Source organism: Rhyacophila brunnea, unplaced genomic scaffold (genome assembly GCF_057557595.1).
Source record: "Rhyacophila brunnea isolate RB1 unplaced genomic scaffold, BYU_Rbru_1.0 scaffold_1, whole genome shotgun sequence".
Lineage (NCBI taxonomy): Eukaryota > Metazoa > Arthropoda > Insecta > Trichoptera > Rhyacophilidae > Rhyacophila > Rhyacophila brunnea.
In genome coordinates, this window is record NW_028232751.1 from 52019396 (window position 1) to 52091484 (window position 72089).

A 72089-nucleotide genomic window follows, 5' to 3' on the forward strand; every position below is an offset into this window, starting at 1 on the left:
AAAATAATGTCTCAAATTGCAAGCTTCGTATTTTTCCGTGGCGACCGACTTTATTTTTGTACATTGAATAGGTACAAAATTGACTTCCATCAACCAAATATTAATAACTCAAAAAGTACGTGTTTTGAATCATTTGATTTTTTTGAACATAAATAAAAAAGTGGTGAGAAAATAAAAATAATATCTAATGCTGCCGCTAGATGTGCTAATTTCATTAGTATGCTTTTTGCTGCATTTGCAACGCCATTCTCTGTAGACGTGAATTTATTAGTGAGAAATTTACAAATGGAGGTTAAAGGAGAAATTCCATTAGGTTGGTTTGGAAGAGTTTTACAAAACATATTTGGACAAGGAGAAATATCCTGCATTTTACAAGCATGCTCTAATGATGACTTCGTTATTTGAGAACCCCTGGAAAACTATTTGCGTGTAGGAACAAGCTCACTCGATATCGATATTGATGCACTTAGTTCTGCCACACAAAATCAAACTTCTCTATTTTTTTTTTTTTAAAGTCTAATCTAAAAAATATGTTTGATTTTTGTTTTATTTTATTAATATATATACTTAATATATATTTCTTTTTTGTTTTGTATAATAAAAAAAATCGGTTGTGTGGCCCGGTAGGAAATCTCATTTTTAGAATCTGTCCCGCCTGCCGAAAAGGTTGGCCACCCATGCTCTAATATGATTCAAAAGAACGAGGTAGGGATAGGTATATTATCTATGATAGGGAGGTTCAAAGTTCAATAAATAAAAACGTTCATTTATTTTTCATCAGAATTTTAAGTTTAGTGCTAAATAAAAAACCAATCACGTCCTAAAGGACCTAAAGATTTTTTAAAAACTGCTTGTATTATATAGGGTAATCTATTTTCATATGATAACCCAACTATCTGAAAATTATTGACAAATGCCGTATTTTTCGTATTTCTAGCAATAAGTGAAATTTCGCGAATTTATTCCGAAATTTCTAAATTTACGATTTTTTGATCCGATACGTCAAAATACAAATAATGATAATTTATAATAAAACTGTTCCCTGTATTATCCTATATCTAAAATCACTTCCAAGGTTTGAAAATATTAAAAAAAGGTCAATAACTTTGATGTTATAAGTTTTGAAGTTTATTCTAGCACAGACACATGAATACTTAATTTTATTCTATACAGGGAACTGTTTTACGAAATATTGAACTAAAGGTTCAATCAACAGATGTCACAAACAGAAATAATAATATCGCTGTCTACTGATTGGTAAGAATCCCTGCTATCTAATATATTCACCCTGTAGCTAACGTTGTTCTAAACACATTTAATACCGGAAATTATCAATAGATGCCCTAATTCAGTAAAAAAATCTATCTTTTAGAATTTAGAAGCTCCTTTAGCCCAGTGGCGCACCCAGGATTTAATATTGGGGGAGGGGGGGGGGGGGGCAAGGAGGACACGCCGGGCCCCCCACAGCCCCACAGGCTAGAGCCCTGTCAGCCCTCCCCAGCCATGACCTACACCACTCCGGAATTCGGGTGGACAGCGAGATTTTTTTGACAGTTTTGACAGTGCGCCACTGCTTTAGCCCATAGCATATTCAGCTATGCAAAATGCAAAATGACGTGTTTCCAGCTCTACATTCTCTCTCCGAATGGGAGCGAGTGCAAAATTTCGTCGCGCCTATGGTTGAAAATTATTTGCCGTTTCACTGATGAATCACCTTTAGTATTAATATGTAGAAAAAAATTCAAAATTGGATGGAACAAACAAACAGCAAACTTTGTATTTTGTATAATACTGATTTAGAAACCTTGGCAGGTGACAACAACTGACAAAAGTTTCATCGCGATCGGATGAATGGTATAGGAACAGTGGCGTACCCAGGGGGGGGGGGGGGGGCAAAGGGCCCGGGCACCCCCCAAACATAAAAATTATCAGAATGATTTTAAACATTGAAATTGAAAGCCAATAAACTACTTATACCTTGGGCTTAGACAAATAAAAACACGGCAAAAAATGATTGCTAATTCCCAGCACCCTTTTTAGAAAGAAATCTTAGATTTTAATTTCTAACACAAAAATTTCGGAACACTAATGTCGGGTTTTTTTAGAAACCCAATCGCTAGTGGAACTGTCAAAAAATTCTCGGTGTCCACCCGAATTCCGGAGTGGTGTGGGTCATGGCTGGGGAAAGCTGATAGGGCTCTAGCCTGGGGGCCCGGGCTGTGAGGGGCCCGGCGTGTCGGGTTGACCAGATAAGTGAGATAAACTCACATCATAAATTAGCTTTAAGAGTAAAAAAATGTCAGTAAAATGAGTAAAATGCAATTATATTTCATGCTCATTAAATTTTTTTATTATATAATTGTGCAATATATTTTCTGATTCGACAGCTCCATTATTAAAGGAGATGAATTAAAAATAATTAATAATTCACTGTATAAGTAGGTACCCTTAATTTGAACTAAAACACAATTTGAAAACATTAATGTAGTGTTTTACACTGCCTTTAATCTTAGTGGTAGGTAGGGGGGGCCCAAATATCCTAGCCTGAGGGCCCGTTTCAGGATGTGGGGACCATGGTGTAGGTACACCGAGTGCAATAGACAAAAGACCGATAAACGTAAATTAGGCTGTGAAGAAGAAAAAGAGCCTATGGGACTAATTTACATTCTCCTCCTTTCCCCCCCCCCCCAATATTAAATCCTGGGTGCGCCACTGTATAGGAACGCATACGAATAGAAGAAGAAGAAGATGGTTGTACTAATTCAGAGACCTTCACGGGCGTGCGCACAATTGGTCAAAATTTCATCGCAATCGGATGAATGGTATAAGAACGCATACGAATAGAAGAAGATAGATTAGAAGAAAAGGAAGAAGGAAATGGTTGTATCAATTCAGAAACCTTGCGGGCGTGAGCACAACACTTGATCAAAATTTCATTGCAATCGGATGAATGGTATAGGAACGCATACGAATAGAAGAAGAAGATGGTTGTACTAATTCAGAAACCTTTGCGGTTGTTACCACAACAACTGACGAAGGTTTCATCGCAATCGGACGAATGGTATAGGAACCATACAAATAAAAGAAGATATAATGAAGAAGAGGAAGAAGAAGAAGAAGAAGATGGTTTTTCTAATTTAAAAACCTTTGCGGGGGTGCGCACAATAACTGACGAAAGTTTCATCGCAATCGGATGAATAGTATAGGAACCATACGAATAAAAGAAAATAGAATGAAGAAGCAGAAGATGATGATGATTTTTCTAATTCAGAAACCTTCGCGGGTGTGCATACAACCACTCAACCACTTACCAAAATTTCATCGCAATCGGATGAATGGTATAGGAACGCATACGGGACAGACAGACAGACAAACAGACATTCATTTTTATATATAAGATGATATAGTCTATACTCTTGCGCAAGTGCAAGCAATAAGTTGACAAAGTTTTATCGCAATCGGATGAACGGTATGGCAGCGCATAAAACACGAACAAACAAACAAACAAATATTGTTTTTTATACTATAGACTAGCTGAAGTACCCGGCTTCGCACAGGATCGCTTCGTGGTTATATTTATATTTAATATTTAAAAAATATTAAAATATCTGTGTAATACAATATGGCAATATGAAAATAATTCTAATAGGAGTAAAGGTCAAACAAAAGAACACTAAATTAAAATCGAATCCAAAATATGCAAACGTTATTAATGTTATTAATATGCAGTAAAACACCAAAATTGGATGGAACAAACAAACAACAAACTTTGTATTTTATATAATACTAATTTAGAAACCTTTGCAGGTGTGCGCACAACTTCTGACAAAAGTAACTTCGCAATCGGATGAATGGTATAGGAACTCATACGAATAGAAGAAGATGATGATTTTCTAATTCAGAAATCTTCGTGGGCATGCGCACGACAACTCACCAAAGTTTTATTGTAAACGGATGAACGGTATAGGAACGCATACGAATAGAAGAAGAAGAAGATGGTTGTATATACCATAAACCTTTGCGGGCGTGCGCACAACAACTGGTCAAAATGTCATCGCAATCGGATGAATAGTATAAGAACGTATAAAAATAGAAGAAGATAGAATAGAAGAAAAAGAAGAAGAAAATAGTTGTATCAATTCATAAACCTTTGCGGACGTGAGCACAACACTTGATCAAAATTTCATTGCAATCAGATGAATGGTATAGGAACGCATACGAATAGAAGAAGATGGAATAGAAAAAGAATATGGCTGTACTAATTCAGAAATCTTCGGCACAATTACTGACGAAAGTTTTATTGCAATCGGATGAATGGAATAGGAACGCATACAAATAGAAGAATATAGAATAGAAGAAGAAGATGGTTGTACTAATTCAGAAACCTTCGCGGGTGTTGGCACAATTACTGACGAAAGTTTTATTGCAATCGGATGAATGGAATAGGAACGCATACGAATAGAAGAATATAGATTAGAAGAAGAAGATAGTTGTACTAATTCAGAAACCTTTGCGGGTGTTACCACAACAACTGACGAAGGTTTCATCGCGATCGGATGAATGGCATAGGAACCATACGAATAAAAGAAGATATAATTAAGAAGAAGAAGAAAATGGTTGTACAAATTTAGAAACCTTCGCGGTTGTTGGCACAAACACTGACGAAAGTTTCATCGCAATCGGATGAATGATATAAGGACCATACGAATAAAAGAAGATAGAATGAAGAAGAAGAAGAAGATGGTTGTACTAATTCAGAAACTTTTACGGGTGTTACCACAACAACTGATGAAAGTTTCATTGCAATCGGATGAATGGTATAGGAACCAAACGAATAAAAGAAAATAGAATGAAGAAGAAGAAGAAGATGATGATTTTTCTAATTCAGAAACCTTCATGGGTGTGCATACAACCACTTACCAAAATTTCATCGCAATCGGATGAATGGTATAGGAATGCATACGGGACAGACAGACAGACATACAGACAGACAGACATTCATTTTTATATATTAGTATAGCCTATACTCTTCGCGCAAGTGCAAGCAATAAGTTGACAAAGTTTTATCGCAATCGGATGAACGGTATGGCTGCGCATTAAATACGAACAGACAAACAAACACACAAACAAACAAACAAATATTAATTTTTATATATTAGATATAATAAATTTACTTTATGACTCGTTATCAGCATGTCTCGCGCGATATCGTAGATATTCCAGGTATTCCATCAGGAAACTTAGGTACATATAAGCTATCTAGCTACATCGGATTAAATACGTATTATTATCGGCGTGTTAAAAATGTTAAAAGCTGATGATTTCTTTTAACAGCTGCAACGGATTAAATCTCAAATTACACTGATTTTCGTAAATATGTAAATTTATATCGATACGCAATTCGAAAAACCAAAAATGCACTTGTTTTATAATATATTTTTTTAATTTTTTGCGGGCGGTTTTATCTTGGCGGATTTGTCCGGGCGGTATTGACGAGCACTGGTACGGACGCATTTGGATTGACAGCAATGTCCGGGCGGTTTTGTCGGGGTGCCATAATTACGTATAACTAGGGATTGCAATACTGGTATTTCAAAACCGGTATTCAATTATTTATCGATACTGAAATACCGGTTTCAAAAATCTGAAATACCGGTATTTTCCGTATTAAAAAAGCATACACGTTTATGTTTAAAAAAATATTTAATGTTATTTTTTCATTATTTACTAGATACTTACTATATTGTATAAATATAGTGTATAAATTTTATGCTGCCAAAACGCAAATATGACTGAAACCAACAAAAGTTACACAATTTTAAAACAAAGTCCCTATGGAATTATCGCGATGAATTAACATATTTTGAAAAAGAAGACATTCGTGGCAAATGTCTCCAATTAATCTATAACTATTGATCCAACGTTGATAGTACATCCAACAAACATTGTATTTCAGAGAGATTTTCCTGTAACTGGACTAGTATTTTGTAAAAATTAACAGTTCTAAAATATTGTCATCTATACATATTTATAAATGTCAACATAATAAATGTAGGTAGATTGTAAAAAAATAGTATTCCAAATAGATTTTAATAGTTATATTTATTGATAGGTACTTATTTATTTCTATAATAAATTTGGAAGGATTCCGGTATTAATACTGGTATTCAATAAGAAATACCGAAACACCGGTATTGATATATTATATTCATTCGGTATTGCAATCCCTACGTATGACCGTTCGGGTGGATACTTATTTTTCCGATAACCTATTGCTTTCCTCCCTCCAAAAGCTAATCTTCACGATTGGTGGTGGTCCATATGCTACGTCTTAGAATAGAAAGTGTAATCTACCTTACATATTGTGAAGTGATTTCATCAATCCTGATAATTCATCGATAACAGTACCTATTGGTATGGGTACCTGCCAATACTATAGTCTCTGTATTATATATAATTATAATATGTATACACAGTATTTTATTTCATATACGTACACATCATTATTTTATAAGTATGTACACATTATTAATATCCTCATATAGACACAGTATATATTTCTGTGAAAGTGTAATAGGTATAGTTAATACAAATATTATGTACCTAATAGATACGATATGTATTTGTACACACAATTTTATGTGTATATGTAGATTTCTTAATAGATCATTAAAGTCGGTATGTCTTTCCCATATCAATAAAGTATACATATTAAGCACTAATACTTGTATGTACAATTTATTGTACATAATGTGGTTTGATAGCGAAGATTAATATCATAATTGTTCATCCATGCCATAGAATTTAGCGTAGGTAGTTTTATTTTTCTAAATTGCTTTTCCAGAGTGCCGTCCGTAATTGGCACCTTATCACACGTCGAAAAACAAACCGATTGTTAAAAATTGCTAATCAGTTCGAAGTAAATTATACCCCAATAGACACGTATTTTAACCGGTACTTGATATTACAATAGTAAATAATTTACTTTGGATAATCTTTTCAAGTTTAGTTAAATTAATGAAAATTAAGTTTAGTAATAAGTATGAAATAATATGGTGAAGAGTGCTGCATATAAGAATTTAAATCTTATGACAGACCCTGTTTATACAAAAAGTTACAAGTGAGTTAGAAAATAAAAAAAAACTTTTTTTTTTATTAAAAATATGATTGATAAAAAATGTGCCATTTTCGTAGTTTTACTGTGTGTATTTTCGTGGAGTTATAACGTTCATGGATTTTCAATATATCCAGGTAAATTTATATATTTTTAATGAACCTATCTATTTTTATTTTACAAAGTATACTATTTTCTTATACGTTTGATTATTGGAAGAAAATAAGAACAATCCCCGCTTTAAAATCTCGATGGTGTGGAGATATTAACTATTCGCTCGATCCCTAAATTCCTTGCGCTTAATCCAAACGCATGCATACCCATAAAGCATCAGTTGTTTGTTGTTATAAGATACAAAGCCAACTTGCACTTAATTGGTAGTGCCAATTGGGTGGGCAATTGATGTATTTAAACAAACAAGTTGCTATATGAAGGGTGAATATAGTTGTTTTATACTCGGTGTACTTCCTTAATGTCTACATTTAGATTTTTCTTATATGGTGATTTTTGATATTGTTAATAATATCACTAATTGTATGTATTTTACCACGTTTTTATTAGCTCGTATTCTTGCTAGTCCGGTACAGATTTTTCTTGTGCAGTACAATTTTTTTCTTGTTTGTCCAAGATTTTTAACTAATTTCCCGACTAGCTAGACATTTGAAACTTTTAGAATTTTGATATTATCAGAACACGACGACAATGCATTCTTTTAATACTTTTCGCCATCTTTAACCAGAATTGAATTCATTTTCAGTTAATTCTGTTTTGTTTGTTTCGGACAAAATCTTAAAAAGAAAAACACTATTATTGGTTGCTAAGGGGGTCCTAGCAACTAAATTATTAATATATACGTGCGTTACTATGGAAATCAATATGAAATGTCAAAATGACATTTCAGTATTCTATAATATTTATTCAGTATTTCTATCAAGTACAATACAAAGTTTTTATTAATGCATAGAATTGCCAAGTTTATATGATACAACAGAAAATTTAAAAACGTGGTATATGAAAAGTTCTTTTTATCTTGTAATTGGAATGTGTAGATAAATTGTCATGTTATAAAATGTAATGTGTAGACAAATAAATCAAATTATTTTTTGAATTCATGGATATTATTATGAATTCATATGATAGGAGTGATAGGACCTATCTAACTTACTGTTCCTCATATTTTCTCATCAGCGAAGTCTCGGTCATTGGGAATACATCGGAAATCGTTCCTCCCTTGCCGGCCTATATCCACCTAAATCAGAGCATTTTCTATATCGTACTTAGGTGTATTACATATGTATGTATTTTTCATTTTGTCATCAGTCAGACTATGGACCTAATAGGTTGAGCAAGTGGCTGACATCCATTTCTCGTAAAAACAAAATCTTTTAGTCCACACCTTCACTCTGTGGAGGCCCATATGATACAATAAGGATCGGACATGGTCGGGATATGGCGTAGAATCGCGAATACTAAGTACCCATAGGCATGTCCAACCCGCCAATCGTGGGACAGATAATGAATTTATGATCCGTTTGAGATTTTGAAGGGGAAGCATTAACTATTCCTGTTTTTATTTACTTAACCAGAAACGCATGTGAGTCATATTCAAATTAACTACGAAAAAGTCAATTTCAATTTAATTTCAATTTCAGTGTATTTTTTAACATATTGTCTACATTACAAATTATAAGTTTAAGACGTTCACAACATGACATGGAACATTATTATAAGGAAAAAAATGTAATAAAAACGATAAAAATGAAAATATAAAAAGAGAACATAATATAAACATACAAGAGCAGTGAAAATATATACATCTATAGAAGTTCAAAGAAGTACCTAGGTACACCGAGTTTGCGAAGGTGACCCTATTTTAAAAATTCATAGAATTGCGTCTACCTAAACTCTACCCTAAGAACTAAACTAAACCCGAAGAAATTTGGTTGAACATAGTTATCGCCCTCCCAATTGGCATTCAGTCCTTTAATGGCAGTAAATCCATTTATCTCCTATCATTTCATTCGTATTCGTTTACTCAATACCTACCCCAGTAGTGAGAGAAAGATATAATGTGTATATCCGCGCTTTAAACAGAGGCGTAGTTTATTTTACCGTCACGCAGTAATCTCGTTACACAGTAGGACAATAGTTTAACAATGAGTGTAATGAGTGTAGAAAAAATATAATTTTAACGACGAATGGGAAATTCAATTATTATTTGTGATTGTGAAAACTAAAACGTACTTACTTTAATTTGTAACATTTCAGTGTCTTCAGTCAAATATAATAAGTTAATGGGAGACTGTAGTAGATCACAGCTTGGTTTGAATATGCCTGATATAAGTAGTGCTCGTTATTGTACAGACATTTCCATACATCTTAGTTATTGGCATGACTTTGATTAAATTTTATGCTCGAATGTTTGGCTGGGAGCCTAAGATATAATGCACTTTTAGTAAACTATTCAGTTGCTATGGCAATCAATTTTTTCTCTATATATATATGTCTAGTCGAGATCAAGATATTATATCCATTCGTAAATATATTATAAACATCGTATAAAAACTGTTGTTTCCACTGTGGATGGAAAATATTGTTCTTGTATCTACTAATATTCTTGGTCTACATTAAATTAATATTTAAATTTAAATTACAATTTTCGGTATTTTATATGAAGCTACTAACATTACAAATTTAAAATTAAAAACATTCTTAATAAGACGTTTAAAAAAAGCAAAATAATCAAAAGTACCTCTTAGAGCGGAATGCACATTCTAAGATTTCGATCCTAAGGATAAGTCGCCGAAAAGCATGACTTAACTATAGACAATCCTGAGTAGGTATAGAGATAATGAATCCTTAACCATACACTATTTTTGTTATGAACACGCCCCCTTCTGTATTATCATTTACCACTGACAGCTGCTGTCAAAATAAATTCGCATGTCTATAAAACAGTCCATACATTCAAATTCATTTAACAATGTATCTCAATATGGATATTGATAGTGTTAATTCGTTTGGCATGTACTCGGAGAATATTATTTTACTTTTATACGCCAGCCCGCAGAAATACAAAATGCCAGGTGAAGAATGACACTTGACGCTAGTGTTACCATGTTAAAAAAATATCTTGCGGTGCCTGTGGAATCACGTATAATGACTTATAACGGAAACATAAGAGTATTATAATTAAATATTAATATGTATTTATAGTTATTGCATTTATAAAATGCAGTTGTCATATTTTTGTCATCGTTTAACAATTATAAAATAATTTACCTAAACTATAGGAAAGAGAATTTTTAAATATGGTATTATTTTCAATAGAAATAATCTTAACTAAGGACAATGTTTCTGCATAGTGTTTTCTGCCAAGAAAATTTTAGTTATGGCAAATGTTTCTGCATTCCGCTCTTAGGCATTAGCAATTTTTACAGCTTAATAAGAAAACTACGTAAAAGTGCACTACCTATTTTCCGAGTAAAATGGAAATTCTATCATCAATGAAATGGCACCTACTGAAAAAAGCTTTTTTTATAATTAATCTAACTTCATGCAATATTTTCATGCAATGCTTTTTATTACGAATCAAACTCATGTAAAAACAAACATAAAAAACATTTAAGTGTTGCGGGAAAGTATTTATATTGTGTCGAATGGGTACATAATCACTAATCTTTCCCACAAGATTAAAAAAACTGTTCCTGGCAAGAACACCTAAGGCCAAATGCAAATATGTTGCCGTTAAATCATCTCAATTAAAATAAGCGGCTGACTTAAAAGTCAAGTACCTATTTATGTGTATTTATAGTGAAAATAGTATTGAATACCATTCCTACGTGAGATAAAATGAGCCCGAATTCAATTAAAATTTTAACGAAATATAGGTAGGTCCACTGCTGGATGAATTTTTCTTCCAGCTCCCTCCACTCTTCTCGGTCCCTAGTTCTTTGCTGCCACGTACATCCACCGCACTTTATGAGTTCGAACTCATATCCATTATTAACTACAAATTATCACCACTGCTGAAGTTTGTGAGTCTTATTTGTTAAATAAAACTATATTCAGCTATTTCTCATAAAATTTGGGAGATAGAAAATCAAAATGAATGTACCTACGTCATAAAAAATTATGTAAGTACCTACTTCTGCATAGAATGCCGAAAAATGTAGTAAAGTAAAATATTATAACAAACAATTGCACTGTATAAATACAAAATTATTGCATACTATGTTCATGTATAGGCAGCATCTAGGACCGCACACCACTGGTAGGGACATAACTAGGGAATCCAATCCCGAGCCAAATTTTTGATCCCGGGATTTCGGGATTACAATTTGACGAACCCGGGATTGGCATTTTTTCGATAGTTTATATTAAATATTTATATATACAAAAAACATTGATAAAATCGGTCAAAAATAAATAAATAAATAATTTATACTATTTAAGATATGTATTGTTAATATTTTGCATGGTCAATCTTGGATTTATACATAGATGTAAATAATATTGTAATATAAATAATAATGTGAGGTTAAAACAGTTCTATTTATTTATGAAAACAAGTTCAATTAAAATAAAAAATAACATATTGTGTTGACAATAAAAATACAAGCTAATATGAAGTGTTAGTTTTTTCAGTTTTTTCTGATGTTGTTACGATTGCGTAAGGCAGCAAAAAATGGTTGTTTATTATCCGGTGATTCCCCGTGATCAGTGGGTCTCCAGAATAGCATTTTCTGGTAGAAACGTCTAACTAAATGTTTCTTGATTTATTTATTCTATTTCTCAAATTCATATCACGGAAGTGCAAAGCATTGTTTTTTCCCAATCTATCTCATTTTTATTAATTTATGTGAAACAATACAATGAATTGGTAACACATGGGTAATAAAAACTTCATTCAAACTCAGTTTATTTCTAACGATGTTATAATATGTTATTTAAAGTATTTTTTCTAAATATTTTCGTTTTTATTTTATTTTCCATAAAAATTGATAAATAAAATCAATCCCAAAAGTTTCGGGACTATGTTTACCAATCCCGGGATTCATAAGTATCGAAAATAGTTCGGGATCCCGGGATTGGAATCCCTAGACATAACTGCAACTTTATTTTCTTGAATTCTTTTTCGATGTATTTATTTTTTTGGCAGTGGTCAAGTTTATCAATTCTGCCACTATTTAGTTAATTAGTACAGACAAAACGCAAATTCAGTAACTGACTAATAATAATTACTACGTTCTTCTTCTTCTTCTTTCTCGGCACTACATCCCGGGGCGGGATTTGGCCTCCTCTACAATTGTCCTCCACACACTCTTATAGGGGTACTGTTTTCCGAGGCGCTTTTGTTGGTGTTCGTAATCTGGTGTTTTTACCATGTAGGGTGATTAGCCCTACGATGAACCCTCCTCCTTCATCCGGGCTTGGGACCGGCAGCAACCTAGGTGAATCCTATGGCTACAGGCGGAGTTAATTACTACGTATGAATCATAAAGAGTCATTTTCCCCACCTTAAATGCTAAGAAAGACATTAATATTACAGCTGATTAAAGATACTACTTTTTAATTAAAAGTAAAACCATGCCGATTACCTTCATATAGGTAACTAGTAAAGATTTTTTTTATATTAAATTTCCCTTTGAAAATATAAGTGGGTTTTTACTATCTAATCAGGAATGTTTTATCTGTTGTGATCACGATAAGTATTTTATTGAAGATATCTCAATGTTATCAATAAAATTATCGCGTGTGGACTTCCTCGTTTACTTATATCTACTTATTAATATTATTCGTATTTAAAAATAGTACAAAAAACCAACATAATGGACTACTTACCAACTACAAAAGAGGAATTGGTAGATACCAGTGGCGAAGACTCCATACTAGGCGATTATTTGAAGCCTACCTTTATTGACTTATTTATATAATCACTTAATTATATATATTCAATAAAATAATTTATTTTTGCAACGAGAGAATAATGCCGTATGTGTAGGAATGTATTACACAGATATTAACAAAACAATCTACAAAGGTTTTAAAATATATACCACAGCGCGCCATCTGCCTTTCCGTAAATAAAGGTCGGATTATGTTTTAAACCGTCTGATCGAACATAATATTATAACAAAATATCTAACACACTTGTTTTTATAAAATACACATAAAATTTGATACCTATTGTCAAACAAGAACTTCTTGTCTATGTGTTATAACTGTGAACTAACAAGCCCCTTTCAAATGAGGAACGTCCCTAAATTAATCATTTCATTTTACGCTTTCGTGGTGTACGGATCTATCAATTAACGTAATTTGATGCTTTTTATAATAAAAATATAACAACGATAGGGGTAGGGGGTGCTTTACGATAGCCATACGATACGTATTGTTGACGATTCCTAAAATAGCTCCGAATAACTTCAGAAGACGGTCGGACAATCCAATTAATTAGTTGGAGTTTTTCCAACAGGAAATCGTGATCGACTCTGTCAAACGCTTTAAGCATTGCGAGAAGTCATTGTAGGAACAGTCAACCTGATGGCCTCTATCTAGTGCTGACGACACATAATCTACAAATACCATCAGGTTAGTTTCCTTTGATCGGCCAATTCTAAATCCATGCTGCTCATTCATTATAAATGACTCAATTTTTGGATAAATCATGTTATGCATGATCATCTCAAGAACTTTTGCGAGTGCCGAGAGAACAGCTACCGGCCTGTAGTTCTCCACTGATAACTCGGTACCACTCTTATGGATCGGAGTAACCTTCGACATCTTCCACAATTCGGGAAAGTAAGATGTCAGAGCTCTAGTATGAATACAATCTGTATACGAAATTTATAGCTGATTTAATCATTAGCTTTATTCTTTCAGATTCACTTTCAAGTAGCTATTATAAGATATTATTTATAAAATAAGGTGGATTTCGACAGCTTTGCAATAAACTAAATCTTAACTTATACCCTTTGACCCGTTTCACACGGGACACCTGTGGCGTAGTTCTGCATTTACATATTATTATTATAAATGAACGCGACACTAGTGTATCCCCGTTTGAACGCGCCCATTGAGTTATTTTGTAAATTTGGAATCTCTCCACGCCGGTGTCCCGTGTGAAACAGGTCTTAATTACATGCTTAAATCGTGCTATTCTAATAAGAGTAATAAGACATAGTTTTTATAATAATTGTCTTATAAATTTGTTACATGTAGGTATATACAGTAAATAAGTCGCATACGACACAGGCTTGTTTGGAAACTTGGTAAATACCCACATTTAAGAATTGTTGTTCAGCAATACTTAATATTTTTAAGTTTTTAAACTTTTAATCGATCAAGAAATATATCCGTACCGATTTGAACATTTTAAATTGGCCACGGCGAAAAGGTTGACTACTACTAGACTCTAGACAGGTTTAGTGCACAATGTTGTACCTACAGGTTTATGAATTATTTCAACACGTCGCCAAAAAATAAAAAAAATACGTAAATCTACCAATATCTAAATTCTGTAAGATATACCTACGTACGTAAAATTTAATGCAGGTATATGTCATTAATGTAATTAATTAATAATTAATGACATTAATATGGACGAAGCATCTAGAAAAAAAATGTCACTCACTTTTTTGTCGGGTCTGCCGAATGGCATAATCTGTTCTAACGCCATTACAATAAAGGTGATATTGCTATAAATTCCCGATGCGTGATATCGCATAACGGAAATTGCGAAATTTTGTCACGTGACGTCTGCCTATACATGTGCGAATGTCGCTATGCGCGAATTTACTTGCTAGCTACTGTACTGAGTACCTACGTTGTCCATTAATAATGTTATTGAGGTACCCACATAACAGAGTAATAAGACAGAAATATGATAGCTTAGTTGCCATGGACCGAGGGTTTAAAGTCAAATTTGATAAATTACTCGTTGAGGGTCAGGCCATAAAACGCAAGAAACACAAAGCGCACACAGTATCTTCAAATATTCTCTATCGATATTATTTTTTCCGTATTTCGTTTCCGTGATAGATTTTAATTTACATTAATTACATGCGTAACTATTGAAAGTAACAGATTATTAACACGTATTTAAGTGTATCCCATATTTCTACACACTCGAGATTTAAGCCTTGTTACATCCTCTCCCAGAAGGTAACCCTCTTCATAATACGTTTGTCTTCCCTGTAAGTAGGTTCCAATTAATGTTTTAAACATTTGGGGAGAATTTTTTCTCAGCGTACTTATTAATTACTACAGTATACTTTTTTGTTTACACGCACCTGTTTGATTGATTATGTTATAGGCCTATTTGATGTCAGTTACATAGATTTTGTATATTATGTACCTATTCTGTAATATGCAATGTATATTTTGATGGATTGTATTTTTGAACTGTTTCGCACTCCAAAACTTCCTTTCAAAACTTATGGCGAATCGATTGTGCTATCATCGACCAACTGCATCAAAGAAAATCACAAGAACTATATCAGGGACACCTTTCCAATACCTTTGCGTGGAGGTACCTACACTATACACTAGACTCTAGTGACTAGAGTGTATGATTTATATTCTGATGTAACCTATAATTCATGAGCAGAGAGCACAAAAATATATTCTGTGTGGAAAAGTCTTCCAAAAAACCACGTATACCGCATCCCAGTGGCGAAGGGTGGAGGTAGGCTGTGGAGATCTGACATAAATAGTGCACACAAAACTTTGTGAGTGATACTTTTATATGTTTTCATCACAGAACAGATAATAAATAGAATACCAATAGGCTAAATTCAATACGCCGCATGGTGAAGCAGGCTTTTGAATGTGTGAGTGTCCTACGAAAATGAAGCACGCATTATGCACGTGCAATAGTGTGTGTAATACACCAACATTAAAGGAGCGTAAATGCATAAACCGAGAGCAGTTTTTAGTATTCGACGTTAAACGTATTCTAGACACATGTGTAAGTTTAATCCGGATTCATCCTTACTCGAGTCGGTTACCTGCTATCGCCTTACCCGTTGTGTATTTCAGTTCCCATTATTTCTGAGTTCCCTGGTTTTCATTGAACTAAGAATACAAATTGCAGATGATGTTGGTAAGATTTTTTTAAATTTAATTAAACCCTGCCTTATCCAAGCCATAATAGATGATCGATAAACAATATTTGTCTATCTATAAAATATCTAAAATTATGCCATTCAACGTAAATTTTAGATATTTTGTGGATAGAATAATTTTTTTTTATTACTGTTTGGTTTAGGCAAAGGGAATTTGAATTAAAAAAACTGACCAACACCATCTGCTATCTGTACTTTTAATGTAATAAAAACAATTAAGTATGACTCACAACGTTAATTGTGAACTATTTATGTCAGATCTCCACAGCCTATTACCATCTTTTTAACATTACCATGCACTTGTTTTTCATACAAGGTGAGTATCTACACCCTTCCATTAAAAGTAATAACTTAGATATGTCGTATTCAGATAGTTAATTGTGGGATAGTCACGACTCTTCTGTAGACTCATCCATTTCAATTCGTGACACTCAGTATGCGGGTACACAAAGCGCTTAACGTCAGCGGACAGCAGAGCCAGTCCAAAAAACAAAAAAATCTCTCTTAACTTTCTTCTTTAAGCACTACGGTGCATGGTTGCAGCATCAGTCCCGTGCGGCTCCGTCTCGGGATGGAATGAGCACTTAAGATCACTTCTTTCAGACACGTTTAAAGCGTCATAGAAAGCGGTCGTGCATATCCACGGCTGTGCATATATGACGGGTGGTGGTGGGAACTTATTCAGTTAATTGTCCCGGGAAATTAACTGTCAGGCGTGATATTTTTTTAACACGGCCGGTCATGACGTTGAGCGTTAACAGCGAGCTGTCAAATGTCGTTGAATACCACAGTTAACATGTCTTACTAAATTCCAAATGCATCCGATTAGAATCTTAAATTGGATGAAAAAGGTCCAGTTGGAGATTCTTTTTGGATACATTTAATGGGATGAAGCAGATGTCGATGACTTTTAACTTCAAAAACTGTTCATGAAGACGCGGCCAATATGTACATACTGTGGATGTGGCGTCGACCTGGCAGAGGAAGTGGGATGTATCCACCAAGGACAGGCACACATGATTGGTGTTCCCGAATGTACAATGGCGATTGGAGATAACCGCACTGTCTTCGGACCACTACATCAATCAATTTTGGACTGCATATGGTGGTTTCGCTGGTAAGCTTTAGAGCTTGGACTTATTTCCCGACTAACATGTCCATGTGGCGGAGAAGTACAGGGTGCAAACCATATTTGCTGGAAATGCCCTGAAATGTATTCCGAAAGGGATGAGCTGATCAAGTCAGTTTAACCAGCTGTTGGGCTTATTGGGCCGTCCGATCCAGTCGCTACAAAATCCTATTTTATTGGTTTTAATCGGTGTCTACTGCGAACTCTACACTTACCTATATAGTTTGACAGTTTTATATTATTGGCGTATTTACGAGTATTATTCATTTACTTATATCTATTCTCCGTGCTCCTCTCTTCCATAACTACCCTTAACATAAAGTCAGTGAAACCACACGCGAGTGCGGGGTGACCTCATTTTTGGGTAATTGCTTGTGAGATAGTTACCGGTATAAATAACTGATGATACTTCACATTCAAATGTGTTTCGTAATACGATTGATTAAGACCGGATGTAGTGCAGGGCGATTTGGTTTGGAGGGGCATAAGTGTTGTTGTCTTACCCAATTTTCCTATTTTTATAGGTACGCGTTATGCATAGTATGCATGTCTCCATATCACGCTATGTTACTCTGCACGCTTCTGGACCTCTCTGTAGAGATTTTTTATTTAGCTACGTTTTTTTCGAATTATACGAGAGGTATCCATGAGAAGTCTGCCATTCTGGGCAGTGTTGACTTGTATGTCTATGATAACTATCTTAGAAATAGGGACCATCAGTTGTTTATTCTCCCAAGGTGCAGAACCAACCTTCCTCTGGTAATGCCAATTGGGAGGGCGATAAAAATGTTCAACCGAATTGCTTCGGATGTTTATATATTCCACTTGCGTGAGGTGAGTTTAGCTGGACGCTATTTTATAATTTCTTAAAATAGGGTCTCCTTAGCACACTCGGTGTTGGTACTTTTTTGAACTTATAATTTCTGATGTCCACAATATGTAAAAAAAAAATTGAATTATTTGAAATTGAAAATTGAAATTAATTAATAGTTGAACTATTTAAGCTTCGACCAGCGCAGATGCTATTTGTTCTAAATTTATGCCGGGAATTCAAAAATTTTAGGAAGAGGAGATCGAAGCTGTTACCGTGAGCGCATGTGACAGGATATGCAGTGACGGTAATGTGTTCGGGTCATTAGAGTCTACCTTTAGCAAATTTCATCGCTTTCTATCACTGGCAAAACTATCGAACTTTATTGTAATGATTAATTAGGGCCTTTGTCCAACGGTGAATTGTTTCCTGTTGATAATTATGAATAATCATCATCTTTCATCGAGGTATCCACTTAATAAGATTATTTATTAATATTTATCAAGAGTTAATATTTGTAAGATATTGATTAGGTGTTTAGACATATTATTATGTATTTATGAACCAAAAAAAAAATCACAAACGATGTAGGATAACCCAACTATGTTATCTTAGGTACCTATTTACATATAATGTAAAGAGATTATATGGAATGAAGAGAATAAATCTTATTTGAGTGATTATGGTTTACCACTCTTATCAGTCCGAGCAAATAAACAAAATATATTCAAATATCTTTCGTGGATTTAATTAGGTGGGTACATAGCGATATGGTATAGGTACTTAATCATATCGCCGATAAATATTGGCGTAAATTAAAACATAATCCGTTACTATACGATAAAATAAAATGTGATAAATCAATGAAACATATTATTTATTATCTAATCAATTATTAACAATGAATATATAATTATAATTATTATCTACTTACCTGCATCTCATTTACAAAATCTATATCAAGTGTCAAACTTATTGTATGTTCCATCTAGGGCCCAGAATCTATATTAGACTGAAATTACGTTATGTTGTAACCACAGAACAGATTAATAAATATAATTCATATACACTGAGTGTGTGAGTGTCCTACGAAAATGAAGCACGCATTGTAGACGTGCAATAGCGTGTGTTGCAATCTTCAAATACATCAACATTGAATGAGCGTCAGTGCATAAACCGAGAGCAGTTGTCAGCACGGAGTACAAGCTTAAAATGACGTATTATTGACATGTGTTTAAGTTTATCCCATATTCTTCCACACTCGAGACCGGTTGCCTGTTACTCCGCACCCGTTGGTTATTTCAGTTCTTAATAATTCTGTGTTCCCTGGTTATACCATTCCGTGATATTATGTCATACTACATAGAATTTTCCATAATGATATTTCGATATTTGATATTGTTGCCGTATCAATGTTTGATTCGTATATTTTCAGATTTTTCTAATGTATATTGCATTCGGGTTGCATAATACTTTGAAATATTTATCATTGTGTTAGGAGGATTCAAATTTGTTTCTGTTAACCTTCCTAACGTTATTCATAAAACTTTATTTATATTTGAGTGTATATTTCAATTTATATTATAAGCGGTCCTTATTCTGCGGTGTAATTTAACAAGATATTTAAAATAGTAATAGTAAATAATATTAATAAATACGAAATGAAGCAACAAGATAATTTTAAACCAGCGGCACTCCATTTCAACTTCCTACCAATAAGAAAAACAAATAATTTGGATAGTTCGATGAACCAAAGAAACACTTTTATTTATTTTATGAACCTGATTTTAAATCACCACACCAGAGCTAGTCGAAGAATTTAGGTTATCACAAGTTTTCTTTTTGTTTTAATTTTAAATAAAGATCGATACGTTTTTTAATTAAAAAAGAATACGCCAGGATTATTAATTTTTCAATAATCATTATGTCATTTTTCAAAGAATTTATCAAACTACGTTTAAATGATAAAATCAAAAGACAAAAGCGCCAATTTTCGTCCCCCGTTTTTTTGTTTTGCGCACCTTACAGGCTTATTTGCGTATATTGATTTTATGTAATATAGTCTTTAGGTACGATATTGGTTATAAAATGTTATAATAGGTACCTACACAAGACAAAATAGTATAGAAAATAAAACAAAAATAAATTAAAGGATTGAATATACATAAGTCGTATTTGAATAACATTTATTTAACAAAACATGGAATGCTATATAATATGAAAGTCGAATAATAATTGCTGACCTGTTAATTAATATTTAATTACCGCATTTACCATGTTAATTATATCTAATGGCCAGTCGCGGTGTCAGCACTAAATGAGTTAAGGGGGATCCTATATATATATAGTATATGGCAACAGAGAACCTAGCGGAAAATGCGAAGCTAGCAATTTGAATTTTTTTTGATAATTTACAATTTCAACTGTATTAATTAATAAATATGTATCTGAAAACATTAAAAAGATTTTTTTTTAAATTCAAAGATAAACTTACGATTGTAAAAAATGTAATGAAATGTGAATTCGTTGCAGGGTCACATCTTATTATTACATTATATTGTATGGTCATATTTATATTTATTATTAAAATTTAGTTTATTAAGTTTTCAATTCTTTGACGTTTAGATTGTTTTAATATTTTTTATATTTATTTTAAAAAACATCGATTTTTATAAAAAATATAAATGTGTATAACTTGAAATCCTTTTTATTTATATCAAATCAAGCTTCTATATTGGGACCATACCTAAAATAAAATTTGGTATAAATAAAAAGGATTTCAAGTTATACAATTATTTTCTCAAGTTTTTTCAATTAGAATTTAAATTATAACTAAATCAAGTACCCTCGGTTGATAGTATTAATTTTCATAATATTATGTATAATAATTAAGCTTTCACTTAATCTTTGTAAGTAATATGTAGCTAATTTACAATCCAATTGAATACTCACTGGTATTTTTAACTATGACTCGTTTACTTTCCTCCAACAGGCAATCTTCGTCACTGTTTAACAGTCACTATTAAAACTTCTAAGCACTTTCCCAATTTGATGATTATATCGCATTATGAGTACAACCATGAAATTATAAATATAAGTATTAAATCAATTTAATGATATTAATGTGTGATTGTTTTTCTTTGCAGTAAACGATCGAAATATAGATGCTAGGGCTAGCGAAGACAATGTATCAAATCACAGTTTGAAGTCTGAAGATGTGATAAAGACTGAAACGTCTCCAACGTGGAATTGGCTGAGCTGGGCAGAGGTGTACTTGCCAGGAAAGAGGTCCACGGGCGACGAGGAATGTGTAAATAAAACTGACGACGATGATGACTTCCCAGAAGACTTGTTTACAGGTATTTATCAAAATAATTTTAATCTTTATCAAACAATCTGAAACCACAGTATTATGGACTCCACAATGTGGAGGTATTCCGTCTGATTAAAATACTTAGCATCACTACCATGGCTGTAGACTGCTAAACTGATACAACCTCATCATCACAATTAGAAAGTACTGTATAATAATATATTATATAAACCATATTCAAAATGCTTTTTTCAGGATAGTCTTTGAGACGTGTATTATTATTTAGTTTTATTTTTTTTTAATTACAATGTGTACCCAACAGGCGCTGGCCAGATCTTAGGGCAGTTTGACCGATTGTCCCTAATCGGGCCGAAAACCCTACCTTCGAGCGTTGCAATAAAATGAGACATAATTGATTATTGTTGGTTTTTAAATGTTTTCAAATATTTGAATAAATTAGAATCATATAGGTACTTCTCGGGAAAAATTTAGAATGATATAATATTTCTAATAAAGCTATCCAGTAACCAAACTGACATTGATTGAAAAAAAGTTTCTGAAAACATTTTAACTTAACAATGATCTTATTGGCATCATGGGTGATATGATATAATACGAAATGATAATATTAAATTAGACAAATAGAAGCGGTCAGTGTTTTGCTGTTTTATCATTTTTCTGTTACTGAATAATAACTGCAAGAAAAATATCAATTTAATTATGCGAGTTTTGTTATATTATATTAAAATCAGTGACGTCCCGTGGGGGTAGGCAGGTTATGCGTTGCATAATATTGAGAGCAGAAGCGGTTTTCTATGAAGCAGACGATGCAGTCGCTCTGTTACAAAGAAACCACATCTTTGTCTAAAAAATCCTGACAATAATATAACTATTATTGTATTGTAATATCCATCGCAACACATATTTTAATGGCGGTTTAATGAACAGGCAACATTTTCAAAAGCGTGCTTCCAAACCTGTACCGCAGACCTCTACATGTCTAAAACTATAACTGTTCGAAAAATGGTTTCGAGGTACTGCTCTAATTGCCAGTAGATGATGCTGTACGTCAATTTAAAGATTTTTGTATGATGTATGTATAGTAAATAGTAAATAAATAATAAAATAGGTAAGTAACTAACGAATTGGCAGACAATTGGTAACTAAAAATAATAAGGGACAGCATTCTAAGTCTGCTTGGGCGGGTGGTAATTTGTAATCAAAATTTTACAGTTAAATTTAAAATTCACACTGACCGTTCTGTCAATCGTTTTTGGATGGGAAATTAATAATCGTGCCCTATAGGTACAAAGACCCACCCTCAACCTAGGTCTCCATATACGCACAGCCAAGTCTCACGTGCTGAAGGACCGTGGAAACTGCGACAACCTTGCACCTGCCCTATGATACGATGGTGGAGGGTAACAGGATACTTTATAAGTAGACACTGTAGACCAGGGGTAGTCAATCTTTTTATACCTACCGCCCGCTTTTGTATCTCTGTTAGTAGTGAAATTTTGTAACCGCCCACCGGTTCCACAGTCATGGTGATTTATAAAGTAGGAAAGTAACTTTACAAAGCAGAGTTACAGTAAATTAAAGTATATGCTTAATAATAATTACTTCCCAAATACTTTATGTCAGACTTTCGCTAAGTTTGGCAGAATAAACCTTTATAAAACAACTAACTGTAGTTAAATCTATATTTTTATTTATACTTTGCATAAATAGAAGCATGACGTCTGATGAAATTACATTTAATTAATTAAATTCCTAATGAGATCCCTGAGGCTGATATCTGACTGAATATCTGGCTCAATTTTTGTGAGGAACAAACGAAGGTCTCCTCTTTCGGAAATATTCAGGCGGTTTCTTTCTTTGGTCATATTATGATTAACAGCACTTTTTATTTTCCCATTGGTTTTCGTACCCACCACTATCGAATTTATGTTTACTTTCTTTATCATATCTAATTACTGTTTTTGTTTTTAAAACCCCTACCGCCCACCATGAAAGTTGGAACGCCCACTAGTAGGCGGTAGGGATCAGGTTGACTACCCCTGCTATAGAGTGTAGGTAGACAGTAAACCCATGGGCATTGATGCCCATGGAGCTCGAGAACATGTTTCAATCCTGCCTCGCACTTGCAAGAACCGACCCTGAGCAAGTCTTTTATTATTTCAAGAAAAATCTACAGAATGGAGACTGTAATGATTCCGAGACAGAAAAATATATGATGCTAACACATTTATATTGAAAACTTCTTTATTTATTTTATGACTGCTGCATTATTATTGATTTGATAAAAGAATATTTGAGTCAAATGATTCAATCACGTGTAAACTCGAATCATTCTAAAATATTAGGATAACATTTTAATACATTTATAATTTGCGATTAAACATACACATGTTATTGTTTTATAGTGTCGTGAATATTAATTTGCTTCAATATTGCAGTGGCCAGTGAATATGTTTTAACAGTTTTTTGAAAACCTGTGAATCTGTCAATCGTCCAGGTTCATTTTGTTAAATACTAGCGAGTACCCGGCATGCGTTGCAATGCCACTCAAACAAATAAAGTGTTTTGTTTGTAAAATTTCATTACAATCGGATGAATGGTATATTTAGTAACTTACGTATATGAATAGAAGAAGAAGAAGATGGTTGTACTAATTCAGAAACTTTCGCGGGCGTGCGCACAACAACTCACCAAAGTTTCATCGCAATCGGATGAATGGTATAGGAACGCATACGAATAGAAGAAGATATAGTAAAAGAAGAAGGAATGCCATAATAAATCAAATTATATACCTAATATCTGAATTCTTAATCGCTAGAAAGCCTCAAATAAACGGGACTTAACTCGGTGTTGTCGGCAAGCTTAGGATATCTCATCTTAATCAATATAATATGTTCAAAATGATTGGGTAACTAAGTACAACGAAATAATACCTAAATAGATTCCACAAAAATTAATGTTTCATTTTTCCCCTGGCTGTTCTGTTTTGTCCGGTTACCATGCTTACCATAGCCCAGACTGGGCCAAAATATGTCATAATGGATGGGTAATCGCAGTATAGAGAACAGGTACGAACACCATTACCAGACAACCAGGTTATCGAATTGGTTGTAATTTTTAATTTATTGATTTCAGATGAACAGCTGCGTCACGGTGCGTTAGTTTTACATTTCATCGGAGGAATTTACAGCTTCACATTACTGGCGTTTGTCTGTAATGATTTCTTTATTCCGTCAGTGGAATGCATCTGCGAGGACTTAAATCTTTCGAAGGTAAAAAAAGATCAAATTAATCCATGCAATACAATTACCACAATTTACATAACCATCATATACTTACGTATTGATATCTTTTCCCTGAAGAGAAAGATTAAATTCATTTACTAATCCGCCAAATATGAAGCAAAACACATCCATTTTCATCACTAAAGGGGTTATTTTTGTCACGAAGAAAGAGGTGAAGTTCATTACTAAGTTCTACAATTTTATTCTTACCCATATCGGATAAAGTATTGTGATCGTGTGAAAATTCGACCTCGAGATTTTGGCTGATTTGTATCAGGTATCGTCCAGAGATCATGTTATGATTTTTGTTTTTTCAACTACTGAAATATTTCGCGGTTCCCTTACAGGAGCTCCACGTCCGCGCCCCAGTTTGAGAAGTACTGAACTAAAAGACAAATTTTATTTTTCGTGGAGTTCATTCGTACTATTTACCGGACACGCAATCTGGTTATCTCCATGCACCACTTAATCGTAGACAAAAATCAAATATGTTTGTCTACACTTGGTGGATGCGGTCAGTGATGTCCCTAGGCAAATTGCCGCACTTGGTAAACTTAGAATACCGCTCCCTTTCATTTTTAGTCTCAAATTATATGCAAAATGGTTATAATTTTTTTTATTTTTCAGGATAATAAATTTTATTTATTTATTTTTACATATAGTGAACATTATGAATTATTAATTTAAGACGTTCACAACATGACATTTAGAAACATTATTAAAACAGAATTACATAAAAAAAGAGATAGATCAGTGTTAAGTTATTAAACAATATAAAAGTGTAAGTAAATACAAAAAATCCGTGTCTGTACTTATGTAGGCGCGTTAGAAGTTATACTTCTTTGGCGTAACAAAACAAAATAAGCCGTTACCTGAGTCTATTAATATTACAGTGGATTAGGTTGATGAAAACGTACCCGATTCATTTGTGTCTCATATAGCACATGATAATTGTAATTTAATTATTGTATTAGACCGCGGTTGCCGCGCGGCTTAAGCGTTGGACTATCACGCAGGTTCGAATCCTGGGATTCTGGCAAGAACAAATATTGTTTTTCAATTTGTGTATGAGTCAGAGTATGGACTTAATAGGTTGAGCAAGTGGCTGATATCCATTTCTCATAAAAACAAAAAAATCTGTTAATACAAACCTTCACTATGTAGAGATGATGATCTTATCAGGATTGGGCATGGTCGAAAAAAAATATAATTCGTCTTTTTACGCTCCAGGGAGGGGTCCGAACTGGAATATTATTAATGTGTATGGTAGAATATATTAAAATTTAATGAGGGTTTATTCTGCATGTCCTTGAAAAGGTTGGCTTTCTTCTACGGTTGCGGTATATTATAAATACAAGTAATTGTTCACTAATACAATCTTCTTTTCCAGGATGTAGCGGCGGCGACGTTCATGGCTGTCGCAACGTCATGTCCAGAACTTTTTGTCAACATTGTGAGCACATTTATCACAGAGTCAGATCTAGGACTTGGCACGATCGTCGGGTCATCATTATTTAATACTCTTGGGGTTGGTGCAGTCGGGGGAATAGCAGCTAAACGCGTAAGTAATTAATGTACTCTTTCAATAAACGATTTAGGGGTTTCTTGTCTCTTTATTAAGTTCACATAATATATATCAGTGAATATGAAGTCCACTTCCAGAACAAAATATAGTTATTTATTTTTAATCAGGGCTCGAAATGGATTGGAGCATACCAGAACGCAGCTCGGGTTCATGAAATCCTCTGGACTATTGCTGCGTCCCATTAACAATTAATAACTTTGTTCCGGTTTTGCATTATTAAAAAAATAAATAATTACATATAAAATGTCTTATATATTAAAAGAAAATTTATCTATAAATATAATATTTATAACATGTTACGACATTATTTCTACGAGCTTTTGTGTTACTTTGCTAGTACATACTTTGTTTGCTTTAAAGATTGCGATATCCTCTGCGATTTCAGTATCTACTAAATTTCGGCCGTCAACGAATAACAATATTGGTGTGTCCCCTAAACAAACACTTTTTTTGTCATGACTTGGGAATTAAAATACCTATAATATTAACAATGAGGTCTTCGATTGCTAATTTCTTATAAAATGGAATCCCCTCTAAACCAGTGGCTCTCACGTGAAATTGAACTGTGGCCGCACAATTGACATTGACAGTTCTATGGAAACGTCTGATGGCCGCACCAAATTTCACTTTTGTCGTGATTGAAAAAATTAAAGCTAAACTTTATTTACTAAAAAAATGGATCAATTTATTTATAGACAAGTCCATTTAATAAAATACATTTGAACATTTCAGCACATATCTATTTATTTAAAAATAATGCAAATAGAAATTCCTCAATACTACCTTTTTCCAATGCGAGCCGCATGGCTGCTTTACAGTTGTCAACTTTACTGGCTTCGATATTTGTTTTTTTATGAAGTACATTACACTGAATGATCTTTCACGGTATACATTAGCAGGAAAAATCCACAAATTAATAAAGTAATAAAGAATTGACTTGATTTTTGGTCAACGTATAACTTCGACCAAAACTTTTCAACCGTGCTATTATTAAAATGGTTTTTAAGTACTTGGTCAGGACTCATTTCCAATTACGTATATTTAACGTTAGCCCAGTTAATTAAAATAAATACTGAAAATAATGTTGGTGGCCACAGCAAAATCCTCTGGTGGCCGCAAATGAGAACCACTGCTCTAAACAGATTGTCATTACTGTTATATGTTCTACTATGGTAATTACGAAACCAGGGAAGGACACAAGTACCTATATGGACATAAAATTGATACATTCACGATAAAATTTCAAATATGTGTTCATTTTTGACAGTATGTGTGTCTATCCTGAAGAAATGTGATTGTTTTGCCTGCGGCGCTAATGCACTTTGCCTGACCCAATATATGCGGCGGTTATTGCATTTCTATTAATTATATATAAATGACGTAGTAAAGATGTGTGTTTGATAATTTTACTGTAGGTACCTATGTAAGTATAATAAAAATATCGAACTAACATTAATATTTGGAAAAAATTATCGAACGTTCCTGTTCGTAAAATCATCAATTTCGAGCGCTTCCTTTAATTTATTTTAATTTACTTTGAATTATTGTCATTGAAAATTACGAGTTGTTCTAAAGATTTAACAATAAAATGAAGCATACGACCAAAAGCTACATTCACACTGTAAAGTGTAAGCCTTATTAAAGATGTAATGACGGTACTTTCGGCAAGATCCAATATCCGATTTGATATCTCTGGACGTCACAACTGGCATAGTCTTAGTACACTATCACCCCTTTTTACTCTGAGAAACCTTTGCTCTCAGCAAAACAGATCCATTTTCGACACACTAAGAGTGGCGTTTGCATTCATACACCTCTAGCCGAACGCCAGGAAGGAAAACATCCCAGAAATTTATTACATTTAAAATGTTTCTATGCCATGTTAATGTATTTACGGGAAGATGGGGCGCCGAATTTACACTTGAAGGGGTCCCAAGTTATTTCTTATTAAAACGTAATTAAAAAAAAATGTTTGTTTGTTTATTTTATATTATATTATTAATATTTAATTGTATGTTGACGCATGGTCAAGTTTTAAAAACTTTTGAAAAAGTTTTGTATATTATTTGATACACCCACAAATTATATTTCCTTGGCAGTGTTATTTTGGTATATAATAACATCAGTAATTAAATTCATTTTTCTAGTTTTCGAGAACCCTAAGGTATAGCCCGTTTAGGTCTTTGGTAAATCTGGCCCCGGAAGATGTAACAAGCCGCCTCTCACATCCAAACTTGTCTCGTGTGCCGAACAAATCTTCCGAGAACTGAGATCCAGTGTTGCTTGAGAAGACCGCGCACATCTATCTACCTAGCGACAGTCGCGCGTAGCCTTCAAAACTTATAGATTTTTGAATACGGTGATCGGCGAGCCTGTATAGGAATGACCAATTCGTAGGTGTTTGTATGTGACCGAGAAGGATATAACTTGTCAATTGATGAATGAGGAAATCGATGTATTTTACACGTTTTAGGCAAGACGAGTTTTGATGTGAGAGCCGGCTAATATGTCGACATGGGCTCGGTTTAAGAAAATGTTATGTTGTCAAAATTGCTGCGTCAATCTCTGAGCAATTGATCTGTCTCTAATAAAACACTTCTTCTTCCAGGCTATAAAGATATTAAGGTGGCCAGTGACGAGGGATTGTATTATATATAGCGTCAACGTGGCAGTTCTCGTGTCCATGACTTGGGACAACCGAATCGAGTGGTACGAAGCGACCATCCTGCTTTGTCTCTACATCAGTTACTTCTTTTTCATGTTCAACAACAAGAAAATCTTCGACCTCGCCAAGAGGCTCCTGAAACTTGGCGGAGGTTTCAAAGTCGACAATAGTAAATATGTTCACTATAATATTATTTAATTTGTTAGTACACATACTGTTTGGGTATTAAGGTCATGGCACCCACAAAGGGGGTAACTGTACCTTAGTACATTGCTGTAACTCGGGACATTGAAGGCACTTGCAAAATGATGGCATTGTGACGTATGCGCAATATACGTATCGAAGCAAGGCACCCAATGCGCATGCCCACCACATATATTACTATGCCCACACACTTATTTGTGTATGGGGACATTTTTTGTTAATGATACTATTAGTAAATTTCTGGAAGAATTTATGACTCAGTCAGGTAGGGTAGACATATGCGTCACAATAATGTCATAATATGACGTAATTTTCAAGTGACTTCAATGTCCCGAGTTACAGCATAGCGGCAAGGCGAGTCGACCAGATAAGTGAGATAAACACACATCACAAATTTGCATCACTAGTAAAAAATAGTCGCTATTTTCCTTCATTAATTTTATTATTTAATTATTTGGTTGTACGATACAATTTTTAATTGTGTTTCAATACTCGACAACTCCATAATTCAAACGGATGTATTAAAATATACAAAAAAATACAAAATATACACATTAATTTTACGCGTACACCATTTGTAATTTGATTTTGCTGTTGTAGAGCGTCACATTGCCTTTATTCTTAGCTATAGGTAGGGGGGCCCGCCAAAAATCCTAACCTGGGGGCCCGCTTCAGGATGTGGGGGCCATGCTTACATAGGTGCCTTAAAAACATTCAGAATTTATTCTTCCGGTAATTGCGGGTGGTTTTTGTTGTTTTTTTAGAATTGTAATCAATCCATATTGATTATAAATGATAAATTTAAAGGGTCTACGATAATATCTACTATTAACGGCCCACGATGGATGCGCGGCTTAAGCGTCGGTCTATAACGTCGTGGGTATCAGGCTCGAATCCTGGATCTGGGTAGTACACATATTGTTTACGAGTCAGAGTATAAACAAAATCTGTTAATACAAACCAAAAATACTATTATATTAATACGATCTTATTAGTATCGGACATGGTAAAAAAATTCTACGAGAATTTAAATTCTAATGGATTTAAGTTTTGTACTATTCCATTTGAGTTAGATATAGGATATAGCAACGGGCTACTAGGAAAGCTAAGTTGATCATTCTATCTTGAATGATTTTACACCTCTTGATTGTAGTATTTTTATTGTTTACAAGTAATAATGATCTATTATTAGATTTTGACGATTTATTATAATATGATTATCGAGTGTATTATTGTTAATAAGATAGGGGGTTTTTACTAACACTCCAACTAGTCTTAATTTGTTTGTTATATTTTTATTGTAACCCTTGACTTGATAGGTAGGTAATAGAGTTTTTACCTACTTTATTGTATTGATTTATTATATAAGTTAGAGTTAAGAGTGTTCGTTGTCAGTGTGTGTTTGCATTTGGTGAGTATACACAGCGCCTGAAGATGCCGAAAGGCAAAATCCGGGTCGCAAAAAACGACTCAAATGGAATAGTTCAAAACCTAAATCCATTAGAATTTAAATTCAAATTCCATCAAGTACCTTCGGTCGATAGTATTAATACTATGAGAATTGATTAGATATGTGGGGTTCGATGTGGGATACCAATGTGGTAGCCATGGTGTGGTGGATGATGATGGAGAAGTCGAAGATGGATGCAGGAGCGAGTTTTATTTGCGGCCTAAACAGTCGGTACAATGGTATGTTATAGTACCTAGTCATGTTACAATACTTATGATACGGGTCCGAAGTCTGCATCTCGGTACAATGAGATGTGCGGGACTATACGGAGAATGAGATTCAAACAGCCCGGGAACTTATATTCGAGTTACCTCTAGATGAAATATTATTCGCTTATTTATACGGTCAAAACGTAATATTCTTTTCATTATAACTTAGTAAATAATTATATTGATCGAGTCAGCGACTAAAATGGCATTTGCGTCAGTGGATATCCGAGTAGCTGGGAATTTATTATTGCAGTCGTATAAATTGATACTATGGAAAAATAGATATTTTAATTTCGCCGATTAATAAAAATGCTGACAGTTACAGGTATATTTGTTAAAAATCAGTAAACACAAATTTTAAGTAGATAGGTAATGGAAGAATTCTGAAATATTTAATTAAGGGCGGACGTGCTCAGCGTGGGTCAAAATGGAGCTTTTATTCTATTTTCAAAGCATGATCCTGGACATTCCTTAAACGTTATAGATAATCTATTTATATAATTTTGAAGCCTTATTATCATTTATATTTATTTTAAACATTTGATGACTGCATAAAGTATTTTTATTACATAAAATAGTATTCTTTTAAACCTCTCGCTCTAATGTTTTAGAATATAGTCATATTTCAGTAAGTACATAAATGTGCAGTGGTGTTAAGATTTTTTACATTTATTAATTTTTAAACGCATTTATAAAACCATCAGTATAATTTATGTCGACATTATTATAGTGAAATATGTACGATAAAAAATTATATTGATAATCTCTGTGATCCCAAATTTGACAAGAATTAGGCATTTTATTATTCAAAAAATGGGCAAGATTAAAACATTTGAAGATAATTCTAAAGATAATGATTATAAGCTATGTCTTTGACCATTTAAATGTGATAAACATCCTACGAATAATGATTGCGTTATAATAATTATTGACCTAAGAATAAAGTAGTGTTTTTTTTTGTCATTTCTTTTGGCATTCCCCAGTGGTTAAGCTACAACATACGGCCGTAGCCATAAATTGACAAAATAAAACTGAAGTAGGGAGTCAGATCATGATAACGCGCGTGTTTGAACATGTACCGTTTGAAAAAAAAGATATTTTTTCGGTTAGGTTAGGTTAGCTCCATTTTGACCTACGCTGAGCATATCCCCCCTTGCAAATAATTTTCAACAGTATGTGGAACGAAATTTCGCAGTCGTCGCCAGTCGGAGAACGATAGTCGACCTGTTTGCACGTCAATTTGTTTTGTGATGGCGGAGGAGGAATATATTCTTAAATCGTGTAAAGATGACTAAAAAACGTTCCGCATGTACTTAGAAAAGAAAACATGTCAATGAACATACTATTATTATTACGAATATAATAATAAACATAACATTAAAAGGACGCATGTTGAATTTGTATGACAAATTATATTTCGTTCGGCTCGCGTCATTTGCACAATCCGCGCATCACCTAGTCACGATCTTTTTAGACCATGCCTCAGCTGAAGTATAGCCTTAATGGGAGGTACTAATTTATTTATTGATTTTCCATTAGGTAATTTGTTCACAATTCTCTTCAGCGGTCTGTGATGAAATAAATATGTGCTCATACACGTGTATTGATACAATTTATATTTAACGCTGTGACATTAATCATGTGACGCCTTTGTTAAGAGATTAATCAAAATTTGCATAAAGTCATTTCATGGAAATTATGAAGAACGTTAATCGCGATCATAAATTCTTTAAAATAGTGACGCTAACATCATAAAGTTTACTTTATTATATCTACATCTACAAGATGAAAGACTTTTCCCCGTATTATATTTAAACAAATTTATCTTGGCATTTCAGTCAGACCATAAATTTAATATTGCAATGCACTAGTAACACAGATTGATAATGAAAAGAGGACAGATTATCACATTTTTTTATACTTGAGATATAAAAGTAATATATTTGTGACGGAATATTAGCGATAATATGTGAATGATAAAAGCATTTTTCTCCGTTGCCATAAATGTATAATACTATAATACAACAATAAATTGTAATACAATACAATTATCACTAAGTACCTAGCCGGCTGTGATTTATTAGTGGAGGTAAGTAAACATTATAAAAGTAAATGTTTTGATTACATTTATGTATGATTTGATCATCTACCATAAAAAAAATCTTAACAATAGATACATTTTTCAAAATTATGTATGTTCAATAATTAGAATGGTGCATTCTTACATCTCGTGAATTATTCGTTGAATAAAAGAAATAGTTATTGGAGAAATTCGCGACGTCAGTTAGTTTTGATTTAATAAACAAAAACCGATTGCCAAAGTAGCTTGATTTAGAAGAGCGCTGATGAGTATGTATTAAAAAGGCCAATAGTTAAATTTTGTCGCAATTAGTATGTCACCTTGTAGCATAGAGGATAATGCACGGACGGGGCGGGGCGTAAACCCAGGAGATGCAGGGTTCGATTCCCTATCGGGGTGGGGTCTTACTTTTTTCAAAAAGATTTTTTCTATTGGTTATAATATATTTTCTCAGAGGTATTAAAAAGGCCAATAGTTAAAATTTGTCGCAATAAGTATGTCACACTGTAGCATAGAGGATAATGCACGGACGGGGAAAAACCCAGGAGATGAAAGGTTCGATTCCCTGCCGGGGTTGTCTTACTTTTTTCAAAAAGATTTTTTCTATTGGTTATAATATATTTTCTCAGGATTGTTTTTCAAAATGATGTATGTTCAATAATTAGAATGGTACATTCTTAAATCTTGTGAATTATTCGTTGAATAAAAGAAATAGTTAATTATAAACTTACATACGAAAAATGTAATATGATACTTAATTTATATAATAATAAATTATTATAATAATATTAAAAAAATAATGATAACATAGCCATGGGTATTATCTTTGTTTTTTAATAATATTTATACCAATAATATATACCTACCAATCGATGCGCAAACGGAAACCACGAAATTAATGCATAAATGACAGACAGATCAGATAGTCTTCAAGCAATAGGCATTATGTTTAATTTAAATTGCATCGGCCAGTCCTTAGGTTTTATGTGTCACAGATCATATTATCGCACTGACCTCACCAGGCGGCGAGGGAAGCCATGCCGCGAACCTTTGATTTTGATCGATTTACAATTATTTTACAATGCTTGAGACCACTCTAGCGAGAGAATGTCTGATCTTATCGGAGCAATTCTGGCGCCAATTTATGCGTACAGAATCAAACTAAGTAGGTATTACAATTACAGTAATATTAATGAACTCAATTATAGATTTTGAACTTTTTAAATAGAATTCTTATAACTATTTTTAACTTTTTCCCTATGAAAAACTGTTCGGCACGCCAGATAGTAAAAAATTATTCGCCATCCCTGAACATAATATAAGTAATTTTTATATTCTGGTGTAAACGCGATCACACGATCATTTTGTAACATACCAGAGAACCCAAAATGTTCTGCGGTAAGTATTTACAGGACCGCGCCAAGCGGGGGTGTTAGGAGAGGGAGGGTTAGAAACACTCGGGCGGTAGGATTTAGGTGGTGGCAAATGTTCGAAATAAACATTATTAATGATGTTAATAAAAACTTACTATGTTATAGATACTAACATTTTTTTTAAAGTTGTGTATGTTCAATACTTATTGAATATAAAGGCATATTATACTCTCTTAAGACTTCTTCACACAGGTTGTGTCCATGCGTTCCGTCTTGGATGAAAAATGTTGGTTTCCATCCATTCTACATTGAAACATAATTTATTTTTATTAGGTCGCTAATCAATAGCGATCATTTCATTATATTTTTCCAGAAATTTCAATAAGCTTCAAATGTATCTGAAATTGGTATGTTGTGGATTAGATATTCAAAAGTAAACACGTAATATACTTAAACACATAAATTTCCATGTACTGTGGTAAAATGTTTATTAGGTACCTACTTGTAGAGTAGGGTATTTCCCGAGAAAATCTTAATCTCGAGATTCGGGATTTCCCGAAATGATGATATTTTGAATTCTCGAGATTCGGGATTTTCAGAAAACAATTCTCGAGAATTCTCGAAATATCGGGAAATTTAAAAAAAAAACCTGTAAAAATCCTAAAATCAGTGTAAAAACAGACAAATTCAAAAAAAATATGATTGTTTTATTCATTAAGAAGACAAACAAAAAGAAGTAGGAAAACAAAAATAATTCAAAACATTACTTATTAAAATAGAATTTCAAAAAACACAGACTGTCAATCGCTGCGTCTGGCAATCGCGTACGTTTTTGAGATACAAAATTCCCTGACGTTGAAAAAATGCGCTCATTTTGAGTCGAAGTTGGCTTAACTGTCTTAAATAAATCAGTCTGTGAACGTTTTATGTTTTCTGTCTACATTTTTCATAATATAGAAAAATTGTTTTTCAATTAATATTTGATAATAAAGAAATCCCGATTTCCGAGAAAAGATTCTTGAGATTCGGGATTTCCCGAAATGTTAAATATTTCAATTCTCGTGATGCGGGATTGAAAATCTCGAAAATTTCTCGAGAATTCCTGACGGGAAATTTCCGAAACCCAACTGTACCTACTCTCTGACAACATCTTCTTGGCTACGTGTGAAAACTGTGAACTAACATGCTCCTACCATTTTTAACCGCACTTCCATTATAAACTAACAAGCTCCTCCCATTTAGTCGACAACAGCGCCTTCCTTCATGTAGCCAAGAAGATGTTGTCGTACAATACTCGTACCAACTAAAATACAATACTTTGTAAGATACTTTGGAATATTATTTATTTTTCGCGTAAGTCGTAGCAAGACTTAATAATCAGACGATACAATCAACCAATGTGTCTTATTTATAACGGTTACATGTAAATTCACCATGGAACAGTTCGCCGTGAGCTTTCTGTTGGAAAGAGATGACCGTATGCTATAGATACGGTCTCCAATTTTGTTAGATTCCATATGAACATTAATTCAATCTTCATAGCTGATTTTGGCAAAATTCAAGAATACAAGATTGAAACCCTAACCTAACCTAACCTAATCTAACCTAAAAAATAATCCAGTATATCGGCTATTTTCAAAATTTGTTTGCTGCTGGCTTCCTGTAAAGTGTAAACCGACCGTAAACCAGAACCGTAGACATGAATTTGATGTCAGTACTATACGACCCAAATATATAATATAGGCCATATATTTCCGATACAACATTTCACGTTGAAGAATACGGCGAACTGCATACGTACAAGTTTCCGGACACGATTTATAACACCGTGTAATTAAAATTCGACAACTAACACACATTCGTGTATTCTGAAAGTTGGTCCAGAGTCCAGACCAAAATATATACTATGTCCGTGAACAAATGAGCATTGTATAATAACTATCTAAATGTTGTATAAAACATGTGCAAAAATATTGACCAGTCCAGTATGGCCATGTTTGGGGAAAAGATAGTATTTCATCGGAGGATAGCACGTAATTTTGCGCATACTACGTAGATAGACTTTAAAAAACTACATTTATTTTATGAAAATAATGTTTGGTATTATAGTGGACGTGTGTTAATTTCAAATTTTAGATTTGTGTTAGGACAAAATGTTTACAGACATTTGAATAGTGTGGCCAATAATAATTAATTTGGTGACAGCATATGAAATTATAATATTATTAATAATATATTGTAGGTTGTAGGTACAACAGTATTTTAGTAAACATTGGCTGGTATTTATCGACTACGTAGGTAGGTACCTACCAACTAGATTGCATATCTGCGAATAACTATAATAAGATAATATTAATTTGTTTTTATGCTTGGAATTCCTAAATATTATACAAAATAATTTATTGCATCATAATAATATTGCAATATATTAAAATTAATTATAAAACTCGCATTAGATTTTTCTATTTTAATGTTGTTTGATAAATACAAATAATTATTTTATTATACCAGATGTTCAAGAGAGGTCTAAGATTGATAGTTTATCAATAGGTCAAAAACCATGTCAAACAAAATCGATCTTGAAAAGTAGATATTATTGAATACAATAATTTAAAGGTTATTTTATTACTAAGAGCGGTTTTGTTATATGATAGAACTTGTAATTTTCTATTACAAAGGCATACGTACGTAGTAACTATACATTTTACCTAATTATATATTTAAATATATATTGAGGGATTACATGTAAATTGTACGTAAAACATTTCACCGTGGCACAGTTCACCGTGAGGGTTCTTATCGGAAAGAGCTGTATACTGTACATACGGTCTCCAATTTTATTATATTAATTATGAACATTAATTCAATTTTCATAGCTGATTTTGGCAAAATTCATGAATTTATAATGAAAACCTAACCTAACCTAACTTAACAAATAATCCGGTATATCGGCTATTTTCAAAATATGTTTGCTGCTGGCTTCATGTAAAGTGTAAAGTGTAAACCGACAAGAACCGTATTTTATTTAGACATGCATTGTATGTCAGTAGGTACTATACGACATAACGAGGTTGGACGGTCTTTAATATACGACCATATACTTCCGATACAACGTTTCACGGTGAAGGTGATACGGCGAACTGCATACGTACAAGTTTCAGGACAAAATATTGAGACGACACTCATTGTCCAATGCGTAAATCACTTGCTTCTCATTTCGCAGGTTCCGGGTTCAATTCCTAGTGAATTACAATACATAATGTAGCAGTATATTATTTTCTTCAACCTGGGTGTTTCTGTTAATTCACCACTCCTTTAATTGTGCCATGTGGTCTGTTATTGAATTACATATTTTATACCATGTCTGATCCTAATAAGATCTAATGTTCCATTCAATATATTTTTGTTTTTACAAGAAATGGATGTTAGCTACTTGCTTAATCTACTAGTTCCATACTCTGACTCAAACACAAATTGAAAAATGATATGTGTATTTGCCAGACCCAGGATTCGAACATGTGACCCACGATAAAATGTAGATATTAAAAAGAGATTTTTTCAGAATAAACATGCTATTTATTAATTTGATCATAGTCGCAAGAGCCATACCTACCTTAAAAATAGACGGAACCAGACCCATCCCAAGGAACACGATCGCCTCACTGTGAAATCACAAGAAACCATTTCCCCCGTGTTTGAATTAAAACTAACCAACAATATCTATACAATGTAGTCTTATTTCAATGAAAACAAATACGTATGGCTGACAAAGTTTAATGTGCACTATTTATGGCGGATCTTAACAGCCTACCGCCACCCTTCGCCACGCCCATTGGTCTGTAAAGATTGATATAACTCATGGGTAATTTTTAAGTTTTAAAGTATATGTAACTAAGCTTCTAATTTTTATTATCACCACAGAAACCGCAGTTGATGAAAAATCTGAAGAGGAATCTGTCGAGTCCGAAAACAGATACACTCAGCGAGTCTCCCATTCATTGATAAGAGCGAGTATCAGAAGAGAAGAGTATAACAGGGCTTCTTTGACAAATAGCCCAGGTAAGAACTTTATTAATTTACCTGAATTAATTATGGTCGGGTGTAGCCATTCAGACTGCAGATTTGCGATAGCGATCATACGAAGAACCAGACCAAAGAAGTTATAAATAGTGATCAAATTCTCGCCTCAATTTTTACATTCAACAACAGGAGATATTTTCGCCAATTTGAAGTTGGGGAATGGGACAGTGGTAAAACATTCGATTGCAGATCGAAAAGTTGATGGAACGAGCCATTGCCTACGGTTACATGTAAGTTGTACGTATACAGATCATGGTGGGACACTTATTCGTGCGCCGCAGTACGTGAAACATTAGTTCGTATAACATTTTATCAAATGGCGAGTTCTTCGTTGAACATTTCACCGTGGAATACATTTGTACGTATCTTACAAAATGCGGCGATAATTTTCAAATAGTACTGTTCCAATTATATTAACCCTAACCTAACCTAGTAAAGACATCTCATAAATTCGCCACATGTTGAAGCATACGTACAAATATACTTTACGGTCAAATGTTCAACGAAGAACTAGTCATTTGATTAAATGTTACACGAACTCATGTTTCACGTACTGCGGCGCACGAATAAGTGTCCTGCGGTGAACTGTTTACGTTAAAATTTCCGGATACGATTGCCTACTACAGATACAAGCCGTTACTTACGGAAACTTTCCGACAACGATCATAGAAAGCGGCCGTGCATATCCACGGCTGTGCATATATGACGGGTGGTGGTGGGCACTTTAACGTAGTTCTGGTCCTACTTCTCGCGCTGTTGTCTATGGATACCCTATCATCGTTATATAAAGTGTCTTTAGTTCAATGTAGGAGCATTTATTTTTAGAGTTAGAGTTAGAGTTAATATAATTAGTGTATGAAACACAAATTTTAAAATGCAATTGTAAATCGATATTTCCGACTGTCTTGACATAGGGAATGGTTTGATTTTGATAGATGATTTATCTTATTTTTTTAATCTCATTTAGTGCTAACACCGCGACTGGCGCGTTTGGAGTAATTGGCCATTAGATATAATTAACGTGTTATTTAAATGTGGTCATTGAAAGGTGATTAAAAGGTCAGCAGTGATTGTGTTACACTAATATTAAAACATCTTTCACAAACGTAATGAATAGCTCAATGATGCGTAAAACAATTTTAAGAATTCGAGAATAAATAACACTGACAATACATTAGATTAAATATTTGATTTGCGGATTTTTTATTATTCAATTCGAAACGAGAAAAGGCCTACCAATCTGAGATCTGAGTTTATAGCTGAACAGTAGGACCACTCGTTTGAGAAATATGCTTGTGCAAAAATATATTTATTTATTTATAAAAAGAGTATTATGGCATTACAGCTATTGGCCAATGCGCCATAATACTTAATAAATACAAATGTATAAAAATATCTTAATTACAAATAACAATAAAAAGACAGCATGTGTACATATTAATGAAATATGATAATTTATACAATTATAAATTTAGCCTATTTAATACGTCCACAAACATTATATAGTCAATAAAAAAACAAATCAACCTTTATGGTGCCATCAAATAAGCTAATTGCACGATACACAGCATCATGAAACATACCATCTGTCCTGCGACGAGGTATCTTGAAGACCGTGGAGCTACGAGCGATATTGGTGGGAACATGAAAATTAATATTTGCCAGTATATACGGATTGTAAATGAACCCACGAAGAAGTAAAAAGAAATGCTCTAAAAGAACAATCACTCTTCGGGTAGACAGGGATTGCATTGATAGCATACCCAGAAGAAAACGAGTCGGGAAATTCATTTTATTGTCATTATCATAAGGAAAGAATATCTTCAGGCTTTGTATCAATAAGGCGGTGAACGAGCTCATACGTGGCCAATTTCCAGTCGGCTTTAATGCCTTTGTAGGTATCGATAATTTTCTTTCGATATAACTACCCTACTCGGTTGTCGCTTTTCCGTTACACATTTTCCGCATATATCCTAATGGTTATTTTATAGAATTTATATGAAGAGAGCTTTAATTTTTTGTTTTTTTGTTACAGATAATATAATTGTCGACAGTTTGTGGAGGTATCCTCGGGAGGCGAACATACTAATGCAGATTTGGTTCGTGACGACCTGGCCTCTCAATTTCGTTCTGATGTGCACAATCCCCTCGCCGATCACGTTCCGGCGAGCCTATCCCTTAACCTTCATCATGTGCATCATTTGGATAGGAGTCAATTCATACTTCGTCTCTTGGATGATGACCACAATCGGTGAGACCTCGTTGCTATCGACAATCCCGTTGCCACCGCGTTATTTATTACTAATTGAGGGGCTGAGGGTACAAGGGGTACAAGTGACATCTACGATTAAAATTAGTTCTTTCTTCAACACAATACTACCACATACACATTTGTAGATACATGAAATTGCTTGATAATATAATATTATGTCGGTAGCTAATAAATGTAACTGCTTCACATGAAATATTACCCACCAATGAACTGATAAAAATCCTCCCTAGAGACACGAAAATATATTATTTAATATAATAAGTACAGTAAAACATAAGAATGATTCGGTTCGTGGATTGTATGCGTACGAATACGTATACCTTTGTCAGCCCACGGGCACACCGACTGCCAGGTAATTAGTAGCACTAGTAAGGCTGAACATCCGCACGCACACCATCGACCAACCGAATCGTTTTTTTTATTTTTGGAATAGTAATGTGTCCATGGCCACCCTACCTATCGCTAAGATTAAATGCACTCTGACGCCTTACAGCGGCGTTTTCTAGATGGTGTTTGAGGTCAATAAAATTCAACGTATTTTTAGCAAATTTTTAACACACCGAATTTTGGGATTGTTGAGTATCAACACAAGACAATCAAAAATTGCATCGCGCAACCATATATTTAAAAATGGCAATAACGGCGAATATTATATCACTATTAGAGGAAATTTGAGATGTATGTTTATCTCTTTTATCTGGTCGACCCGCCACGCCAGGGCTCCCCTGAGCCCGGGCCCCTAGGCTAGAGCCCTGTCAGCCCCCCCCCCTTGTGGGGGTCATGGATGTGTCCGTTGGAAGAACAGGTTCATTTGCAAAATATCGAAAATAATTGTGTATAATTATTTACAATCGCATGTTCTCTTTTGAAGTAAATTTAGTAATATCATATACCTACACTTGGATCCAGTATGTGCTCATCGCCTGATTATTATTCTTCTTGATTGATAAACAAATAAGATAGAAAGAAACACAGATTAAAATATTATAACCTTTGCAATCAGATTGACTTTTGCAAAAATCAAACACAGCGTCCTACAAGAAAAGTACAAAGCTACAGTAGGTACGTGTACGTAATTGATTTACATACAGTAGATATAGGTATAGTGGGTTGGGCATAATAATATGCTTTTAGGCCCGTTTTAAACGGGGCACCGGTGTCGCGCTCGATATAATATAGGAGGCCAGGGAACTCAGAAATAATGGGAACTGAAATACACAACGGGTAAGGCGATAGCAGGTAAGCGACTCGAGTAAGGAAGAAACCGGGTTAAACTTACACACGTGCCAAGAATACGTTTTACGTCGAATACTCAAAACTGCTCTCGGTTTATGCATTTACGCTCATTTAATGTTGGTGTTTTACACACACTATTGCACGTGCATAATGCGTGCTTCATTTTCGTAGGACACTCACACATTCAAAAGCCTGCTTCACCATGCGGCGTTTTGAATATAGCCTATCGGTATTCTATTTATTATCTGTTCTGTGTAGGAGGCCTTTGTATTCGAATAAAGGGACTTTTGTATTATGTTTATGAACGCCCCATAGCTAATGAGTCAACGCATAATTTCGCGTTATAAATTAGAACATAAAACTAGCTGCGGTAATAAAAACTAGTGTATCGGCGGCTTGAGAATGTAGCGCCGACGGAAAAGTGTACCGGAAACGCGTTGACTCATTAGCTCTGGGGCGTTTATAAACATAATACAAAGGCTCCTATATTCGAATACAAAGGCCTCCTTATTATATACGAGCGCGACACCGGTGTCCCGTCTGAAACGGGCCTTACTGATCAAGTGACATATTAAAATAATAATCTATCTGCCGGGGTGTCGAATTTTCCCGTGTCGGACAATTATTGGCCGCAGATGAAAATCTTAATTTTATTTGGATTTCAGGTTTTTATCATTATTTTATTCACTGTGTGATTGATATAGGTACCTACGTATTATACTAAAATAAATCGTCGCAGGCGTACATAACTCAAACAATTGACAATATGATGATGATAGATGATATTTATATATGATATAGCACAGTGGCGAAGGCTCCATACTAAGCGATTATTTAAAGCTTACCTTCTATTTTCAAGTATTTAATTTATATAAATAAATATCTATATTGAAGGACATTGTAGGTTATAATAAAAATATTGATTGCCATCTATCGTCGTTATTTATAAGTAGAGCTTTTAATTTAGTCATGTTTCGAATCAAAAATAAATGACGGAACGTCCAACTTGAGTGCTATTTTTAGAATTATTTCAACGATAATCCAAGCCGAATTTTCTACCGCAATTCAGTTGCCAACTTCATGCATGTCTGCGTTTTTGTTCGAGACTCGGAAGCGTTAACAGACAAGCTTATTCGAAATGTTGATTTGTTTATTGTCTTTGCTTATCTTTAAAAGTAAATAATAAATAATAAGGATGATTAAAAAAAATAATAACTATTGTGTTCGATCACATATAATTTATAAATTGTTATTAAAAATAAATATTGTATTAATTCGCGATTATTATTTAGGTTACTTCAGTCATAGACAAACATAACATGCTATTCACAGTTTATGTCATTTTGACATGTCAAAGCGGTGGTAAAGGTTTATTTTATAATACAAAATTCATTGTGTTACTGTGAATGTGCATTTTGAACGATTGCATTTAAAAATTATCAAAGCTTGACCTTCCAAGGGTTCATTTAGATTTGAATACAGCAAAAAAACTTATATTAGACATTTTCACAACAATTTATAAATGATAAATATTTGTTTTTAACTGGCAGTTATACATTAAACAAACTTTTTGGTTGACGATGCGTATTGTTTGGTAAAGAAAGTATGCGTGGAATTCTACTGCCATAAGTGAATTAAATAATTTGACAAATTCAGCGGTGAAACCTATGACCAGTGTGTCGTTGTCATTAGTGTGCACCTATTCATCAGTAGTAATATCGTAAGTATTATCTTCGTATTTCCCGTAAGTTACCTGACAAGTGTGCTCTTTTTCTCTGATCTCCACAGCTTACCTCTTTCCAAAAGTCACCCTTCGCCACTGATATAGCATATGATATTTACCAGTACGTAGGTACGTGTTATTCAATAAGGAAAAAAACAGTCAACCATAACATTTTAAAATTTTTATGTCATATTTTTCAAAATTAAAATTGCAATGTTTTGTAAATAATTATTTATATTTATTTGGAAAGTGATTGACCGAAAATGTATTGCTTTGCGATCGACATGTTAGCCACACCTGCGCATCTATTATATACACAAGACTGCCTTCGGCCTTTACGGCAGCTAACTAGGGTAGGAAAGTATCGAAATATTAACACTTATTGTAACAATTACAAAAATTTAGCCGTATGAATTGTCAAAACTGTCTATCTCACTCTAAAATTTATCACAGCCAAGAGAGGTGCTTTTAAAACATAATATTTATTGTAACAATAATTACAACTAACTTATTGTAATTGTTACAATAAGTGCTAAGACTTGGATACTTTCCTACTCTAGATAGCGGCGGAAAGCAGTCTTGTGTATAGAATAGATGCACCCATATTTCTAAAAAATCAAAATCAACCCACAGAAACCAAAGGGGTTACACATAGGATTTGTTGATTAGCGATATTGCAAACAAATCCTCCCAAAATTGGTGGTACGAATGCGATGATAGACAACAATATATATTTTTTAATGGTACTGCACCCTCTTTCAGCAATGTTCCTTATGCATATTATATTATATAGATGTCGGTATACTTTGAATAATAATATACATTCTACACAATCATGTTCGAATAAATGTAATATTTACTATTTGCGAATGCTCATATTATTATTATCAAATATATTGCGCGTTTCGATGTATACCTATATATAGTAGGTAAATAATAATAAAAAAGTTGGCATCATTAGGTAACATAGTATGAACATCTATGAATTATACTAGGGGACCTTTTTTACAAGAAATGATTTTCTGACATTCTTTTAAGGGGGAGAGGCATGCCAGCAGAGAACCGAGTTTTAATATTGGGACCATACCTAAAATAAATTTTGATATAAATAAAAAGAATTTCAAGTTATACACATTTATATTTTAATAAAAATCGATGTTTTTTAAAATAAATATAAAAAATATTAAAGCGATCTAAATAAATAAATATAAACAGTTAAAAATTGAAAACTTATTAAACTAAATTTTAATAATAAATATGACCATAATATAATAATGTAATAATAAGATATGACCCTACAACGAATTCACATTTTTTTTTTTACAATTGTAAGTTTATATTTGAATTAAAAAAAAATCTTTTCAATGTTTTGAGATACATATGTATTAATAAATATATATAATGTATATAATTAAAAAATCTCAAATTGCAAGCTTCGTATTTTTCCGCTAGGTTCTCTGTCTCTCCCCCTTAACCTAACTCATATGCTCAAAATGGATCAAACCTTAGACAATAGATACAGAGATCAAACACTAATTGAAAAAAAGTGTGATTTTCGCCAGACGTCTGATTCCACTACTGTACCATTGGGTAGCAGTGATGGGAGAGCGCCTGTCTCTGAAACCATTGTTGCGGTATAGGTACCTAAATTGTAAATACCTCACGTCCGCTTTTCAGTTGGAGTATATGAATATCCGTGGCGAAGGGTGGAGGTAGGCTGTTAAGATTAGCACACAAATAGATGACGATAAACTTTGTCAGTCTTACGTATTTGTTTTAATTGAACTAAGTCTACAATTTACAGACGGTGTTGGTTAGATTTTTTTAAATTCAATTAAACACTACGAACACCAAGCCATAATAGATAATAGTTAAAATTTTGTAGGTATATTTTATAGATAGAATAATATTTCTTATCTACTATGGTTTGGCTTAGGGAGGGCTTAATGAATTTTAAAAAAACTAACCAACATGTGTAATAATAATTATGTGTTAATAATTCAGCGATAATAAATAAGTATGAATGGAAAAGTACGTATCGTCCATAACATAATAAAACTATTATGGTTTGGTTTAGGCAAGTTTTAATTGATTTTAAAAAACTAACCAATACCATCTGTAAATTGTAGCCTTAGTTCAATAAATCAAATACGAATGACTGACAAAGTTGAATGTGCACTATTCATGTCGGATCTTAACAGTCTACCTCCACCCTTCGCAACTAATGGACATCACCAGTCTTCCAACGTCTTCCTTAGTAAATACCTATTCACTTATAATCACCTTTTTTACGCTGCCTATTGCTAAAGTATTACGTTTAATTTCATACCATTCTGTATTTTCAATGAAACAAGTAAAATAAAAAGCAGGACCACGAAATTAATTTGGTTTGTGATAATATGGATTTAGAATGTAGGTACCAGATTTCCGATTTATGAAGTGTTTTTTAGTTGGCTTAAGCGTCGGCCTATAGCGTCGTGGGTCCCAGGTTTGAATCCTGGGTCTTTCAAGTACACAAATTGGTTTTTAATTTCTATATGAGTCAGAGTATGGAACAATTAGGTTGAGCAAGTGGCTGACATCCATTTCTCGTAAAAACAAAATCTGTTAATACAAACCTCTACTCTGTGGAGGGCCATATGATCTTATTAGGATCGGACATGGTCGAAAAAAAAACATAATATAGCATTATTTACTTACTTGAACAACATAATATAAAATGTTTTATCAGAATATTTTCTTTTATTTTGACATACTTATTATGTTAGTATACTTACTAGTATTGTTACCTAATTTGCATGTAATTATTGTTGATAAGATATAAACACTTAGGTGGGTATATACCTACCTAGTTTTTTCGATTATTGTAAAAAAACTGGTACTTTACAGTGTGTTTAGATAAATATTATCTACTATTGCACTTATACGAAAAAGAAAACATGATATTAAGTACCTACTCTCAGTGGCGTACGTTGGATTACGATTTTTTTTCAACGTATACAGATGTATATTATGTAAAATTATACTTAGGTATATAAAATTAAAATTGTATCGGTTCCCCTTTTTATCGTTTGCGCTAGTCGAGATGTCTGTATATTATATTATTATGTAGGTACGTACAATTTTCGTTAATTGTTTTTATTCCAGGTAGAATATTTGGAATACCGGATTCGATCATGGGGATGACATTTTTGGCCTTTGGAGGATGCTTGCCAGAGGCCTGCTCGATATTTATCATGTCAAGAAAAGGTTAGCTATGACATTTCTATAAACAAATGTATAATAAATTATTGAATAAGTTCATCAAATTTAGAGATTTATAAGGCGGTACACAGAGAATCGATATAACCTTAACTTACTATGAAAAACACACAGCAATGGCAACAAAATTGGGTTTCCAATGTCGTAAACAGATGCGATGCATTCCATTGAACCAATATCGATAAGGTAAATACTTCTTATTCGTCGTGTTGGGTCTTCAATAGCTGCAATGTGTCGCTCCAGAAATTAACGAAGGCAACACCATTTTCCTCGGCTTGTAGGATCTCGTCGAAATTGCAGCTTACTGGGCAAGCCTTGCATGAAAATAGGTGCTCCGTGCTTTTATTTCACCGCACTCGCAGATTTGGTCATCGGGGAACCCCCACTTCACCATGTTGTTTCGGGTGCGCCCTACCATAGTTCTCAGTCTGTTTAGGGCTTTCCATGTAGGTACGGTACCCGAGACTGACTTCGGATGGTAGGTGCTCTGCAGGCTTCACCCAATTTATGCTTAAATAGAACGTGGCGCGACAAATGTTATATAACGATATAAAGAGTAATGCTTATAACGAGCAAATCCAGTCGGTCCCATCTTCCTCGTAATAACCAAGTTTTAGTGTATATATAAAGTGAGTAAATTTAATTACTTTTTATTAATAATTCACGCACCGGAACGCCATATTTAATAATTTGTCCAGAACGATATTCGGTACTGTTCGGTTATACGGAATACAGCGGAAAACACATTTTGAAAATACCCGATATACTGGATTATTTGTTAGTTTGGGTTAGTTTAGGTTAGGTTGGGTTAGGTATGGTTAGGTTATGTTAGGTTAGGTTAGGTTAGGTTAAACTAACAAATAATCCAGTTTATCGGCTATTTTCAAATTTTTCTACTGGATTTCATGACCAATAAATAAATTAGTATACGGGTCACTATGACGATTTACTTTTTCAGTTGTTAAAGAATGTGTGTTATATTAATTTCAGGCGAAGGAGGGATGGGTGTATCGAATTCTCTTGGCGCAAATTCACTCGCCATTCTATTTTCTCTCGGAATACCTTGGTTTATAAAATGCATGCAGCTCGTAAGCGAAGGCAAGGATGCCTTCATCCCAGTGGAGTCGTCTGGTCTAGACTACGTAATCTTATCGCTGTTTTTCGCCATTGCCTGTCTCTACATTGTGCTGACAATCGGGAAATTCGAGCTGAAAAAAGTCACAGGGGCGACAATTTTGACTCTATATTTCGTATTCATCACGGTCGCTATTTTGCTCGAATCTGGTGTATTGGTGGACTTAGGTTTTCCACCATGCTAGTAACTACTTATACCAGTAGCGAAGGGTGGAGGTAGACTGTTTAGATTCGCCATAAATAGTGCACATTAAACTTTGTTAGTTATACGTATTTGTTTTTATTGAACGAAGACTACAATAATTTACAAATGGTGTTGATTAGTTTAAAAAAACAATTAAACACTGCCTACACAAAGTCACAATAGTTTTGGTATACTTTGGGCGGTACAACAAAATTGTCCATACTTTTTCATTCATCCTTATTTGTTTTTCTTCGATTAAAAATATACATTCCTCATATTTATTGTTGGTTCATTTTTTTTAATTCATTAAGCACTGCATAACCAAACTATAATAGGTAAAAAATATTATTCCATCTATAAAATATCCAAAGGTATCTATGATTTAATTGTATAATTTTAGATAGGCTTACCATAATTATGAAACTCTAAACCGGGACAGGAACGGGATATATGGCAAAGAAACAAATTTAACCACCAAAAATTATTTTTAAGTATCTACAAAAAAAGAATGCAGACCTTCTGCGGCAGAAATTACAATTATTTTATTTATTTATTGTACCAGTCCGCACTTCTCGCTGGAATGTACTTTTTTCGCACCCTTTCCCTCTGTCTCATCACATATACGCTACTACGGTCAATCATGACAATTTATTATTGACAATCATTCATACGCGGAACAGCCGGGACAATATGCCAAGCCGGCCGGGACGCCGTGACCAATGTGTGAAACCGGGAAAATCCCGGTCAAACCGGGACGTATGGTAAGCCTATTTATAGATAGACGAGTATTTTTGACTATTATCTATTATGGCTTGGTTTCGCAGGTTTCAATTGAATTTTAAAAACTAACCAACACCATTTGTAAATTGTAGTCTTATTTAAATGAAAACAAATACGTGTGACTGACAACTTTTAATGTCCACTATTTATGGCGGATCTTAACAGCTTACCTCCACCCATCGCCACTGATTATACGATACCGAAATTTAAATATAACACTTTACAAATATATTAAATGTGCGTATATCTTAACAAACAATGTTGACCAATATTGTTTGTTCAATAAGTCGATCACCCTATTTACATAAGCGATCCTCACATAAAGAATCAATGCAATATTAACCCAAAATTCTTAATAAATTTTTTTACATTGAATTAATGACAACTTCAGACATACTATGGCAAACACGTATCTGTCAATAATTAATGTTTGAGAGAGAGTTTAAAGACATCTTAAGCAAAATCTCATCTCATAGGCACCAAATTAACCGTAGTAGGTATATGCATGGATAGTGGTGTAATATGATAATATATACTTTGTAATATAAATTTATGTTGAACATACATAACTTGAAAATACCTCAGATATATAATATCTACCCACTAGAAAAAAATATAATTGAAAAAAAAATACGAAACTCGACGGGATTTGAACCGGTACCTATAATAATTGGTGTCGCGCCAATCTCTACATTATCCAATTTTGCTACGAGCCTCCTATCTGATGACGACAATTTAAATCAGTAGGTAAAATACACGAAATGCTTATCAAATTGCGTTATTATTGACTATTTTTAGTTAATAGAAAAATATTTGGCGAGAGCCAGGCGTCGGTTAGTAATTAAGGTACCTAATTAATATTCCTTGATTTAATACACAAAAATTGATAGTCAATAATAACGGAATTTGATAAGCATTTCATGTATAGCCTACTAGTTTAAATTGTCGTCATCAGATAGGAGGCTCGTAGCATAATTGGTTAATGCATAGATCGGCGCGACACCAATGGTTGTACGGGTTCAAATCCCGTCGAGTTTCGTATTTTTTTTCAAATATAATTTTTTCTTAGGCATCTGAGGTGTTTTCAAGTTATGTATGCTCATTATATGGTATGTTACATTCTCAAAATCCTATGAATTAGTCTTTCGAATGAAAGAAGTGGTTTATTATAAATATATGTGTATAGTGTTTACCTAGATTTAAAGCTTTTTTTATATATGGCAAAAGTAACCATCGAATTGCGCTAACACTGGCAGGAATTTTACCTGCCGTGCTGAGATCGATCATGTTAGAAGCGCAAAAAATGTGTCGAGTATATAACTCGGGTGTTTCCTAATTTTTTCCCGTAAACTATAATAAGTGCTAATGTATAATTATTTCAAGCAAAACTTTTTAATTTACCAATTTTGGTTTTTTGCGAAATACTAATTAGTGTTTAAGTGTGTAGCTCAAACTCAAAATAACTCAAAAAGGTTGAAAAATACTGCTGTGGTGTATTGTATTTTCCAATGCATTAAGTAACATAATATCGAAATCGCTAATCCAAAAGGACGATAATTATATTTTTTAATATTGCAAGATATATTTACATGTCATAGTTTTCATGATATATTTTTTTAAATAATACGAAGCCATAATATGTCTAACTTGTTTTCGACATAACGTTCCTAACGCCCTCTTGAATTAGCACCTCCAATATTATATTATTTTGTGATAGTTGACATAGACTTATAATTATTAAAATTGACAAATTGTGATTGCTTTGAGTTTGTATGTGCGAGATCGCTAAGAATACATTGCATTCGATCTCTAATGTTGACGTAATACACGTAAAACGTGACACCAGTAATGTTTACTCTTATCATGTCTTCGTACTTCCTTGCTTTGCCTTATATTTGGCCACTGGATCGAACCAAATTGTATACGGTGTATTTGAGACCACGATCTCGTTTCTATATACATACGACTGTCTTTGCTTAGGTAATGATTATCGGCATTTCCGCAATATAAAATAAAATTTTGTTTATCAAACAAAATTAATAGAGCCAATAAACATTCTTTATCATCATTAATATAAGTGGCTCAACATAACAGAGGGTGGGTGCTTGCTAGGGATTGCAATATCGGTATTACAAAACTGGTATTCCGGTATTTATTGATACCGAAATATCGGTTTTAAAAATCCAAAATACCTGAATTTTCGGTATTAAGAAACCACACTCGTTTACGTTTTTGAAAATGATTTTAATGTTATTTTTTCATTACTTTGTACTGTATTGCCTTTTAAAATGAGTGTATAAGTAATGTGCTGCTAAAATTAAAATATAATAACTAAATCCAACAAAGGTGAAATAATAACAATACAAAATCCATCAAATATACCTATTTATAAAATAATCGGGATAAATTAACATACTTAATATTATTTCGAAATAGAAAACATCCGTGACAAATTTTCAATCATTCTATAATATTATTATTGATGACTGTACAAGCGTTGAATTGAAGAAACTTTTCCTGCAGCCGCACTTATTTGCACTAAACCCTTTCAATACCGGCAAAAAAACTGTTGTACTAAAATGCTTACAAAAGATATATTTATGGGGACATTGGAATGAAACTCAGATTTTTTTACAATGCAATCAATATTTATTTTATTTATTGTGTGGTATTTTTGCCAGCAAGATCTTGACAAAGGTATCTGGTCTCTCCTCGCCTCTTATGCGCAGCACATACTTGGCAGACTCGCGATGGATGCCGTTTTTTTGCAAATCGGCATTATTCCAGACAATCTATTATTGCCGGTGAATTCATTTAATTCGGGATTCGGAGAATCCGAACTGTCTCCAAGTGTCGCCAACTGTCTCTAACTCTTCCCAACTGTCTCCAACTGCCCCCAACCCAAGGGTTTTAGTTAAAATTATCAATATATTGAAATTATTTGTGAAAATTACCAATTCTACAATATTATGTTCAATACATATTTTTAAATATCAACATAATAAATGTAGGTATGATTTTGCTATAAAATAATGTTTTAACGAGATTTTAATAACTATATTCAATGACAAAAATATTGTTTTTTATGTTTTAACGAATACCGGTATTCAATAAGAGATACCGAAAAACCGGTATTGATAATATGTTCATTCTGTATTGCAATCAATAGTGCTAGCCTCCTCTAAAAACTTCCCCTTTCTTCTATAATCGTGTGTCTGCGCCGGCCGCTATAGGTATCATCTCAGTTGACACAGTTTAACCACCGGAGTCTATTCCTGCCAATGACATATTAAATGGACATCTCACTTCATATCGGCGCGCACGAGAAATTGTGCATGAAAGTCATTTACAGATGTATAGGTAGACGTCACGTGACCATATGACGTATCCATTTCCATTATGCGATACAAGCTTCGAGAATGTATAGTAATATAACCTTTATTGTAATGGCGTATTAGTGTCATTACTCATTACGTTAGAAACAGATTCTAGGTTACTTACGACTTCTCGGAGATTAGACGCAAGTGGGCCCAGCGCATCACAGACGTCTGTCCAATGGTTTCTGTCATTCAATTGTATTGAATAAACATTCATCAATATGTATCTTAAAATGGTATTTTATCAATAATAAATAATACTAACACATGAAAAGTGGTATCCCATCTTTCTTGGAGTGTTTAGTAGATTTTTTTTACAATTTTTAACTAGGCACATTGGCATTTTGTAACACAATAATAACGGCGGAGTCGAAACCTGACAGTCAGAAATTTTGTATGGGCAGACCCAGCGGTGTCGCCAGACCGCTTGCAAGCAGAATGTTCATTTGAGCGTAGGATACCGATATTAAAATATGAATTTCGCCATCCGGCAGACCCGACACAAAGTGAGTGTCATTTTATTTTCCAGATGCTTCGTCCATATTAATGTCATTGATTCCTGCCAACTGACCTCTGACCGTCCGATCTGGTATCCAGGAAGGATAATAAGTATACTTATTACAGGGTAGGGGTGGATAAATTAAAAACTGTATCTTTGAAGTGCGAATTATAGGAAGTAGAAACGTAATAACAACTAATGTCATAACTTCTAAAGAAAATGTATATAAGTACTTAAATACTTTTTTTTCTGAATACTCAATACAAATAAAATTTAAAAAAAATATATATAAATTATGTGTATTATTTCACAACAGTGCAAAAAGTTTTGTAGAATTTATTCAACGATGAGGTGCATAAACTGTCATATAGGTAGGCGTTATAATATCGACCATGCTCAGTGGGGGCGTTAGTGACAATTTATAATGTTACATGAGACCAATTTCATTGGCTTTATCAAACACTCGAGTTCGTGAGCTGACACAGCAGCTTTCGGTGTTTGAGGTAATCACCAAGAGACGCTTCACGTGGCTTGGACATGTATTCCGGATACCGCCAAAAAGTGCGACACTTCGTACCCTTGTGGCACAGCCTTAATGGTTCCGTCGTCGTGACCGGTCCTCCCTCACCCTGCAGCGGTGCTACACAAGCGATCTACGCGCTGCAAGTCTGGCATGGCGGTAGGCGCAAGAGTTGGCGATGCTTGCCCTATGCCCCAATGCTGGGTCATGACAGGATGAAAGAAGAAGTTATCAAACATTTTTGATTTTTTTTAAATTTCATTCCTTGCCTCGTGACGAGGTTCCCAAACATTTCCCTTTTGTTTAAAATGGATGTTAGCCACTTCTTGCTCAATGTATTAGGTCCATGATTTAGGTCCAAACGCATACTGAGAAACAACATGTGAGTTTGCCAGACCTGAGATTTGAATGGAAATCCGAAATAGATGACTTCATAAGTGGACACGTTACCTTACCATATGTACTACTATAGATATAGGTACCATCATAAATCGTCCGGTGTTCGAATTTAGAACTAAGCTCATTTCTAGATTCACCAGTAGGTATAAGTTGTCGGCTGAGTGAGGGCGCCACACGCTATTATTTGACATGTCTAGGCAAATATATAGGCTAAAAAATTACGAAATTAAGTTTATAAATTATGGGTATTTTGATGGGTTTTTTCGTTTTTTTGACCGGGTCACATTCAATAAAGGAACATTCTCTTGGACCGCAAATAGAAAAAAAAGTTTAGCTCTTCCTGTTAATTTACCTTTTTTAATTTTTCGTTCAACATTAAAAAATCTATCCAGAATCTCTTGGAAGAAGAATGAAGTATAATTTTTTGGACCGCACAAAGTAAATTTTTTAAATAAAGAACAAAATTATGGCTGCATTACTAGTTGATGGGTGCCGCGGATTGGACACCTGTGGTTTAGATAGGTAGTAAAACGTGACGTGGAATAGTGCATGTTGAACATAACGCGAATGGACCAGTGGATAAGGATGTAAACAAGAGTACCTAAATAATGAGCTTCGTGTCGGGAGACTGCTGAAATGCAGTGGCAGTGGGCTAGACCTGCTGCTCATTTAATGGATTTTCCCCACAGAACAGATTAATAAATATAAATGTAAAAGCCATCGCCATGGACCAAAGTTTGAAGCAGGTTAGTTTATGGCCTGACTGCCGTAAAACCCAAGTAAAAAAACTGCGTCGTCTGTTCCCAAAGATTGAATGCACGATATATTAACGTGACAAACTAAAATGCATATTATGATAAATAGAATATTATTTAACACGTGTTTAAGTTTATCCTATATTTTCCACAATCGAGCCTGTTATACCACACCCAGTAGTGAGTAGGGTAAGCCAGTTCCCATTAATTTTGTGTTCCCTGATTTTCCCCCTAACCTTTCTTTTAACTGAGACTTTGTGAGGTCTTATGCCAGCGCTCCATTGGCGAGCCAAAAGTCCGAGGACAATAAATCGTCCGATTTGTCTATGCTCTGCTACTGATCAACGAACGAATAAAAAAATCGAGCTGTCAAAAGTCAAAAGTTGCGATTATCGTAATATCTTCCGATAATCCTACAATTTTGTATTATTTATATTATGTAGACTTGCATAAAATAATAGAGCAATGAAAACAACATAAGTTTTACGTTTTCTTTGGTGAATACAGATAATAAAATAATTGATAAATCTCTCATTTTCTAATGTGTAAATTAACAAATCAATCAATAAAAATATTTAAAACAATTACAGATTTTTTTCAGTCGGAATGATTGCGTATTAATTTCAAATCGAATTTACGTAGTGATCGACGGACGAAGTCTGGCAACTCGGAGAGTAAAAAATCAAACATGTTTGAAATCCAACGAGCCTGGTCTGCGGATTAAAAAGTCCGCAGATCTGGGGTGCTCCACGCGAAGAAGTCCGAAGACTGTAAATCGTCTGACTTGCGTGCCAATGGAGCGCCGACATGAGAGGCAGACTTCGGCTTCCTGGCTTATTATATTTTCAGGGTTGGATCTTATGAGTACATTAATGCCCTTTCCCACATGTAATCTAGCTAAGTACGTATTGAACTGCTGAACTTACATTTACCTCCGATTTTCAAAAAAGTATTTTCCTAGAGGGTATGCCCCGTTTCTTATTATAGCTCTACTAATGGATAAGTACTGGAGACATATATACCTAGGGATGAAGTGGTATACAAGAAGAGAATTTGATAGTAAATGGTAACTAAAGCCAGCTGGATCGGTCACCATACTATTATAACATGCTTTGTGTGCATGCATATATATTTTCACGAATCTATGTATATTTTATTACAACGTATAAATAATTTTAATTCACATATGTATTACATTATTTTATTTATCAGTCAATAATAAAACTGCTTAGGAACGTTACAAATTACGATAGCAACTCCGACATATTGGCGAACCGTAAATTATCTCCGGTATGTCATCACTCATCACTTAACTGTGGAAATTAACAGCAAATAAATAACAATTTTTCATATATATTACTTACCTAATATATATATATATATATGCAGATGCATATAACTATTAATTATTTAAAACTAGATAGGTATGTACAATAAATAATGTCCGCATCAAGGGATGCAGTGGATCCAATAGACGAAAAGGGTAGCCCTACTGCTAACAGCCGGTGAAAACAAGTACAGTAAGTATAAAGATAGTGATGTTAAATGGTGAAAGGTCTTAAAAATCTTAATTTTGTGATAAATATTTCAGAAATCCATTAAAATTGGTATAGCAAATATTTATTTATTGTCATTTGGTGATCTATGCGCATGGGGCGCCCATAATTTCCAAGCGGTTACCGCGGCAGTACCCGAATTCGGGACCGTCGACGTTATGGTCCCGAATTCGGATTCCGGGTCTGGCAAAACGCAAATGTCTTTTTTTGTCTTTGGACCTAATAGGTTGGGAAAAAATGGCTAACATCCATTTCTCGTTAAAAAAATCTATTACGTTGTGACAGTAAATCGTGAATATAATGACGAATTGGAGTGGTTGCGTTTCCCCTCCATCCCCGCGCAGGCATAGGTACACCGCTGAGGGTCTTCTGCGTAGTTCAAAATTTGAAAACATAAATTTGAAGTCAATGACAAACGAACACAACAAATGAAAATGGCGTTGTTGTCATTCGCATTACCCACCAATAAAATAGTTATTAATTAAATTATACGTGTACATATTATATCACATACTTTGGTGGTTCCTTAAATTTGTGGGGAACATTTTGCCGAGCATAAGAAAGATTTATTGGTTTATAAAGATATTCTGGCCATTTGTATGACTTAAGTAATTTAATAATGAAAATAATAATTTTACCTACTCAATACATTTACCTTAGTAGTGATAAAAAAATGATGATAGGTTTAGGGTAATTTGTATAGTTATAGGTATTAGGTACATGAGATAGGTAAATTCATAAATTTAATTATAGATTCCAGCAGTGACGTCCCTAGGCAAAATGCTGCCATTGAGCAAACTTGAAATGACGCATCCTTTCATTTTTACTTTTAAAATATTATCCGACAATCCGTTAGGTACCTACTTCGTACTTATCAATTTTATTATTTATTTTAGGTTACCTATCTTTAAAAAAACGTTAAATTAATATATACAAACTATAGATATAAGTACCTACCTACTGAGAATTAGAGTTTTTCCACGAAGCCTACTCTGAAATAGTAGGTAGTGGTTTTAGGTAAGTGGAAACGTGTGCCGCTGACATGGTTTGGAGGCACCCTTGTGAAAATTTTTACTATGCGATAAACCGCAGTTTTAATATGTAGGTACTACAATGGGATAATACAACAACAGTTATATTGTCAAGATTTTCTGAGATAATGGAGATACCTGAGTCATCTACGCTTTGCCGATGACATAGTAATTTTCTCGCTCTAGACTCAGAAGGCCTCCAGAGCAGAATGCAGGCACTCGCTGAAGTAAGCAACAAAGTAGGTTTGAAAATAAATGTATCAAAGACGAATGTCATGTTCAACTGGCATTCAGCTCGAACAGGTGAAACCATGGCCCCCACATGGGGGGGCTGACAGGGCTCTAGCCTGGGTGCCCGGACTTATGGGGGCTCGTCGTGGTGGGTCGACCAGTAAACTGATATAAAACACAATAAAATTTTCCTCTAATAGGAAAAAAAATCGCCTGCGGCGCAATTTCACCAATAGATTCTTATTTAATGATTATTTTTAATGTGTTTCCTGACTAATAAAAATAATTTATCAAATATGGCGAATTTTCGCATGTGACTTGGCTATCACAAAAGGGAGTCATAATAAATGATGCCGAGTGCCAACAATTTTATTGGATACATTTAAAATTACCAAAAAATTACTAAAAAAACCCATTTGAGGAACACTACACTGCCCTGAACTTAAGCGATAGGTTGGGGGGGGGGGGCGCCAAATATCATGGCCTGGGGCCCGCTTCAGGATGTGGGGGCCATGGGTGAAACACTACATCTATCTGGGACAACAAGCGTTTATAGATGGATGTATATTTGATGTAATTGAAAAAATTGTTCGCAAAGTAAAGCTAGGCTGGAGTGCTTTTGGCCGCCTGAATAGTGTCTTTAAAAGTGACCTCATACTGCGCCTACAGCGCAAAGTGTTCAACTAGTGTGTGCTTCCCATAATCACATATGCGTGTGAAACATGGATCATAAGTAAAAGAGAGATCCAGAAACTTAGAGTAGCACAACGTGGTATGGAGAGGTGCATGCTGGGCATAACGCGAAAGGACAAAAAGAGGAATGAGTGGATAAGAGAACAGACAAGGGTTTGCGATGTGATAGAGTTTGCTAAAAACCACAAATGGAAATGGGCTGGACACGTGGCTCGAAGAAAGGACAACCGTTGGACACATTTAGTCTTCCAGTGGTATCCAAGAGGTACAAAACGTCCGCAAGGTAGACTTAGAGGCCGCTGAATCGATGAAATGAGAAAGTTCTGCGGAAGTAAGTGGCAATGCAACGCACAGGACCGTGAGCAGTGGGTCAGCTTGGAGAGGGCTTCATCCAGCAGTGGATAAATTCAGCCTGATGATGATGATGATGATAGAAAACAAGTAGATCTATAATAAGTATACTTTCGAACGACATCGCCTGCTTTATAAAAAATCACCATTGCTCAGTTGTAATCCTTCATTCGCCGCCCCTATTATAGGTAGGTACAACGCATTACCTGCCTACCCCCACGGGACGTCACTGTATGCCAGCATAACGTTCCTAATAATCAACAAGAATTATTTATATATGACTTGGATGAGATTTACACCTAGTATTTAGGTACCTATATAAGTACTGTAACTATATTAATTAAAATAATATTATGCATCTATCTATAATAAAACGTATTTACATTACCTACTAGGTACTGAGTTATTATACAGATACAAATTAAAAATCGACAAGTGAACTTTTGTTATATAAATAATTCATATATCCTATATTATCTCCGCAGAGTAGTTACCTACAGTGTTTTATATACGATCTTGAAAAAAACATAAATATTGTAATAATACATGCTACGTTTCACACAGTAATTCTTTCGTAATTAAACAAAAACCCATTTTATTCAGATGAATCATGTGGTATTATAAAATTTGTAAAATTTATGAATATAAAATTAAATATTTTAAATCGTTAAAGGTAGTCAAATTATCCATTTAAGTTTTTATTTAAATTGTAATATAGTGTCGAGTTGATCTTTTGTGAGAATTCTTATGTGGAATGGAGTTTATCTAATTGATCTGATGTAAACAGGAAAGGAAAAAAATAATAAGCAGTCTGAGAAGAGTAAGACTAATTCAGGGGCAGACTGGCAAACCTCGGAAGTATGCAGCTGCACCTGTTAATAGACAGGTCCGAACTGATGGATATATTTTACCAATGCAGTAGGTAGGACTTTACTAAATATTAAAGTTGTTAACTTATTATAATATCGAGATAGTAGATGTAGAGGTATACAGTCATATACAGTAATAACCAATATTACGATCACGGAAATAGCGAGATCTCGGATGTAATGAGTAAAAATTCATTCACATTTTACTTTATGATTTTCTCCATACATTTATTCACTATTTTAACGAGCTATTTCTCGGATATACCGAACAAAACTGTTGATGTTTCGATCGTTTCAAAACAACATTTTCGACCCTAAGCAATAAAATCCGACCGGGCAGTTAACTAGGCCGATGCCGCCTGGATCGGATTACGTTTATGACACTAGTTAAGTGTATAAGTACATAATTGGTGTTTTCGCCGACAACATTGAAAAAGTATCCACGCATATGGTTGAAATTTCATGTAAAAAATCCAAGCTTTGTGAAGTCAGTAGTTACAAACTAGCGTCGGTGGCTCAGCGTTTCTTTACAATAAACATCTTCTTTTGTAGTTTATGAATGCCATGCTTGTTTCGGGGATTTTTACAATGGTTTTCTTAACTTAATGCTTAAATAGAACGTGGTGCAAAAAATGTTTTATAACGATATAACGGGTAATGCTTATAACGAGCCAATTCAGTTGGTCCCATCTTCCTCGTAATAACCAAGTTCGACTGTAGGTATAGATAAGTACCTAAAAACATATAGGTACGCACGTTATTAGGAAAAACCTCAAAAACATACCTGCCAGTGACGTGTTGTCTATACTAGGGATTAGAGATTGCAATACCGGTATTACAGAACCGGTATCCCAGTATTTTAAAAATCTGACAATACCGATATATCCGGTATTGACGGTGGGAACAAAATGTATTAATTAACATAAATGCATTACAGAATTGTATTGTTTTATCAGCTTACGCGATGACTGGTTTACTTCCGTTGCCTTTCATCGTCATTGGTGATCAGCAATGACACATGTTGATTTTTACTTACTTATATTATATTTATAGGTAAATACCTAAGTACGTCTGTTTTTTATTTCAATCATTATTTTCAATAGAAAATACCGATATACCGGTATTGGTATTTTCATTCGTATATGCCATATCTATATGCTGTGGATGCAGGGCATCCGTAAATTAATCCAAGATAATTCGAATATTTAAGACCTGGAATAGATAAATTACTATAAAATAAAATTATTTTAGCTAATATTCTTAGAGAAAAAAACTATAAGTACTTACATACCTAAACTATACCTACCCGTATTTTTCTATGATCACTGTGTTGCCAATATAGCTGTAGATTGTATATATATATACTTACTTATTATATCTATTATTCACATTAATTCCGTATAGATGGGAAATGCATATTTGAAACATACCACTTATTTTGAAGACCTTACCCCATCTTGAAAGTCACCGCACGCTAGTGATACCCACATGCTTTGACCGAATGTAACTTGGCAATCACATACTTCGAAATATGACGAAAGAACGTTGCCAATTAAGCTACAGGCTCAAATATTATCCATGCAGAAAAATCTTATGCATTTCTATGATGTATAATCGAGACAAAGATAAGTACGTACATAAATGCGTGAAAAAACGAACATTCTGTAAAAACTGTTCAAAATTTGTATAGGTATAAACTGTTAATGAAAAATTTAATACGAATATTAATTACAAAATTTTCTGATACAAATGTGCATTTTTTTTTGTATTCCAACGCATATGTCAAACATCGTGCACATAAAGATGTTCTTGGTATGGACCAGACGTGAAGTTTGATTTCAAATTCCGGCAATATTGTCAACCATAATTATCAATTTTAAATGAAGGTAGGTACTAATTTTTATTTATAGACAGCATTGGCGGCCTTAAGCCCGAAAAGGTGGTAGGTCAATTTTGAATACTTATATTATTTTAATTTGCCTTTGCGTTGTATACTTAAAATACGTATTGCAAATTGGCTTTTTATACATTATAGAATAAGTGCTGAAATTGTTATAGGTAGGTACCTACTTACCGTTCAAAAAAAAATGTCCATTTTTCACATCGCCAACCCATCTTTAACCGAAATTGCACACAACACATTATATTTTTTTGTAAATTAAGACCACTTTTCTTTCTTTGCTTTTTGAAAAATCATCAATCACACGATTATAAAAATTGTTGTTAGTCGTTAGAACTTTTTATTAATTAGACTTTTTTTGTCACATCTTATTTCTTCTTGAGTGACTTTTAATATTGAATCTAGTAATTCGTTTTGGATAGTCTTCGAAATTCCTTTGAATGAAATTGACCTTTCAAAATACTCCTTCAAAACAATATCTATTTCCTACTTGAAATTTATTAATCCACGAAATATATATATATATAAGTTTGTATACCAAAAAGAGCCCCTGCACCGCGCGCGCCGCTTCCAGTGTGCTTTGTCATAATAATATAATATGTAATCTATGCATAATAATAATATGTAATCTCAGTACAATATGACTGCACTTGTGTTATTTCCTTGTTAATTTAGTAACTACATGTAATAATAGTATTCATAACTTCTTAAAAAAAACTTTTTGAAAGGCTCTGTTATTTGATTCGGGTCTGCATTACTGTAGTATTGCGAAGAATTACAATGTTGACCGAACTCGAACCTTCACAAACTAGATCTGGCCCAAGGTTCTTGAAACAATCATTGGTAATGAAAAATGATTTCAAATGATTAATGAATGACTCAGAGGTCGCTAGCCTTATTGTAACTAACATTTTGCATTAAGATACAGTCCTTGTAATAACCATAACACAGCCATAGTCTCTAATAATAACAGTAAAAAAAATGTAGGTTATATATCACAGATGGTATATATTTGATATAATGACGTGGCGTAGAATATATAGGTATTTCCCCACATTGTAAATAAGATTTCGAATTAAAATTCATTTATTTTGTTTTCAATACGTTCATAGATTATGAAACATATAATAAACAAAATAAGTAACGTAATATGACAGTGCGATTATATTATATAAGTATTATAATATACGTACTACGTAGGTACTTAAAAGTGAATAATAAAAAACAGTGTGGTAAAAATATACAAAATGATAAGTACATACAGAAGTACGCGGAAATACCTACAGTCCTACACCAAGATAGCAAAATAGCTATAAATCTATAACAGCGGTTCTCACGTGAAATTTAACTATGGCTGCACAATTGACATTGAAAGTTCTATGGAAACGTCTGGTGGCCGCACCAAATTTCACTTTTGTTGTCAAAATGCAAATATATTGAGTATAACTAACAAAAGTCAAATAATATTATAACAAAGTACCTCAAATATACTTTTAGAATTCTCGCGATGAATTAACATATTTCGAAAAAGAAAACATTCATGGCAAATATTTACAATTATTCTATTTACTATTGATCCAACATTGATAGTAAATCCAACAAAGGTTAAATTTGAGAGAGATATTCCTGTACCCGGACTTATGGTATTTGTAAAAATTAGCAGTTCTACAATATTATGATATATACACATGTATAACGGTCAACATTGTATGTAGGTACTTTACGTTCATGTAAAATAGTATTTTAAATAGATTTTAATAGTTATATTTATCAATACGTACCTACCACTTTTTTTCTATAATATGTTTTGACGAATACCGGTGTTAATATCGGTATTCAATTCTTCTTCTTTCACCCTGTCACGTCCCAACATTGGGGCATAGGGCAAGCACAAGTTGGCGCCACTTCCCTCGGTCCATCGCCAACTCCTGTGCCTCCCGCCATGTCAGACCTGCAGCACGTAGGTCGCTTTTGTAGCATCGATTCTCAAAGCTCAAAAGCCGTGACTCTTGAAGCTTAGTAAGATGCCATGTCTCACAGCCATACAGGAGCACAGGTAGCACGCACGCGTTAAACAAACGACATTTGGTCCTCACAGAATACAGCCTTGACCTCCATGCGACTCCAAGTTGGTTGAACGCAGAGCCCGCCACACCCATGCGGATTCCAAGCTCACTAGAAATACCACCATCATCGGCAACCGTGGCACCCAAGTACTTGAATCTGGACACCAGCTCGACGGGCAGACCAGAAACCCGCAGAGGAGTGTCGGCGTCGATGCAAGCAGCACTGCACATGGATTTGGTCTTAGCGGCATTCAGATGAAGATCCACACGCATCGAGTTCGCGGCTAGCCTGTTCACGGTCACCTCCAACCTCTCGATCGTCGAGTCAAACACGACTGCGTCGTCTGCATACTCCAAGTCGCACAGTCTTTCTTCGCATAGATCGCTTGTGTCATTATGATGTAGGCGTATCCCACTGTCGGGGCAAACCGTCTTACGCATTATGAAATCCATCATGATGATAAAAAGAAAGGGCGCAAGTACACATCCTTGCTTGACTCCTGACGTGATTTCAAAGAGGTCAGAGGATGTTCCGGCTGGTCTCACGCGACACTCTGTATTGGTGTAGAGAGCACTTATCACGGCGACCAGTTTCCGTGGGACACCATATCCTAGCAGAATTTGCCACAGAGATTCACGATGAGGACTGTCAAATGCCTTTTCATAGTCCACGAAGCAGCAGGCGACAGGTATATTCATCTCTTGGTACTGTTGCAGAAGGCTTCGGAGAGTTGAAATATGCTCTGAGCAGGACTTCCCCGGGACAAATCCACTCTGCTGCGCACGCAAAACGTCCAGCATGGGACTTCTAATCCTGTACAGGAGAATCTGCGCCAACACCTTCCCGGGAACGCTGAGGAGAGTGATTCCTCTGTAATTATTACAGTCTTGTGGGTTACCCTTTTTGTGCAGAGTAACAACGGTACCATCCCTCCAGGCTTTGGGGCACTGCTCCCTTTCCCACACCTCGTGCAGAAGGTCACACAAGGACGGCAATACAGCGCTCAGTCCGCAGAGCAGAAATTCTGCATGGATGCCATCATCTCCAGGAGCTTTCCTGCGCTTCAGTCTTTTGACAGCCTCTTTAACTTCAGCAGTTGTCGGAGGATCTTCGCAGAATCCCGATGCAGTAGTGATTCCGAGGGCAGTGATCTCCGACGGAATATCGAAGGGATGCAATGGAGGTGGGCGATTCAGGACATCACTGAAATGTTGGCGCCATAGCTCCTGGACCTTTGCAGGTTCGGTGACTGTCACTCCGTCAGAGTTGCGTAATGTAGTGACCACTGGACGTTTCTAACCGCAAATTGCTCTGGTGATGCGGAAGAGAGCACTTGGATTATTCTTGCAGGCAGCAGATTCCGCATCCCGAATGAGGTCATCCAGGCGTCGGCGCTTATCGCGGCGGGCAGAACGCTTTACCACGCGGTCCATTGTCTGGTATTCCGCGCTGCGCTGTGGGTCGTATGTACCATTGTCTCGCAATTCTTTCAGGAGCTTCCTCTTCTCAATCATCTCCCATGTATGAGGTGACATCCAGTCCGGTCTGTGCGTATGCCGCTCTCCTAATGCAGTAGTTGCGGAGCTCATTATAGCATCCCGGAATAATATCCATTTTCCTTCTAAGGGATCCGAGTCGATGGAAGACGTGAGAGTTCTAGCATCATATAAGCGCTTCTGCAGCTCCAGCTCATAGGTTGCACGCACACGGGTACTTTTCAGTTTTTCCACATCGAGTCTGACCGTCCTTTTGGGTTTTGGGACTCGTTTGAGGTCTATACGGGATTTCCCGACCAAGAGTTCGTGGTCACTGTGGATGTCTGCACCTCTATATGTCCGCACGTCTAGCAGTTCATGCCGGTATTTCGCTTTGACCAAAATGTGGTCGATCTGGTTTCTTGTATTACCGTCTGGCGATGTCCATGTATATTTGTGGATGGTCTTATGAAGGAAAAGACTACCACCAATCACAAGACCATTCATTGAGGCAAAATCTACCAGACGGGAACCATTATCGTTCATTTGGCCAAGGCCATGTTTTCCCAGCACAAAGGGTCCACGCGAGGGGTCAGATCCTACTTTGGCAATAAGATCACCAAGGATAACTGCATGATCACAGCTGGGGATATTTCCAGCGGCTTCCGCCAAGCTTTCGTAGAATGTATCCTTATCTGCATCGCTAGCAGCCTCTGTGGGAGCATAGCACTGCAGAAAAGTGATGGAGCCCGACTTGGTCTTGAAAGTAGCGCGGAGTAGACGTTCGGAGATAGGTTCCCAGCTGGTGAGGCACTTGCAAGCTTCCTTGGACATCAGCAATCCGACTCCACTACGTCGCAATGTGGCGTGTCCGGAGTACAATAGACGAAACCCACGAATAAACTTCTCGCCAATGCCAGTGAGTCGACACTCACTGATCCCGAGAACATCTAACTTGTATTGAGAAAGTATTTCTGTTAGATGCTCGGCCTTTCCAGGGACATTTAGAGTACGGATATTGTAGGTTCCAAAACAAAATCGTTTACCGAATTCAGGCGAGGTCGTCAAGATGGAAACGGGGGTCCGAGGCTTCCCTGTGCTTGGATTAATCTGTTGTTTTAGGGTGTGCAGGTGATCATCCCACAGCACCCGAGTTCACTGGTGGGGCTGCCACCTTAGGGCCCGTGAACATGCCCTGGTTTTCTGTAGGGGTTTTCCTTCCCGTAGCCAGAATGTACCAGTTTTTAGGCGCTGGTGATTCGCCTTGCACCCTCCTCTATCTGCTACAGCATGCTGCATTGCCTAGGGACCCCCACGGAGAGGTTAGAGGTAGGATTTGTTGGCAGAGCTATCATGGATAGTCGACATACTCAGCATTTCAAATGGAAGCACACCTGATCTGGCATCAAGGCATACCCCACTGAAGTCATACCAACCTTTGGTCCCGGTATTGATATATTCATTCGGTATTGCAATCCTTAGGTAGGTACAATCAAAATTTGACTGTTTTTGTAAATATCATTTTCCAGATCGCCACAATTTGAATTCATGTATGTAGTCACCATCGATCAGGTATGTTTATTTTCTCTAATGTCATAATTAAAAAATTAGGTACTGTTTATATTATATTTGTTTTTTTTGTCCATATATATATAGGTATACGGTATACCTATAAGCCCAGGACCTTTTCAAGCGTATATCCCGCACTGCTTATCATATCATCGGTGTATAAAAAAACAGTAAAAGTTAAAATTAGCCAGAAGACAGATTTCATAGATTTATTCAATTTATTGAACTTTTAATTAACTATTTTTTATTCAACGAATAATTCACAAGATTTAAGAATGTAACATTCTAATTATTGAACATACATAATTTTGTTATAAGTAAGTTACAACAAAAAATGTTGTAGTGATCCGTGACGTCGGTTAGTAATTAAAGTAAAACCTACTTTGATTTAAAATAAAAAAAGCCGATCGCCAATAGTAGCTCAATTTGGAAAACGCTTCAGAGAGTATTAAAATCCATTAGTTAAAATGTGTCGTAATTAAGAATGACGCCTTTAGCATAGTCGTCTATGTGGATGGGCGCGATACCCGAGAGGTGTAGGCTCGATTCCTTAGGGGTGTTAATTTTTTCAAAAAGATTTTTTCTATTGGTTATAATATATTTTCTCAGAAGTGTTTTCAAAATTATGTGTGTTCATTAATATATATACATATTATAATATATATATCTCACTGATTTCACTACTCTGATCGCATGTACAAGTAACAAAGCCAAAAAGATTAAGAGAACCCCTATCTTCACTCTGGCACGATATTCATATTATTGAGAATAATTAGATTATTTATTTTCGCTATCTATGTTGTTTTTGGGCTAAAACAACTGTCAATAGTTATAACTCAAAATGGTACAATTAATAAAAACTTTCTTATAAAACCATCAGTTTGTAGATTTTTTTATGGTGATGAATTCAGTTTCAAATTCAATTTCAACAAAATTTTCTCCCCTGCATCCTTATTTGATTATTATTATATCAACCATATTCTCACTGACAACGGTTAGTCCGGATACGAGATGGTCATGTTATTTCTCTTTGTTTGGTCTTTAGATAATAATGAATACCCGAGAGATATAGGATCGGTTCCTGCGGGGTGGGGTGTCTTACTTTTTTCAAAAAGATTTTTTGGTACTGTTCGGTTATACGGAATACAGCGGAAAACGAATTTTGAAAATAGTCGATAACCTGGATTATTTGTTAGTTTGGGTTAGTTTAGGTTAAGTTAGGTCGTGTTAGATTAGGTTAGGTTAGGTTAGGCTTGGTTAGGTTAACCTAACAAGTAATCCAGTTTATCGGCTATTTTCAAAATGCGTTTTCCGCTGTATTCCGTATAACCGAACAGTACCGATTTTTTCTATTGGTTATAATATATTTTCTCAGTGTTTTCAAAATAATTACGTATGTTATTGAAATTTACTTGCAGGTGCTAATGTTAAGCCTTATGTGGCAGAACAATTCACAGGGACAAAGAAAGACTAAGCTATATGGCTGTGTTGCATACTGGATAAGTGGAGAGACCGTGAAGTAAAATCAAGGAGCTTTGAGGTCATCAAGTTTAGTGGCAATTCTGACCAAAAGGAGTGAAGAAAGAAGCTGCTATACGCAGTTGGTCATGGTCGGCGTGTAATATTTACCTACCTATAACTATAACTTGTGATTGTTATGCATTCTTTCTCCATTATTTACATAAGCGGAAAATGTATTAAAATATTTTTATTAAATATTAAAATATTTAAAAATATATATTGAGCAATCGTAATTACGCCATCGTCATAGATGAGGTTGACATGTAAAAAACAGACTTCGTTGATGACGACGTTGCATTTACTATTAGTTAATCATTGGACTACACTTTAAAATACATCCATTCATATCATTCATTCATAATATAATTTGTACATATTTCTTCAATAATCATTGACAACCATACATCTTCTTCTGGAAAAGTATAGCCTGACAATTTTAAAGTGATGACAAAAAGGAGCACTTGGATCAATAATTAATTATTAGGTTGGTTACAGGTCAACCTCACAAATTTTTCAACAGGGCAGAACTCAGACATAAAACGCCCATGACTTCTCAGAGTTCCGTATGCCCGAATACAGTTTTGTTAATTTAAATTGTTAATAATATACTTTTACTATGTATGTAAGTATGTTAGTGTATGTAAGTATGAAATAGATAGGTTATTTTGAATTCATATTCTATAAGCATTGGTTTACATTATATGTATACTTCTTTAATTTCTTTTATTTTGTTAACTGTCAATTCATGGTGGAACTGCATTGTATTGTTGTTTTTATTTAATAAAACGCAATTTTTTTGTAGTACTTATTCCACTTTTAATCAATAGATTAGGACTGGTTTCGTCCGCCTCAGAGGCACATTTAGTTCAAAATGTAGTATTGTGTAGTATTCAGTTGAAAATGTCCCTCTGAGGCGGACGAAACCGGTCCTAATCTATTGATTAAAAGTGGAATAAGTACTACAAAAAATGCGTTTTATTAAATAAAAACAACAATATGTATATTTGTAAAATAAAACACTAAATATTACGTTCAATATTTATGGTAGTTAAAAAATATAATGATCACGAATTTCTTTCTATTATTTTCTATACTTAATGTATTTTTTTAAGTGCCGATAAATTGGCAACTATAAGTCTGAGGTCGGAGCTGTCACCAATTTTCATAAAAACACTGAAATTAGTAAGGTACGTTTCTAATAAACTGAAATTGTTTTTAATACAAAAGGCTCTATAGGCTAACTGGTATAAGTATGCAACACTTTTGATTTTCACAAACTTTCAGACTGACATTCTTGGATTGAGTTGAATTTCCATAGTTTTCAATCAATAAGTGTGTTAAACATTTGTTTTTCATTGGTTATGTTATACCCAATATAATATTTAGTTATATTATTATATTATATAAATGATCACTTGATTCGTCTATTTTCATATACCGAAGGGTGTATCTATTCAATATGTTTGTTATACAACGATTTTGAGTTTCAATCGTAAATTGTTGGATATAACGTTAGTTTCCTAACTCCGTCATATTATATTTTTTAAATAGAGTAGGTAATATGCCCATTTTTTATTAGTGGATAATCGCTTTAATGTGTTAAAAATATAAGCACAACATACCTAATTGAGAATACCTATGTACAATTTTATCAATAATACCATTTTACCACGTTTTTATTAGCTCGTATTCTTGTTTGTCCTATACAAATCTTGCAATCGATTTTTAACTAACTTCCCGACTAGCTGGACATTTGAAACTTTTAGAATATATCAGAACACGATGACAATGCATTCTTTTAATACTTTTAGCCATTTTTAAGCAGAATCGAATTCATTTTCAGTTAATTCTGTTTTGTATGGAAAGTTATTTCGGAAAAAAATCGTAAAAAGTAAAACACTATTATTGGTTGCTAAGGGGATCCTAGCAAGTCAATTATCAATATATACGTGCGTTACTATGGAAATCAATATGAAATGTTAAAATGATATTTCAGTATTCAAAATTTATTCAGTATTTTTATCAAGTACAAAAAAGTATTTATTAATACATATAATAAAATTGTCAAGTTTACATGATTCAACAGAAATTTTAAAAACGCGGTATAAAAAATGTTTTTTTTATCTTGTAATTATTAATTAATCGGTTTGTCATTCAAGCCATAAAGCTTTTTTAAAAAATCGTAAGCTTTTGGTGGGATTTGGAAGTTACACGTTATTATATTATGCATGGAATATGCAGGTTATAGGTATAGATGCTTGAGTGCATAGTATTTTCGCAGTCTCATGTAGTTAGAGGATTTATTTTTTATCACTGATAGATTGTATCTAATATTAAAATACTTATTAGTATGTCTATTGGTTGACATACCTAATAAGCAAATAAACCTTCTGAAGTCCAGGGGTTTCGATTTCTGTTTTCGTTGGTGCCAATTGGTTTATATCGAGACGTTTCTCTCTAGTTGGCAGGGCGAGCCATGTAAATTGTTAGCCCGGCTTAAGCGATTTTTATCATTTTTTTTATCTGATAAACTAAAAAATAGCTTTTGAACGTGAATTTAAAAAGAAATTTCTCAATTATTGGCCGATTCAATGGTATAAAATGGTTCGTTAGTCGCAAAGATGTACCACAAAGTGTTTCTATTAGGTAGGTGTAATTTTGCAAAAATACAAAGTATAATTTAGTACAAGTCGGTTATGGGGAAGCCAGCGGCACACACAATTTGAAGCCTGGCTTCCCCATAACTGACTTGTATCTATAATTTTATTTAGTTTTTTATAACATACTAGCAGTACCTACCACCCGGCGTTTCCCGGGAGTGGAATGGTCTAATATTTGAAAATTAAAAATTCTAAATTTAATTCGTAGAGTGCAAAAGATTGAATTTAAAAACACAACACAACACAACAAAACGCAAATGGAAAGGTTTACGCCAAATCATCAGATTATCTATATGCAAACTGTCAGAGCTGAAAATTGCACATAGGATGAGTTTTGCTGAGCCTTTTTGAATATTGGATTCATTAGAAAATTTGGCAGCACTGCGTCGCCCGCGCCGCACCTGCTTGGTTGGCTCCCTAAAAGTGCGGCCACACCGAAAACAAGTCGCGCGACAACTCGTTAAATTTTACGATAAGCATGATAATTATCGTAAAATTTCTTAAGCAATTATGATAATTATCGTAAAATTTAACGAATTGTCGCGCGACTTGTTGCCGGTGTGGACCAGGCATAATAGTAGGTACACATACTGACGACATTTTCAATAAAAAATAGGGGTTGCACAATTAACTTCCGCGTTTCAAGGACCTGTACGCGGCGAGCTTTTCCCACAAAAACCGTAAAACTGTCCCCGGGGTGCAACGGGTAATATTTTTCAAATTATAGTAGGTATAGATATTTGTGTAAAGAAACTTTGGCAACACTAAATAGTTTAGATACAAAACTCGTTAATTGATGGAAAACTCTGTAAGAACCTAATACAAACTATTAATCTAAAAGTATAAAACAATAATTCGGCATAATTTCCAAAATATTTCGTTTGAATTTTCACGTAACATATTGAGGAATTCCGCGGAATAATGTTTCTGAAACGCTGCTTTATTGTAGTATTGACGAGTCATAAAAATGGAGTGAAAACGAATCTGGTTTATGTCGACTTGACTTGGAGTTGTTATCCTTGGATAACAATAAGTGATTATGTTGATACATATATGAATACGCAACTGTCTACCGAGACAATATCTGAGATAACTCACCGCTCTCTCTATAATATACCTATCGACATCTCCTAGCCAAAAGGGAGTAAGTAATGTTTTGATGATTTTGAGTTGAATGTGAGGTTAGGTATACAAAAAAAAAATATCTACAGACTGGCAAAAGGGTGTTTTTCAAAGATGATTGCAAACAGAGTTACGATTTTCCAATTTGCGCGTATGTGATAACCCTACAGAAAGTCAATAAGAATTAACGTACCTACCACTAACGTAACGTACCAAAATTAAAATAATTATTATAAACAAATAAAACATAACATAAATAAATACAAACAAAAACATGAATAACGTCATAATGAAAGAAAAACAAATCGTTGTTTCCTTTATGAACTTTGTATTGTTTCTTGGACAGCCAAAGGGAATTAAGTGATTTAAAAATTCTAATTGTAAAAAAAAAATGAATT

General features: G+C 34.3%; 2 protein-coding genes across 2 annotated transcripts; one reads left to right on the top strand and one right to left on the bottom strand.

The window, feature by feature from the left end:
• The first annotated feature begins 12521 nt into the window (after window positions 1-12521).
• On the top strand, window positions 12522-48592 carry LOC147079936 (sodium/potassium/calcium exchanger 5-like). The gene is made up of 9 exons (XM_085945918.1): window positions 12522-12567; window positions 21329-21541; window positions 24652-24788; window positions 26191-26361; window positions 28994-29219; window positions 38348-38485; window positions 40542-40757; window positions 46885-46986; window positions 47989-48592. The coding sequence occupies exons 1-9, from the start codon at window positions 12522-12524 to the stop codon at window positions 48315-48317; spliced, it is 1578 nt and encodes a 525-aa protein (XP_085802044.1). The 3' UTR covers window positions 48318-48592.
• A 3759-nt stretch (window positions 48593-52351) lies between these two features.
• On the bottom strand, window positions 52352-65653 carry LOC147079937 (uncharacterized). Its single transcript, XM_085945931.1, has 3 exons — window positions 64645-65653; window positions 64270-64593; window positions 52352-52371 (listed from the first exon to the last, which is right to left on the bottom strand). Exons 1-3 carry the CDS (start codon window positions 65651-65653, stop codon window positions 52352-52354), a joined length of 1353 nt encoding a protein of 450 aa, XP_085802057.1.
• Between the last annotated feature and the right edge of the window lie 6436 nt (window positions 65654-72089).

Bases quoted from the DNA above. Each gene is read 5' to 3' on its own strand.
- LOC147079936 (XM_085945918.1), top strand. From the start codon at position 12,522: ATGAACCCTCCTCCTTCATCCGGGCTTGGGACCGGCAGCAACCTAG. The intron at 26,362-28,993 runs GTAAGTAATTAA...TTCTTCTTCCAG, and splicing joins GGGGAATAGCAGCTAAACGC to GCTATAAAGATATTAAGGTG. The intron at 40,758-46,884 runs GTGAGACCTCGT...TTTTTATTCCAG, and splicing joins TTGGATGATGACCACAATCG to GTAGAATATTTGGAATACCG.
- LOC147079937 (XM_085945931.1), bottom strand. From the start codon at position 65,653: ATGTCCAAGGAAGCTTGCAAGTGCCTCACCAGCTGGGAACCTATCTCC. The intron at 64,594-64,644 runs GTTAGAAACGTC...ACGGAGTGACAG, and splicing joins CATCACCAGAGCAATTTGCG to TCACCGAACCTGCAAAGGTC. The intron at 52,372-64,269 runs GTACCGTTGTTA...TGTCATTGGCAG, and splicing joins CCCCAAAGCCTGGAGGGATG to GAATAGACTCCGGTGGTTAA.